Source organism: Lynx rufus, unplaced genomic scaffold (assembly GCF_022079265.1).
Source record: "Lynx rufus isolate CCGP_SWC_20201006 ecotype Redwood Valley unplaced genomic scaffold, mLynRuf1.p SCAF_24, whole genome shotgun sequence".
Lineage (NCBI taxonomy): Eukaryota > Metazoa > Chordata > Mammalia > Carnivora > Felidae > Lynx > Lynx rufus.
In genome coordinates this window covers 2,277,696-2,338,475 of record NW_025814839.1, presented here as the reverse complement: position 1 = coordinate 2,338,475, position 60,780 = coordinate 2,277,696, and the positions used below count along the sequence as shown (strand labels likewise).

General features: G+C 50.0%; 2 protein-coding genes and 1 long non-coding RNA gene across 4 annotated transcripts; 2 read left to right on the top strand and 1 right to left on the bottom strand.

The window, feature by feature from the left end:
• The first annotated feature begins 1,343 nt into the window (after positions 1–1,343).
• Positions 1,344–42,694, top strand: TMEM120B (transmembrane protein 120B). Of its 2 annotated transcripts, XM_047088031.1 has the most exons (12): positions 1,344–1,497; positions 18,490–18,608; positions 20,289–20,405; positions 23,958–24,017; positions 24,731–24,826; positions 30,141–30,230; positions 38,061–38,126; positions 38,623–38,684; positions 39,833–39,925; positions 41,045–41,109; positions 41,458–41,526; positions 42,045–42,694. In XM_047088031.1, exons 1-12 carry the CDS (start codon positions 1,429–1,431, stop codon positions 42,156–42,158), a joined length of 1,020 nt encoding a protein of 339 aa, XP_046943987.1. In that variant the 5' UTR covers positions 1,344–1,428; the 3' UTR covers positions 42,159–42,694. The 2 variants fall into 2 exon arrangements, with proteins under 2 accessions (XP_046943987.1, XP_046943986.1); XM_047088030.1 differs by lacking the exon at positions 42,045–42,694 and having other exon boundaries at positions 41,458–41,774.
• Positions 42,695–43,521: 827 nt separating this feature from the next.
• Positions 43,522–55,946, bottom strand: RHOF (ras homolog family member F, filopodia associated). The gene is made up of 6 exons (XM_047088032.1): positions 55,925–55,946; positions 55,599–55,774; positions 55,231–55,318; positions 46,178–46,287; positions 45,956–46,090; positions 43,522–45,119 (listed from the first exon to the last, which is right to left on the bottom strand). The coding sequence occupies exons 1-6, from the start codon at positions 55,929–55,931 to the stop codon at positions 44,955–44,957; spliced, it is 681 nt and encodes a 226-aa protein (XP_046943988.1). The 5' UTR covers positions 55,932–55,946; the 3' UTR covers positions 43,522–44,954.
• LOC124518194 (uncharacterized) lies at positions 52,897–53,913 on the top strand. The gene is made up of 2 exons (XR_006963637.1): positions 52,897–53,154; positions 53,390–53,913. It is a non-coding gene; the product is annotated as an uncharacterized LOC124518194 (long non-coding RNA).
• Positions 55,947–60,780: the final 4,834 nt, after the last annotated feature.

Genomic DNA, 60,780 nt, shown 5'->3' with positions numbered 1-60,780 from the left:
CAGAGAATGGAGGGATGAACTACAAGGCAAGGAATGCTAAGGACTGAGTGCCACCACAAGCCAGGAAGAAGCAAGGAAAGATTTTACACAGGGTTGGAGCATGTCTTTGCTGACACCTTGATTTCATACTTCTAGCCTCCAGAACTGTGAGAGAATAGATTTCTATTGTTTAAGCCACTCAGTTTGTGGTATCTAAACAGTGCAATTTATGGTAAAAGGCAGACCTAGGAATTTTTTAAAAATGTTTATTTATTTTGAGAGCGAGGGCGAGTGGGGAGGGGCAGAAAGAGAGGGAGAGAGAATCCCAAGCAGGCTCTGCACTGACAGCAGGGAGCCTGTCTATGGGCTAGATACCATGAACCATGAGATCATGACCCGAACTGAAATTAAGAGTCCAACGCTTAACAGGCTAAGCTACCCAGGTGCCCTGAATTTTTTTTTCTTTTTTCTTTTGTAATTTAAGTAGGCTGGGTGATCAATGTGGGGCTTGAACTCATAACCCTGAGATCAAGAGTTGCATGCTGTATGGATTGAGTCAGCCACGTGCTGCCGCAGCCCTAGGAAATTAATACAGGTGTCATTGAATTAAGGCTTGAATGATGAGAAAAAGGCAACCATGTGAAGATTTAGAGGGAATGTTCCATGTAAGGGCAGGAAGAGAAGAAACTGGCTGGGAAGTACTGATCCAGGGAGGTGAGATAGGAGATGTGACTGGGAAGTTAGGCAGGGATAGATCTTGTAGGACCATGAAGGGGAGGGGATGCAATTGTGTCATTTGAGCGACAGAAACAGCTGTCAAAAGAGTCACCTAGAGTCTTAGAGGGCAGGAATCTAGGATGAATTAGTTGCAGTAAATAACGACACCGTGAGACGACGGGGCCCTCCTCGGCCTTGCCTGGCGACCTTGTTGGATGGTCAATGTCAGTTCTAGCATTCTGGGCCGTTGGCTTTGGCTCCGGTCAGGCAATGCCAAGAGGTGGTGAGCTTTCACCTCCTCAAAATCTTCCTCCCTCCCGACTCAGACACCCCAAATAAACACAATCTAAGTAAAATAAGTTCGGCAAATGCAGTTTTAGGACAAGTTCCCTAGCCCCTAACCCAACTAGGAGAGATTCTGGAAAAGCATAAGCACTCTCAAGGGGGCAGCAACAGACCCGCCAAGACCTGCAGAACTACAGCGGTCCCCCAGCCGGCGCGCGGGGGCGGAGCCGGGGGGAAGTGCGTGCGCATGCGCGGGGCCTGCCTCCCCGGCGAGGGGGTGGGGCGGCCGCCGGGGCGGGGGCTGTGACGTCAGGTGCGCGCGTGGCTCCGGCTGCGCAGGAACAGCTGGTGTCTCCGAAGGCGGCCGGCGAGCGGACGGGCTGTGGTGCTGGCGGCCAGTCGCGCCACGCTGCGGGAGCCGCCGCCGCCGCCTCGCACCGCCGCACCATGTCCGGCCAGCTGGAGCGTTGCGAGCGCGAGTGGCATGAGCTGGAGGGAGAATTTCAGGAACTGCAGGTAGGGCCGGGCCACCTGGTTGGGCAGCTCTGCTACCTGCGGTGCAGTGCCTTTCCCTTCCTGCTTGCCCAGCCGGGGCGGTGGGGCCCGTCAGGGTCGGGGTGGGGGGGGTGCCCCTGGCTAGGCCCTGGGAGTTGGTCGTCCGCGTGGGCCAGCATCCTCCTATCTTCCAGCACTTCAATTCTTCACCCACTTGGGGCGCCCTGTCGTAGCCCCCCATTATCCCGCCTTCGCACCGGCTCTTTGCTCCCGCGCACCTCCTCCTCTGCAGAAAGTTGGTCTGTGGTCTCTGAGGGGAAGTTCCAGGTGTGTCATGTAAGGGAAGCCTGTGGGCACAGATATGTGCTGGGATTCAGAGAACAGCCCAGCCCCCACCTCCGCAGGGGTCTCTCCTAACCCCACTCTCGGCAGCTCAACTCCTATTCTGGTGGGGCAGCCCTCTCTTCTGCAACTACATTTTAAGAGATGTGCTTGGGAGTCGTTCACCTTGAACCCTTAGGCTTTGCTCAGGGATTGGGGACCCTTGTTCTGCGTCTTTGGGGCTCTGGTGTCTGTGCCCTCCTCTCTGCCGCTGCTGCAGGCTGAGTTTGGCGTTCTGGATGACATCTGTCAGTTCTGACAGCTGGGTTGCCTCCCTCGGTGATAGAGGCTGCTCTCCGCCCTCCCCTATCTGGCCCAGAACCTTACCCGGGGTGGGGTGAGGGCAGATGTAAGCAAGGCCTCTTGAGAGAATGGTATTGCCCCTGTGGGAGCCTGGCCGGAGGAGTTAATCCAAAGGAGGTTCAGAGAGGTCTCAGCTACCTACTGAGGTGACTAGAGACACCTCCTTTGAAACCTTGGGGTTGGCCGAGAGGGACTCCTGGATCATTTTTGGAGATGGGGCTTTTTCCTCTCCAGGTACTTACTTCTCTGGAGTTGGGCTCTGTTTGCCTGAAATCATTGCACAGCCCCACCCCACTTCTTCCTATTCTGGAGCAATGACATTTTCCCTGTCCATGTAGCTCTTGTCTGCAGTTGGTTGGCCTCTTATAGTGTCTAGAGGAGGGAAGAGGAGATTGTCTGTGATGGGTCTTCTAGACATGTGGCAGTAGGCCCCAATGTTTAAAGAGGAGGGTCCTGAAGAGACTGAGCAGGAAGGTGAGGGGTGGGGGTGGGGGGGCTCCGTTTCAGGCATGAGCAGAGGATACGGTATCCAGAACCAGTATGCTGTTCGTGGCCTGTGCATCATGTGTGGGGTGGTGCCCTCCCCTTAAGTCCAGGGCTTGGGGCCCACCCAGTTCCCAGTGGATCCTTCTAGCTCCTGTCCCATCGAGAAGATTCAGCTGCTTCTTAATACTTTGTCCTACTGGGCTCTCAAGTCACATTCAGCCTTGGAGCCATGGAAGGGGCGTTAGGGTCTGGAGTAGAAGAGTTTTACTGTACCGTTTTGTTCATGAATTCCTTTCCCTTGCCCTGCCTTACACTACACGGAGTTGTCTCAACACTTCAGAGCCATGCAATTAATGCAATCAACAGCAATTAGATAACTAGTCTTGGCAGGCAGAGCTTGCAAAGGAGACGTTTGATTTGTTGTTGTGTTCTTACTTGGTATCGTTGGGGTTCAGTTGTGTGAGAGACAGCGGAGTTGGGGATTCTGGATTTTGTCCCGTGGTGCACAGCAAGGGTTGTATAAGGGGAAACTGTGATGTCACCTACTCAGTTCTTCAGCAGTGGAGAAATTGGAATCGACAGAGCCTTTGGGGAAGAGGGACCTTGCTGGCTTCAGGCTTTGGTGGACCACTGCTGGGTCAGAGGTCAGTGATGGATGGAAAGCCACCGAGTCCCCAGCAGCATGGGTCAAGGTCATAGAGCAAAAGCACTGTCTATAACTTCAGTTCATAGATGAGGAAGCTGAAGCTTGGGAATGCTAATGGACTCAACTGGGGTCACACAGCTCTTTTAGTTGTAAAGCTGACACTAGAACTTAGTGCTTTAAATGCTTAGTTCCGATGTCTATCAGTGTGCTGGGAGTCCCTCTCTCTCTCCTCACCTCCACATCCCCCATAATGAATGCAAGAGCTTTGAACTCCTGAGCTGGAAGTCAATGGGATTTGAGGATACTAAGTAGGGTATAGGGGCGCCTGGGTGGCTCGGTCGGTTGGGCATCCAGCTTTGGTTCAGGTCACTTTATCGCAGTTCGTGGTTTCGAGCCCTGCGTTGGGCTCTGTGCTGACAGCTTGGAACCTGAAGCCTGCTTCGGATTCAGTGTCTCCCTCTCTCTCTGCCCCTGCTTGCGCTCTGTCTCTCTCTCTCTCTCTCTCTCTCTCTCAAAAATAAATAAACATTAAAAAAATAATAAAGGAGAACGCATTTTTAAAAAAGTAAGTAGGGTGTATATTGTCATTGTGTATATGCTGGACAGACCCTCAGATATGAGACATTTATTGGGGAAAAAGGAGGTCACAACAGGTAGTCAGGTGGACAGATTGGAACTAGAAAGGAAGGAGATATATGGATATATAGATTTTTTTTTTTACTAGAAAATTCCTTTCTATCTTAATTTTCCTATATTTGCCTTAGAATCTGGGATTTTGGGGTTTCATGTTTGTGTCTCTTTGATTCTGTCTTTCTTGGGGTCATAGCTAAAGTTTCTGTGTTTCACTTCTCCTTACCTTTTTCAAATGAAGGCAGGAAAGAGGAAACCTAATTGTCAGACCCCAGAGGATTTGAAAGGTCTTTGGAATTCCCCCTCCCCCACTAAAAAAAAAGTTATCATCTCTGGGACTTTCTAGAGGAAAGGATCTGTTTTCTTTTGACTGTGATTTGCCTCTGCCAGGGCCTCACTAGACTCAGGGGCAAGGTCAAGTGGTTATGGGGACTTTGTTTTTGGTTTGGCTCGTTAGGGTTTCAGCTATGCTGGTGAATTGAGTGTTGGTCTGAGACCAACTCGTTTGGCCCTGTGGCCTGTGGTGTGACCACAGAAGGTCACTTACAGACACCATGGCAGGTGATTTAATAAGCATTTCCTGCCTTGCATCACTGGAAACCTGACCCCATCCTTCCCCGTCCAGGAAGGAGGTAGCCTGAAGAGGCCTCTCCCTAAACCTGACCTCACAGAAATACAGGGGCCTGGTAGGCCACTGTAAAGATTTTTGTTTTTTTTCTACCAATGAAATGGGCATCCCTCTGGCTGCTGTGTATAGAATAGACATGAGAGAGACAGGATAGATGCAAAAAGGCCAGTATTATTTTATCAAAGCCCTATGAAGTAGATCCTTTTATCCCATTTTACAGAGGGAAAATCATATACCCAAAGTCACATGTCTTATAAGTACTGGAGTCAGGATTCAAACCCAGGCTGCTGAATATCAGAGTCTATACTCTTTTTTTTTTTTTTTAACTGTTGTTGTTGTTGTTGTTATTTTTGAGAGAGAGAGCATGAGCAGGGAAGGGGCAGAGAAAGAGGGAGACAGAGAATCCAAAGTAGGCTCCAGGCTCTGAGCTGTCAGCATAGAGCCCAATGCGGGGCTTGAACTCACAAACTGTGCGATCATGCCCTGAGCCGAAGTCAGAGGTTTAATCGACTGAGCCACCCAGTCCCCCCAAGATAATTTAAATCTTTAAGGGAAACACAGTGACATCTGTCATATACCGCTTAAACTAACTTGGGATAGTTCACACCTGCACGTTAAATCACACTACATTCTTATTTTTTAATTTTTTTAATGTTTATTTATTTTTGAGAGAGAGAGAGAGAGAGAGAGTGCAAGCTGGGGAGGGGCAGAGAGAGAGGGAGACACAGAATCTGAAGCAGGCTCTAGGCTCCGAGCTGTCAGCCCAGAGCCCGACACGGGGCTTGAACTCACAAACTGTGAGATCATGAAGTCATGAGCCGAAGTCAGATGCTCAACTGACTGAGCCACCCAGGTGCCCCATGCTACATTCTTATTAATGATGTCATATTTTTGTGTAGTTAGGTTTTTAGCGGTCTGTGATTAAAATCAAGTATTATGTGAAAATCAACGTGGAACACAAAATGAGGGTGAGAGTGTCCAATCCAATTCCAAAGGTTGAGAATTTGTGCAGAGCCCAATAGGCACACACATTCCATTAGCAAATAATTTTGGTTATTTCAGAATGAAATAAAAAAGATTTGTCAGTTTCTGAGTATTCTTTTTTTTTCCCCAAAAGGCTACTAAGTTGTTAGGGCATAAATACTTTTCAATTATTTGGCCTGAGGACTGTGAAAAGTTTACTGAGACATCAAGAGTGTGGTGAACCAGCAAAGTTTGTGAACCTTTGATTTATGTCCTGATTGTGGTGGTGTTTACACAATTGTATATATTTGCCAGAATTCATTGAGTTGTATAACTGAAAATTGATGAATTGATATGTAAATTATACCTCAATAAAACTGATTTTAAAAAAACAGTACATGGCCTGTTACATATACCTGCTTTTTTTTTTTTTAAAGTTTATTTATTTAGAGAGCACAAATGGGGGAGGGGCAAAGAGAGAGGGAGAGAGAATCCCAAGTAGGCTCTGCACTGTTATTGTAGAGCCCAATGTGGGGCTCAAACTCACAAACCATTAGATCATGACCTGAGCCAAAGTTGGACACTTAGCTGACCGAGCCACCTGGGCACCCCACATATATCTCATCTCCTAACCCTTTCACAGCTGAGGAAACTGAGGTACAAAGAGATTACATAACTTAGCTAAGAAGTGGCAGACTCTGGATATGAAGAGTTAGGCTCTCCGGACTCCCAAACGTCTGACACACACACTCTCACTTACTGCTCCTATATCAGACATCACTAATTAATCCTGGCATGTGACATCCTGGCATGTGACTTGGAATATTTTCCAGTATAGAATTGATGCAGTGTAGGTGAAGTCATCTTGCCATCCTTAGTGTTTTCATGGTGATGAGTCTTAGGAAGGTATACTCAGCATCCAGAAATCTTTATTTGAACTGGATTCCTTGGAAAGAAAACCATATGAAGGTAATCTCTCAAAAGCTTACCACTAGAGAGAAGCACAGCTATCAGGCACCACATTTTGGTGGTGGCCGTGGCTCTGTTGCAATGTACTGGGTTGCCCACCAACTCACAATGCTCCTGGGCCGGAGCTCTATCTGAAAATGCCATGAGGTTCCATTGCTGGCAATTCTTGCAATAAATGCTGGCTTGGGTTGTGACTTCCCAGTTCTGGATCTTACGATTCAGCCACGCTGTGTTAATCAGGCATTTCCAGATGTTTCACAACCATGCTGGGACTTGGAGTCATTAACCTCATCTTCCCACTGGGGCAGAGCTTGGGGCCTCAGAGAACAGGAAAGGCAGCAGATTGCCTACGCCTCCAATGGAAACTCGCTTGTTTGTCTCCTATACGTGGTATAAAAGGATGGTAATTACTGTGTAGGAAAGAAGGTATAGGCATTCCAGCTCATAGAGCCAATGTTAGTGCTTCTCTCTCTCTCTCTTTTAATCCATTCTACATGTTTAGAAGCAATACATATCCACAAAGTTAAACATTCAAATAGAGATGTACAAGAATTCTCAGAAAACTTGTTTAGAACAGCTAAATGCTGGAAACCTAAATGTTCTTCAGAATGGATTATTCCACTGAACATCCATAGAGTAAGGTGCAATGAGCAGACTGAATAAACAGGGATAAATGTTTTTAAAAGAGCAACATTGAATGGAAAGTTGCAGAGACGTACATATAGTATGACGTGTATGATAAAGTTAAAAAGCATTCAGAACAATACCATGTATTGCTTGCTGATACATATATATAGTACAAGGGAGTGATATGGGCCAGATTCAGTAGGGTGGAGACTGGGGGAGGGGGGGCTGGTGAGAAGCAAATGACTCTCCCTGAAGAGTGTCACTGAAAGAAGTTTAAGGAAGGGGCTGTTTACAGAGGTGTGGTGGTTTAAGAGTGAGGCCCCTAGAGCTGGGGCCAGTCCTGTTCCTAAAGGGGCAGAGGGAAGGGGGGACCATCACCAGAGCTTGGCCAAAGTCTGTTGCTGGGGAAGAGATGCTGCAGGACAGGAGCTGTGATGGTTGAAGGCTGCAGTAAAGCAGAAAGGAGGCAGAAGGAATAAATACCCCAGTTTCTCTCTCCTCCCACTGTGCATCCATTGGCTAAACCCAAGTAGGAGGCAGGGCAAGGGAGTCTGGGAGATGCAGTCCGTAGGGGTCAGCCTCGTAGGGCACAGAGAAAGACAGGATTGATCTGGGGTGGGCATGGGGGCAGAAATAACCAGCAGAGGGGTCCCCCTCTTTGGGGGCAGAGGATAGGGATACCATATAGAAAGTATACATAGGTGCTTTTAACTCTTTTGCACTATTATTTCCTTTTGCTAATGTTTATTTTTGAGGGAGGGAGGGGCAGAGAGAGGGGGACAGGGGATCTGACAGCAGAGAGCCCGACAAGGCAATCAAACAAGCCATGGTGAGATCATGATCTGAGCCAAAATCAGATGCTTAACCAACTGAGTCACCCGGGTGCCCCAACTATTATTTCTGTCTTTTTTTTCTTTTTAATGTTTATTCATTTATTTAAAAAAATGTTTTAGTGTTTATTTATTTTTGAGAGAGAGAGAGAGCGAGCGAGCATGAGCAGGGGAGGGGCAGATTAAGAGGGAGACAGAATCTGAAGCAGGTTCCAGGCTCCGAGCTGTCAGCACAGAACCCGATGTGGGGCTTGGACTCACACACAGGCTGTGAGATCATGACCTGAGCCGAAGTCGGATGCTTAACTATGCCACCCAGGCACCCCTATTCATTTATTTTTGACAGAAAGAGTGTGTGAGTAGGGGGAGGGAAGAGAGAGAGTGAGAGACATGGGATCTGAAGCAGGCTTAGAGCTATCAGCACAGAGCCCAATGTGGGGCTTGAACCCAAAAACCATGAAATCATGACCTGAGGTGAAGTCGGCTGCTTAACCAACTGAGCCACCCAGGTGCCCCTCCCCCAACTATTATTTCTTAAACTGAGGGTGAGAATATGGGTGTTCATGTTTATTTTCTACTAATTATATGATTTTCTTTCTTTTTTTGTATGCCTGCAATATTTCATAGTAAATAAGCAGGAGACCAAAAAGTAACCCAACAGTACCAAAAGGCTTATAAAGAAAAGCAGCTCTGGGGTGCCTGACTGATTCAGAAGAGCATACAATTTTTGATATCAGGGCTGTGAGTTCAAACCCCACGTTGGGTGTAGAGATTAAATAAATAAAACTTAAAAAAAAAAAAAAGGGAAAAACAGCTCTATAGGTTCACTGTTAGTCACTTACATGATCATGACCATGCAAATATTATTTCCTGCTGAATCGATTATTGTAGTATGCTTGTATTTTCTCTTTTAGATATTTTGATTAAATTTATATAGTTAGCATTTGATTCTTTACTGGCAATGTTTGCTTATAATTATTCTTTTTTCTCCTTTAAAGCTCTATCCTTAGATAGTCTGTCAAATGTGTTTCTTTTCTTTGGCCTTGAACTAGACAGTTAGGGGGTGGGGGTTTGCTTTGTACTCCCAAATGGAGTACTTTCTTCTGCAGCTGCTTGTCTGCTTTGGTGCCCCCAGCATTCTGGGTTATTTTTAGAGTTTGCAACTTGATGTGGGAGTCAATCACATTTAATAAGCTGGTACTCCCTGCACCCTATGCTGAGAGCGGACTCACAGTGTTTGGTGTTTCCCATGTTCCAATCCACTGCAGCCAAGTTTAGAAACAAAAATAGTGATTTGGCAGTTTGTCATTTTCTTTAGAAGTTAAACATACATTTACCATATGACCAGCAATTCCATTCCTGGGTATCTACCCAAGAGAAATGAAAATCTATCTTTGCAGAAAGATTTGTACATATTCATGGAAGTATTATTTATAATGGCAAAAGAGTGGAAATAACCGAAATATCCAATGACAGGTGAATGGATAAACAAAATGTGGTGCATCTGTACCAAATTTTTATTGTTAAGTAGCAATAGAAACAAAGTAATACGTGCTTCTGCCTACTGTCCATAAGTACAACCATCCTGCGAAACCTTTCATAAGCCAAACTGGCATAAAGCAGAGAGTATCCCTTGTTTTCTGAAAGTTTGAGTTACACCACTTTGCTTTTACGACAGACTTCCATTAGTACCTGTTTTCGCTAACCAAAAGAAATCCGAGGAGGAATTTCACTTTTATGGAACAAAAAAAAAAAAGCCATTACTTTACTAACAGAGGTCTTTCATAAAAGCAGTAACGTAATGAGACAGAGATACTTGTGTGTGCTACAATGTAAATAAACCTCAAAAACGTGATGCTGAGTAAAAGAAGCCAGACACAAGACCACATATTGTATGATTCCATTTATATGAAATATCCAGAAGAGACAAATCTGTAGGGACAGAAGGTGGGTTAGTGGTTGCCAGTGGGGAGTGACTGCTGTCATAGATATGAGGGATCTTACTGGGTGGTGCAAATGTCCTTAAGCTGGATGTGATGATAGTTGCATAACTTGGTAAATGTATAAAAATCACTGAATTGTACATGTAAAATGAGTGAGTTTTATGATATGTGAATCATACTTCAGTAAAGTTGTTAAAAAAGGATGGTTTATCTATTTCTACCAAATTCTTGGTTTGGTAGAAAAACACGCAATTTGACTGTTCAGAGATCTGCATTTTTAGGTGCCCATTTAGTTACTGGCTTGATGAAGGATTCATTCAATGAGGCTCCAGGTCTTGTTTTTAGCATCTTTAGGATGATGATAGTGCCCAGGGCAAGAGGTTGGTAATCATGAGTCCAGAGATTTGTGGCTTCTCTTCTTACCTTGTATGGTTAACTTTGCCCAGAAGGAAAACTCTGTTCTTATGCATTTTTGTTTGTTTACTTATTTTGTGTGTGTGTGCATGAGAGAGTGTTTGTTTAGTGTGTGTATGTGTGTGTGTGTGTGTGTGTGTGTGTGTGTGAGAGAGAGAGAGAGAGAGAGAGAGGGAGAGAGAGAGAGAGAGAGAGAGAGAGGGATTGAGAGAGAGAGAACATGAGCAGACGAGCAGGGGAGGGGCAGAGAGAGAGGGAAAAGGAGAGAATCCCAAGCAGGCTCTGTGCCATCAGCACAGAGCCCAGTGCACAGCTCGAACTCCCAAACCTTGTGAGATCACAACCTGAGCCGAAATCAAGAGTCGTATACTTAACGGACTGAACCACCCAGATGCCCCTGTTCTTAGGCATTTTAATCTAGATTCTGACATTTGCTTCTGAAATGAAGACATTCAATTCAAACTGGCAAAGCTAAACAGACTAAAACACCATTTGTTTGCATATGTAATTGGGAGGTCAAAGGTAAACTGACCATCTAGGGGCTCAAATAAATGAACCCTTGGGGCTCAGCTTTCTTCTACCTCTCTGCCCTGTTTTCCCATCAGTTGGATCCGTGCTGAAGCAAGATGGCCCCATTCGCTCTGGGCTCAAATTAGCTCTTCTTCCTTCAAACTAGTGGAGGAAGAACTCTTGTTCAGCAGTTCTGATGAAATCCCCCCTCCCCACCCCCCCCCCCCCAACTGAGTTTTGCTGGTTTTGAATGCCTGTCTCTGAATCAGCCTGCTTGGGTCAGGAGGCTAATGTTCTGATTGGCCAGCCTGGGTCATATGCCCTGAAACCTGGGACAGGTTCAACCTCATTCCTAGTCACATTTCAATAACTGAGTGTGGGGGAGGGATAGATCTCCAAAGAAACTGTGGAGACATTAACCAGAAGGGGAATAGCTGCGTAGTTGGCAAAAACAACAGAAAGCTTCCATATGGTGACCAGTTCTATTTGAGGCCACAGGTTCAGGGTTGACTGGATGAAAGGCAGGTTTGGAGATTGGATTGCTGCATTGTGGTTCATCTTGCTCCTGGAAAAAGCATCTGAAAGCACAGGTTTAATCGAGGGTCTTCTGGAGACAGGTGCAGAGGACAGCCAGGGATTCCAAGGGAGGACAAGAGTTACATCCCACCATCTGACCTCCCAGAACCACTCTGTGGACAATGCATCAAGAGACAGCTGTTAGGAAATGGTGTAGCTGCTGTGGAAAATGGTATGGTAATTCCTAAAAAATATATTAAATAAATTACTATTTGGTCTAGCAAACCCACTTCTGGGTGTATACCCAAAAGAATTGAAAACAGGGACTCAAAACAGATGCTTATATACCCATGTTCATAGTAACATTATATATATATATATATATATATATATATATATATGTATGTATGTATACCTTCTCCCTCCCTCTCTCTCTCTCTCTCACGTGCGCACACACACACACACACACACACACACAATGGAATATTACTCAGCCATAAAAGAATGAAATGTTGCCATTTGCACCAATGTGGATGGAGCTAGAGAGTATAATGCTAAGTGAAATAGGTCTGTCAAAGAAATATACCATATGCTTTCACTCATGTAGAATTTAAGAAACAAAACGAATGAGCAAAGGGAAAAAAAGAGAAATCAAGAAACAAACTCTTAATTATTAGAGAACAAACTGATGGTTGCCAGAGGGGAAGGGAGTGGGGGGGATGGGTTAAATAGGTGATGGGGATTAAGTACTGCGCTTGTGATGGCACTGGGTGATGTATGGAATTGTTGGATCACTATATTGTACACCTGAAACTAATAGAATACTGTATATTAAGTAACTGGAATTTTTAAAAATGTAATCATGTATTCCCCCATCCCCCAAAAAACCCTGCATTTTTTCCCCCAAAGTGTTTCTGAGACGTCAGACCTAAATTATGAAGAACTAGAAGGGTCCACATGTATGATTCAGTTAAACTCATCCGGTTCTTTTTTTTTTTTTTAATTTTTTTTTAATGTTTATTTATTTTTGAGAGAGACAGAGACAAAATGCGAGTGGGTTAGGGGCAGAGCGAGAGGTAGACGCAGAATCCAAAGCAGGCTCCAGGCTCTGAGCCGTCAGCACAGAGCCTGACGCGGGGCTTGAACCCACGAACTGCGAGATCATGACCTGAGCTGAAGTCAGCCGCTCAACTGACTGAACCACCCAGGTGCCCGTTTGTTTGTTTGTTTGTTTGTTTGTTTGTTTGTTTGTTTTTTAAGGACAGTATATAGTTCTACTTATCTAAGGTATCTGGGAGAGTAAAATTTATTTTTTTTTTAATTAAAAAAAATTTTTTTTTAACGTTTAGTTATTTTTGAGACAGAGAGAGACAGAGCATGAACAGAGGAAGGGCAGAGAGAGAGGGAGACATAGAATCTGAAACGGGCTCCAGGCTCTGAGCTGTCAGCACAGAGCCCGACGCGGGACTCGAACTCATGAACTGTGAGATCATGATCTGAGCCGAAGTTGGTCGCCTAACCGACTGAGCCACCCAGGTGCCCCTGGGGGAGTCAGATTTATAGAGAAAGTAGGATGGTGGTTGCCAGGGTCTGGGGAAATAGAAAATGGAGTTATTGTTTTATGGGTTTGGAGTTTCAGTGGGGATGATGAAAAAGTTCTGGGGATGGATGGTGGGGATGGCTGCCCAATGATGTGAACATATCTAACGCCACCAAATTGTACACTTAAAATGATTAATAGTTTTTTTTAATTAAAAAAATTTTTTAATATTTTTATTTATTTTTGGGAGAGAGCATGAGCGGGGAAAGGGGAGAGAGAGGGAGACACAGAATCCAAAGCAGGCTCCAGGCTCTGAGCTGTCAGCACAAAACCTGACATGGGGCTTAAACCCACAAACTGTGAGATGTGAGCCCGACTTCGGACCTGAGCTGAAGTCCGAAGCTTAACCGACTGAACCACCCAGGCGCCCCTACACTTAAAATAATTAAGAGGGTAATTTTTAAGATGTGTCTTACATAAATCAGAAAAATTTTTAAAAATCTTAATGGTTAAAGTGGTAAATTTTATGTTATATATATTCTACTGCAGTTAAAGAGAGAAAGAGGCAGGTTTCTGGAGGAAAATTAGGATCCAAGAGATGAATTGGTAAATGTTCCTACTGCTTGTGGGACTGGCATGAGGGTAGAATCAGCAGAGTCTGAGCATGGGCGAGGAATGCCCTGGGAGTGGAGCATATGTCACACTAAGGGCCTTGTTTCTGATTCCCTCCTCCCCTTCCCCCCACCCCATGTTGTCCTCCTCGTAGCTGGCAAATCCTGAGCCTGGAGCTGGAGACAAGAGTAGACCAGATGTATGGTCTCCAGTATAGGATCTCCCCTGGGAAGTGGTTCTAGCTGATGGCAGAGAGAGAGAGAGAGAGAGAGAACCAGAGGGGAGCAGGAGTGACTCCATATGCCTGGGGACAAAATTGTGGGAAGGCTCGCCGACTTCCTATCCCTACCCAGTCCGATGCCATAGCACTGAGCAGAAAATATCACCAGCAGAGCTTTAGACAAGTGCCTGTAGAAAAGTAGATGTCATTGAGTGTTGTTGAGGTGTGGACAACTATCATACACTGTGGATGGGAGTGTAAATTGGTAGAGCCACTCTGTGGGCAGTTTGCCAAGATCTATTAAAACTAAAACCAAGGCTGTACACTCTGATCCAGCAATCCTCTTCTCTGCCCTAGAGAGATGCTTGTGTGTATGGCCAGGGAGGCAGCGCAAAGATGTTATTCAGTGTTGCATTGTTGGTTATAGGCAGAGACTAGAAATGACCTACATATCCAGCGATAGGAGAGTGGCTCAATAAACTGTAGCATGTCCACAGCATAGCACTAAAAAGAATGAAGTATGTGTATCCATATATTCTTATGTTGGTAGAGCTTCAAGACATATTGTGGAGTGAGAAAAGAAAGTTGTGGAATTGTATCTATATTCTGATACTTTTATTATATTTTTAAAAATCAAAAGTATGTGTGTTAGGGTCTAAGCTATGCTGCTGTAACAAAGAGATCCCCAAATTTAGAAGAAGAAAAAAAAAGGCTTAAATGAGGTAGCTTCTTTCTCACCTAACAGTCCAAAGGGAGTGTGGTCCAGGGTAAGTGGTGTTCAGTTTTGTGTTGCTATATGAAACAGCAGTGATTACATTTTGCTTATGGATTCTGTGGCTCAGGAGTTTAGACAGGGCCATGGAGTGGCTTGACTGTGCTCTATGATGTCAGAGGCTTTAGCTGGGAAGACTTGAATGGCTGGGAGTAACTTACACGGCTGTGGCTAGAATCATCTGGAGGTTTCTTTACCCATGCATCTAAATGCCTGAGCTGGAATGACAAGAACCTTTGTCTTAATTGGGACTATTGCTCAGAGTACCTACATGTGACTTCTCTATGTGGTTAGGATTTCCATACAACATGGTGGCCTCAGAGTAGTTGAACTGTTTGCTCTAAAAGCAGATGTTCCAGCAAAAAAGGCAGAAGCCACATGGCCTTCCATACGTATTCTCAGAAACTGTCATGTTGCCCCTGCCATATTTTATCGGTCAAACCAGCCACAAGCCTGTTTGTATTTAAGAGGAGGGAACAGAGATCCCACCTCTTTATGTGAGGAGTGCCAAGGGGTGGGCATTCTGTTTTAAAACCATCACAGGTGAGAAGCTCTGTCACATGAGGTCACCCAAGGTTGGTTTGGCTGGGGAAGGGACATTGGACTTTGCCATTGACATGTGGCTTCCATTTCTGGTTTCAAGGTAACTGCACCTGTTGTCGTCATATCCCAGCCAGGGAAAGGGACAGTGGAGGGCAAGCATCTCCTTATAAAAAGGTGGTTCAGAACTTGTATACGTCACTTCTACCTGCATCCCTTTGGCTAACTCTTAGTCCTGCTGCTACACACAGCCACAAGGGAGGCTGGGAAATGTCTGTTACTGAGCAGCTACGTGCCCAGCTACAACTCAGTGTGGTCCTGTTACTAAAGGAAGTAAAGGAGAATGAGTATTAGGAACAATTAATTTTTGCAACAGCGTGTATTTTTCATAAATATGTATATATATTTGTGTGCATATGTATAGAAATAGGCCTATGTAGAATACAGAAATACATAGATAAATAGACTGCAGTCTGAAAGAATACATAGAAAAAGGTCTAGAAGAAACTAGTAACAGTAGTTACCTCTGGAGAAGGGGGAGAAGACAGGATGGGGGATATTCATAGCTGACTGTAGCTGTAGCTGTAGTGTTTTAATTTTTAACAAGGATAATGTCTTCATGTTTTACTTTGAAATTAAATATTAATTTAAGCCCAGGAGGGCCTGGTGAGCATCTGGCTGCTGATGTTGCAGTCTTGGTCTTATCTTTCCATAGTGGGACCCAGCACCAAAGAGAGCCAGGAGGTAGCATGGCCCTTAATCTCCCAGGAGACTCAGCTGGTGTTTCAGGGGACTTTTGGTTCAGAGGCCCCACATTCTCAAAGTCTGTGTACTCTATTTGGGGTATTTCTGCCCCCATCCTTCCTGTCCAGTTCTAGAGGGTTTCCTTTGTTACTAGCAGATTAGTTGAACATAGAGGGCTGTTTGGGCACTGAGGAATTCAAAAGTGAATAAATTACAGCCTCCTTCTGTACAGATTACTTGTTCATTACAGATAGGAAGCTGGTCACTGTAAGTGGGGAAAGCAGTGGACAGAGACTTTCCCAGGCAATCAAAGTTAACATCACAGACACTGTGTCCCTCCTGATAGGAGACACTGAGGACACAGAGTCACTCTAATGGCATTTCTGTCCCAAATGCATAACCAAAATCCATTCATGAGGAAATACCTGACAAGCTCAGATGGGGGGACATTCTTCAAAACAACTGGACTGAACCCTTTTAAAATGTCCATGTCATGAAAGACAAAGGAAAGTTGAGGAGCTGTTGTAGACTGAAGGAGTCTAATGAGATACAATGATTTGATCATTGTACTGTGAATGTGTAAGAGAATGTCGTGTTCTTAGGAAATATGCACTGAAGTATTTAATAGTAAAGAAGCATGTTGTCTACAGTCAACTCCCAAACGGTTTAGAAAGGAGTAGGCAAACTTTTTTGGCAGAAAGGCTAGGTAATGAGGATTCTAGGCTGTGGCGGGCCATATGGTCTGTGTCACAACAACTCGCTCTGCTGATGTAGCGCCAGAGTAGCCACGACAATATGTAAATGAACGGGTGTGGCTGTGCTCCAATAAAGTTTATTTATGGATAGTGAAATTTCAATTTCATATACTTTTCACGTGTCATGAAGCATTCTTCTTTTGAGTTTTTTCAGCCAGGCAAAAATCATTCTAGCTTACTGCCCATACAAAATCTGGTGGCTGGATTCGGCCTGTGGGTTGTAGTTCACTGATGCCTGAAATAGAAGAAGAACGCACACACACACGATAAAGCAAATACGTATGGCATAATGCTAACCGTAAATCTGGGTGAAGGGTACAGGGGAGTTCTTTTTATTCTTCTTACAGTTCTTTAGCAAGTTTGGAATTATTTTAAAGTAAAAAGTTAGGGGCACCTGGGTGACTCAGTCGTTGAGTGCCCGACTCTTGGTTTCAGCTCAGGTCATGATCTCATAGTTTGTGGATTCGGGCCCCATGTCGGGTTCTGTACTGTCAGTGTGGAGCCTGCTTGGAATCCTCTCTTTCTTTGCCCTTCTCCTGCTTGAGTGCTCTCTCTCTCTCAAAAAAATAAATTAAAAACAAGAAAATGTTTAAAATAAAATAAAAAGTTAAATAAACAGCATGATTTTCCTCCCTGGGGGGCCCAGGAAGGAGAGGTTGAGGATACTGTGTAAATTCGGGGGAACAAACCCTCTCATCTCAGGGCCAAGGGAGACTTGCTCATAGTGTTCTTTGAAGCTGTTCCTTACTGTTATTTGTTCACTTCACTGCCTTCACTTCTTCCTTATTTTCTGGCTTAACTGTCATGTCTAGAGACCCCACTTGGCAGATGTGAGAGTTTGGGCTCTGGCCTCATCCTTTAACTGTCCCCTTTTTCTCTCCCTCTGCTAAATACATTTCACCACCACCCAAGAAAACAGATGCTTTAAATATGTTCATCGGGTTATTGTTTTTTTAGTGTCATGGTCCCTGTCCCTAATAGTTTCCTCCAAATTGTTGGTGTTTGTCTTAGATTATCAGAACTCTAGAGGGAAAAAGTTGTTTCTCTGCATATGTTGGGGTGTAATGTTGGGGGAGGTGCCCTGTGGCAGAGTGATGGAGAAGTTACTGTGTTCATTCTCCCTGCACGGGGAAGTCTCTTGTATTTCCCCTGGCCTTATGGCCCTGAATGTTTATTTCCAGATACTGGCTTTATTGGAGTGACTGTTCCTGGGGTAGGGAGGGCTAGCTTTACGGGAAGAGGTATGTCCTTTTAGTTGACTTAGCAAGAACTCTCTTCATTGCTAGGATCAGAAACCCAACTCAGATTGGCCTAAGTGAAAAGGAATTTATTAATTCATATAATGAAGAGCATTACATTCAGACCTGGTTAAATCTAAGGGCTGAAATGATGCTGTGAGAATGCTGTCTTGTACCCTGTTGCAATTATATTTGTGTTTGGCTTCATTTGCTCTGCAGCCCCAGGTGTACTTTCTACCAGATTAGCAAACCCAGAAGGAGGGCATTTCTAAACCAATACTTAGAGCCACAGTCCCCAGACTGACCTCATTGGCCCAAATAAGCCACGTGTCTGCCTCTGAGCCAGTCAGTGGCCAGGGGATTGGAGGATACTGATTGGCCAGACCTAGGTCACATGACTGCTCCTGGCATGGAGACTCTTAGCTCTAGTCAAACCAACTGGACCAAGAATTGACAAGAGGTGGCCTCTCAAAGGCATTATTTGGTTGCCTTTACCATTAGGAAGGATAGAACCTGTCTAGGGAAAAAACAAACAAACAAACAAACATTGGTTCCTTACACAAGTGCTGTGCCATGCTGCCTTTCCTAATACCAGCCCCAGTTTTGTAATCCACATCTCTGATAGTGGTAGTTGTATCATCTCAGCTGCCAAACTGACTTCCGTAGTCATGTCCTATGATACAAACTATGAAAAACGTCCCATTCCTGTTCTCCCATACACCCTGCTTGGGGTCTCTATCCCTCAGGAAACCCACAGGATCTACAGGCAGAAGCTGGAGGAGCTGACTTCACTTCAGACTTTATGTAGTGGCTCTATCAACAAGCAGAAGACGCGACTAAAGGACTTGAAGCACACACTCCAGAGGTAGGTGAGGCTGCAGTGCCCCTGGTTTTAAGGGCTAAAAACCCAACTCAGCTGTCTTGAGCAGAGAATGGAAATTTTAGTGGAAAAATTCCAGGAGTAATTTCAGACATCACTGGATCCATGGGTCAAAAGATGTTTTTAGGATTTTTCCCCCCTCTGAATTCTGCCTTCCTCTAGATTGGCTTCACTCTCAGGCCGACTGTCCCGTTATGGTCACCGAGATGGCCACCAGCAGTGCCAGACTTGTGTCTTCCAGCCATACTTCCTATTGGTTTGGTTACCCCAGCAGAATAACTTGCTTTTCCAGCAAGAGTTCTGGATGTGATCCTCATTAGCTGGAATTGGTCACGTGCCCATTTGTGAACTAATCACTGAGACTCTGGTTAGGCAAGACTAGGTCATAGGCTTAGTTTATGGACCTGGGGAATGGGACAGCCTTACTTGAACTATATGGAAGGGGAAAGAGGATGAGAGAGAGTTCCCTAGAGGAAAGTTGTTATAGGTCTCTCGTGTAGGTGGTGGGAAATCTGGTATCCCCGGGGGGACATACTTAAGCTCATGATTTAGTTCAGTTCTTGAGGCCAGGATCATATGTCCACTTTCCGATTGATCCTCACGTCCTCATGGTTCGGAAATTGCTCTCATCCCTCATAGGTGAAGGAGCCCAGTGAATGCTGTGATCCCCAGGCAGGCAGGGAGACCGAGGCTCTGAGTGGCTTATCCCAGTATACTTAGCTGGGACTCCATATCATAGTGTGTAACTCCTGGTCCATTTTTCCCTTCCCTTGTGGACAGTTTTTGCAAAGGTTGCTGGTTATATCTCTAGCCTTGGCCGACCATTTTGGAAATGGAGGCCCATTAGTCATGGAGTAGAGTATGGATGGTTCCATGTAATGATATCACCACTCTTGGAAAAACACATCTTACTGATGGTAAGATTCAATAGTCTTCATCAGGCTAGGATTTTTCAACCTTGGCACTGTTGACAGTTCTGCTGCAGGGTCTGTCCTGTGCATTAAGGGATGTTTAGCAGCATCCCTGGCCTCTCTCCCTGTTTGACAAACAAAATATTCCTAGACATTGCCAAGTGTTTCCATTGGGTTAGAGAACCCATGGGACCCATGAGAACCATTGGGTTAGAAGGTTGAGCCATGAGGGTGCCTACTATTCTGAGAGTGTGTCCACTGACTTGTTTTTCTAGCTTTATGAGTTAAATATCACCAAAGAATATAACAGACAATGATCATTTAGCTGCTTTTACATTTAAAGCACTTTCCTGTCTGCCCTTCTCATAATCAGGCTATTCTTCTAGAATAGTAAGAAGCATGGTATTGCCTGTAGAGGTCCATCGAGCTCATGCTTGAGTATCAAGGGCCATTCTAAATGTGTTGCTTTGCTTGTGCTCACTTAATCCTCACAACAGTATTGTCCATGAGGTAGGCCTGATGCTACTCCTGATTTTCAGGTATGGAAAATAAGGCAGGGAGGTTAAAGAACTTTCCCAAGGTCACAAGACTAGCAGGGACCCAGTGTCAAACCCACAGGGTGCAGAGGGAGAATTGAGGTTACAAGAAGCATTGAGATAGAAAGATGGGAGGGTAGTGCCCAGAGCTCCCGGATTCTTCCTCCAGTCTGAGTAACACGGCTGCTTCTCCTATGCCCACACTTCTGACCAAACAGGTACAAGCACCATGCGAGTCGGGAGGAGGCAGAGCTCATCCAGCAGATGAGTGCCAACATCAAGGAGCGGCAGAATGTCTTCTTCGACATGGAGGCCTACCTGCCCAAGAAGAATGGGTAGGAACTGGAAACATATCCCACCCCTGCAGGGCAACAAAGAAAAGGAAGCTTCCTTATGTGTTCCTCCATGGAACGGGCAGGGATCTCAGAGTGAACTTCCTGGGAGGGCTTTGGCAAGGAACTAGATGTAAGATCTCGTTTCTAGCACTGGCCGCATGCCTGGGGCCACCCAAGGTCCAGAGGAAAGTTTTCTCCCAAAAAACAAACATTTATTTATTTTTATTTTAAATTTCAGTATAGTTAACAGACAGCATTGTATTCGTTTCAGGTATACGGTATAGTGATTTAATTCCATACATCACCCAGTGCTCATCACCACAAGTGCGCCCTTAATCCCCTTACCTATTCCCCACCCCCCCTCTGGTAACCATTAGTTTTTTTTCTCTGTAGTTAAGAGTCTGTTTCTTGGTTTCTCTCTCTCTCTCTCTCTCTCTCTTTTTTCCTTTGAGAACAAACATTTATTGAGTGCCTGCTGTATGCCTGGCATTGTGCTGGGGGCTCTTGAATTGTCTACAGCTTGGTGAGTCGGACCCAGATATCTGAATTCTACAAGGTTCAGAGACATAGTGGGTGTTTTGCTCAGGTGGCGCAGCCCAGGTTTGGATGTGAATACCCTGACTCCAGAGCTTGTGTTCTTTCTGTCTTCCTCCTTCGGAGAAGTCCCATCTCCTCCCTCAAGTGACATCACTCCCACCTGTTCCAGAGCGAGCGAGATCGAACAGCGTTGTATCAAAACCTGATGCGGGCTCCCAAGTGTGCTCCCATCACTTCCCTCTGCCCTTTTTCCTGGTTTGGCCTAACACAAAGTCAGAGCCCCTGTGAGGAGACTACTAGCCCTTTCACATTTGAAGTCATTCTTCTTGGCTTTTTTTTTTTTTTTTTCTTTTTTTGGTGCCAAATTTGGTGAAAATCTCCCTAAGTTGGATGGTGATAATTTTCCATAGAATGAAACAGCATGACCCTCTTTTACAATGTGGCTCAGATCGTCTTTCCAAGCTCCAGTCTCCTCAGTCCTCCGTGCATTTTACACCAGTTGGCAATCTTTGGATTACAAATGTCCGAAAACCCAACTCAAAGTGCTTAAGAAAAATAGGGGATTTATTGGCTCATGTAACTAAAAGGTCCAGATGTTGCTGTGGGTCTGGCCAGATCCTGCTGCTCAAATGATACTGTTAGGCTCTCTCTCTCTCTCTCTCTCTCTCTCTCTCAGTGAGCTTTCATTTTACTCTCTCTGCCAGTGTGTTTAGCTGGCCGGGGTTGCTCTGGGTTTGCATTCTGCCTGCTTAGCAATCCCAGTAAAGAAAGCATCTTTGTTTCTTAGTAGTTCTGGGAAAAATCCCAGGACCGAGTCTTATTGGCCTGTGACCAGTGTGTCCCATGACCATTATTGACCCAATCAGGGATGCACTGCTTTGATCGGCTAAGCCTGGCTCATGTGCCTTACCTTAGGGTCTGGGAGGAAAAGAGACTCTCTTTCAGGAAGTAGGGACTATATTGCTAGGCAAAAAACAACAGATGTTCTTTTCACATCTCTGCTTCAGTTACACCAGACTGGAAATGCCCCCTAGCACTTACTCATAGCTAGAAAGAAGACTCCTCTTTTCTCTTTTCTCCTCTCAGCCTTCTACTCATCCTTCAAAGCCCAGTTCAGATGTTAATCACCTCAGTGAAGCCTTTCTAAAACCCCCTCTCCCTCTGCGGAATTAACCCTTATGAGATTTCATACATAACCTTTTATTTACACTTTTATTGGTGCATTAGAGTGCAGGCTATTTTGTAACAAAAGCCCAATGATACAAGAGCTCAAACAACTGGAGGTTTCTGTCTCAAACATAACAGTCCAGAGGTGAGTGGGCCAAGAGTGGTGGGCTCATGGGGTCATCTAGGGACTCAGGGTCTTTCCAGCACCAACTCACTGCTTCACCACCCTTCAGAGAGTTGTCCTCATCTGCATGAGCAGAGCTGGCTCGCACCATCACATCCTCAGGAAGTGGGGAAGAGTCAGGGAGTAGAGGGCAAGCAGATAACTTTATACAAAAAACAAAACAAAACAAACAATATTTGCCATTTCCCAGTGGAGCCAAAAACATAGATATTCAGTAACCCAGAAATTCCGCTCCTGTCTGCATAGCCAATGGAAGTGAGCACTTCTGTCCTCCAAAAGACACGTATAAGAGTGTTGACAACAAAGACGCCAGACACAAAGGCTACATATTACACAAGTCTTTTTAGAAATCTTTTTTTTTTTTAGTGTTTATTTATTTTTGAGAGAGACAGAGATACAGAGCACGATCAGGGGAGGGGCAGAGAGAGAGAGAGAGAGAGAGAGAGAGAGAGACACAGAATCTGAAGCAGGCTCCAGGCTCTGAGCTGTGAGCACAGAGCCCGACGTGGGGCTCGGACTCATGAACGGTGAGATCATGACCTGAGCTGAAGTTGAACGCTTAACCAACTGAGCCACCCAGGCGCCCCCACACGAGTCTTTTTATATGAAATGTCCAGAACAGGCAAATCCATAGATGTAAAGTAGGTTAGTGGTTGCCACATGCTGGCAGGGGAGGGAGGAAAGGGAGTGACTGCTGATGGGTCCGGGCTTTCTTTGGGGATGATGAACATGTTCTAGAATTAGGTAATAGTGATGGTCGTACAATGTTGGGAATATACTGTAAATCATTAAATTGTGTACTTTAAAAGGGGGATGTTATTGGGGTGCCTGACTGGCTCAGTCAGAGGAGCATATGACTCTTGATCCTGGGGTTGTGAGTTCGAGCCCCACGTGAAGTGTAAAGATTACTTAAAAAAAAAAACTGTAAAAGGGTGATGTAATGGGGGTGCCTGCCTGGCTAAGTCAGAAGACCTTGTGACTTATGATCTCAGGGTTGTGAGTTTGAGCCCCACGTGGAGGGGGTAGAGATCACTTAAATACATAAAACCTTAACAAAAAAAGGGTGATGTTATGGTATGTGAATTACATCTCAATTAAAAAAAAAAAAAAAAGAATGTTCAGAGCAGCTGTATTTCTATTAGCCAAAAACTGAAAACAACCTGAGTGTTCGTCAGTAGCAGAATGAATAAATAAGTTGTGGTATCTCCAGTCACTGGAATACTATGTATAGACAACATGGATGAATCTCACAGACATAATATGGAGGGAAAGAAGCCAGGCATAAATATACTGAAGGTTATACCTCAGTTTTAAAAAGAGCCCTTTTTAAATTGACCTAGAGATTGTATACATGCCTTCACCATATTGGCTGGAACTTAGTCATATGCTCACATTGGCTGCAAGGGAGCCTGGGAAATGTGGTCTGTCAGCCAGCTAAAATGGGGGGACAATGAGTTTGTCATGACTGTTGTGTGTCACAGTTTTCACATTCTTTAGGTGATCATCATTCCCATTCCACGTGAAAATTTTACCAATGAGCTTAGCACCCTGTTTTCTACCACCAGTGCTCCATGTGTGCTTATTGAGTTTGAATGGTTTTGGTTGGGGCCCCCTCCCAGGGCTGTTAAGGAACACGGTGGCCCTCACAGGTATTTTCCTTCCAGGCTCTACTTAAACCTGGTCCTTGGCAATGTGAATGTGACCCTTCTCAGCAACCAGGCTAAGTAAGTATCTCAGATTCCCAGCTGGCATTAGGGAAGCCAGGCATTTTGTTCTTTCAACTCAGGAGAAATGAACGAAGCTAGAATTTTTGCGTAAATAAAGAAATATTAATAGTTGGGGGATATTAATATTAATATTTTTGCGTAAATTAAGAAATATTAATAGTTGGGGCTCTGGCTCTTGGTCTTTCTGACACTCTCTTCCTCGTTGGGGGACCATCCTGGGAAGGTTCTTTCCCTCTTTTCACACAGTCAATACACTGGGTGAACAGAAGTGCCACTTCCCCATGAGAAATGGCCCCTGCCCCATTCCACTCCTTATCACACACAGTTCTCCTGGGAAGCAGGCAGTACTGTCACCTGAAATCAGTCAGTCCCAGGGGCAGTGCAGCCGTGGTGTTTCTCTTGCGGTAGCTGGTTGGGAAGGAACCTGTGTCCACCCCCTGCCCATCCCTATCACAGGCCCAGAGACCTACTTGAGAGTCTAGCAACATGGGAGCTTTGCGCATTGGCCCCCTTTCTGTAATTGATCATCACTATTAATTCAAGACCAGAGCTTTCCTTTGGTGGGATCAGAAGGTCCTTGTGGGCTGTGGGTAGTGGTAGGTGAAGGATCTGATGGGGCTGAGGATTCTGCCCCCAGATGGGATACAGTTATATTACTATAACTATAGTAATAGTTGTGTGACCTTTTCTGGGGGTGTCTATCAATGCAGATTTGCTTACAAGGATGAGTACGAGAAGTTCAAGCTCTACCTGACCATCATCCTGCTCCTAGGTGCTGTGGCGTGTCGATTTGTCCTTCACTACAGGTAACGGGAAGGTGGTGGTGTGTGTAGGCATGGAGTTGGTGGGGCATCTCTCCTGCATCTGCAACGTTTGGTAGATTGTAGGTAGAGAAGAGCTGTTTCTCATGGGAAATGGCAGCCATGTCCACCCTACATCCATTCAACAAATATCTACTGAACAGCTACTGGAAGAGGCCTTATAACTAGTAGATAGGAAAGAGCCCAGTGGCACACTGACATTGTAGAATGTTATTTGGCCATAAATAGGAATGAAGTACTGACACGTGCTTCGACATGGATGATCCTTGAAAACGTTATGCTCAGTGAAGTTAGAAAAGGCCACATATTGATTGTATGATTCCGTTTATATGAAATGTCTAGAACAGGCACATCTAGAGAGGCAGAAAGCAGATCAGTGGTCAGGAGCAGGGCGGAGGGGAAATGGGGGAGGGTACTGTTGATGGGTATAGGGTTTCTTTTGGAGTGATGAGAAGGTTCCAGAATTAGATGGAAGTCATGAATGTACAACCCTCTGAATATACTAAAACCTAATGAACTGTGTACTTCGGAAGGGTGAATTTTATGGTATGTGAATTATATATCAATTATGAACAGAAAGAGAAAACAGGAAAGAAGGGAAGAAAGGAAAGAAAAAGGAAAATATCACAGACTGCCTGGGTTTGAATCCTGGCTTTGGGACTAACTGGCCGTTACCGTGAGCACATTCCCTCTGGGAGCCTCAGTCTCCCCATCTGTAAAATTAGGGAGGGGGGGGACACCAGGCTGTGCGAGCTGCGTGTGGAGGGCTCTGCCCAGTGCCTGGCACCAGCGATGCCGGTGAGAGTGTCAGCCGCTGCTTTTGGAGCAGGTGGAAGCCATGCTGCTCTGAGAGGCTGCGGCCTGGCGGCTCAGGCTGCACTGCCTTATGGGGTTTCATTCCCCCCTCCCCTGCCCTGGCTTTTCTGCCCCGAGGGGAGGTAGCCAAGCACACTTGGGCATTTCGCCCCGTGTCAGGGGTTTATTTCCTTTTCCTGGCAAGCGCTTGGCTGGGAGTCCGGTTGCTGGTCTGGCCACTTGAATGTCCAAACAAAGGCTCTTTGAGGTCCTGGGCCCGTGCCTGCCTGCCGCCTCGGGGCTGGCCAGGTTCCCCGGAGGGTAGAGGCTGCACACATCAGTACTGCCTGCTCACATGCCATTCTGGAAAGGATACAAGTACTTGATGTGCAACCAGATTCCCTTGCACTGGGACATCTAGGGCCCTCAAAAGGGCACACCAGTCGTATGTTGTCAAGTTCTAAAATTCAGTCTTCTCCCCATCCCTTTCTGTGTGCATTTCCTGGGGCTGTAGTAACAGTGCCTCGAACAGGATAGCTTAGAACAACAGAAATCTATTTTCTCACAGTTCTAGAGGCCAAAAGTCTGAAATCAAGGTGTGGGCAGAACCATGCTCACTCTGAAGGCTCTAGGGGAGAATCCTGCCTTGACTCTTCCAGTTTCTGGTGGTGCCTGCTTCCTTGGCGTTCCTGACTTAAAGAAAGCTGTTCCCTTCCATTCTCAGCTTCATGTGCCTCAACCTTGTCCTGTAGCCTCCTTCCCTGTATGTCCCTGTGTTTCTCTTATGGCCTTCTTATGAGGACGCCCGTCTCTGCAGTCAGGGTCCACCCTAACCCAGTATGACCGACCTTATCTTAATTAATTACATTTGCAAAGACCCCTATTTCCAAATAAGGTCATATTCTGAGGTCCTGGGTGGATGTGAACTTTGAGGGAACTCTATTCAACCTAGTATACCTTCTTTGGGTTACAAATAGGACCAGGGAGGGGGGCTGGGCAGGCAGCTTATCTCTCTTCTTTTGCCCTCAGGGAAGCTTGCCCTGCTGTTTAACCTTGGGCAAATGACCTAACCTCTCGCCACACAGAAAATGAAGATAGTGAGAGCTACATGGTAGAATGGTTGAGAGGACTGGATAGGTTATATCTGCAGTGTTTAGTGCCTGGCACATAAGTGCTGCCTAAGCGTGAGCAGTTGTGATGGCTGCCATCTTTTGTGCTGGAGGAGATCACAGCTTAATATCCAGTGCCCAAAGAGCAGGATTTTCTTTCCTTACTCTTGCCCCCTTGAGGTGGTTCCCTTGCTGGGTGCCCCACCCAAAGGCCCTTCCGTGGTGCCTCTAAGTCTGGAGCTGGGCATGGCTAACGTCCCTCAGAACCATGGGTTCTAGGTCCAGCTCTGCCACTCACAGATCGTGTGACCTTGAGTAGAGCCCTTGATCTTTCTGTGTGTGCTTCCTTGTCTTCCCCATGACCAGAGGACATCTGCCCATGTTGCCGGGCCTTTGGGAGGCTTTGGTGAGGCTGCTGGAGAGTGTGATGTCTCCTTCTTCCGCCTTCAGGCCAAGAGGCTGTGTCTAGTTAGAATTGTCCTCTATCAGGATTGGGTTTTGAAGCTGGTAGGAAAGAGGTGGTTGGGATTAAGCTTGGGTTGGTTGGGCTTGGGTTTGGATTTCACTCCTGGGCAGTTCATTTCCTCTCTCTCAATCTCAGTTTCCTCATCTATAAAATGGGAAGTTGTACCATTTTAGTTTGTGGTCCCCCAGAAGTAACCCAAGCACTCAAGCATTTGAGTGCCAGCAGTTTATTTGGGAGGTGATCCCAGGAAACATTGGTAGGGGAATGGGAAGTGAGACAGGAGGGGCTACCTGTGGGCATCTGGACTCCAGTGCTGCTGGAGAACTGGGGACAGCATGGAACATGCCTCAGTTATCCCACTTGAGGGGCGAAGGAGCAAGGGTATTGTTCTTCCTGCTGCTGTTGGTCAGGGGAGTTGAGGACTGCTTCCAGAGGGTGATAAGTCCCCTTCCCTCCTGATCTGCCTCTCGCATCGGTAGAGTGAGCTCTGAGCCCAGGCATGCCAGGAGTTGCAGGTTCTGGCTGTTGGGAGTTCTATAGACGGGCACAGACGCAGTAAATGCACCTGCACAAGAAGCAGTCCCATAGGGCTGTTCGAAGACACAGACAGGTCATCCGTGTCAAGTGCCTGCCCCATTGCAAGTTCCCAGTAATTAGTGCTGGCCTGGTGTGGCATCCTGAAGGTGTGCACGTTTTAATCCTCAGAATCTGCAAATATATTACCTTACATGGCAAAACGTCTTTGCAGATAGGTTAAGCTAAGGATCTTGAGAAGAGATTATCCTGGATTATTCAGTGGCCCCAATGTAAGTACAAGAGTCCTTAGAAGAGGGAGATAGGAGGGTCCGAATCAGAAGCGGAGGTCAGTGATGCAGTGCCACAAAACAAGGAATGCAGGTGCCTCAAGAAGCTGGAAAAGGTAAGGAAATGGATCCTCCCCTACAGCCTCCAGAAGGAGCCCAGCCCTGCTGACCCATTGCAGACTTCTGACCTCCAGAACTATAAGGAAATGTATGTTGCTTTAAGCCACTAGGTTTGTGGTCATTTGTTACAGCAGCAACAGGAAGCTCATACATTTTGTCAGAGCAGGCCGAGGCCAGCATCTCAAGCATGTCCCTAACGTGGTGGGGCCATAAAACTTTACTCCATTCTTCTCTTTACTGACAAGATATAGGAAAGGACCAATGAAAAATATCCTGGTAACCCGGACTCACTCCTGGGCCTGCCTCTTGTTTGGAGGCGAGCTCAGAAGTCAGTATCTAAGTGACTCTGCACTGGGGAGGCCGACCCCACCCCAACACCCTGTTCGAGTAAGCCTTTGATTTCCTCGGAGTTAAGCATCTGAGACTCATTTCTCAGCCTTTGGGTACTCTGTGATACTTCCAAAATTATAACCGGGAACGTATGTAGCCCTTCCTATGCCTCAGGCACTGTTCTACACCCTGCATGTGTGAAACTCAGCCGATGCTCATAGCGGCCTACACGGGAGCTGCTGGTACTCTCCCCCCTCCAGGGGGGGCAGTGATGGCACGGTGGGGGGGATTACCAATGTGCCTCTGGTCCCACAGCGGGAAAGAGGCAGAGCTGAGATTTGAACTCAGGCCCTGAGTTTCCAGAGTGTGCTCCTGGCCCTCCTGAGACTGCCTCTGCAGACGATGGTTCAGGAGGGCTTGGGGTGGAAAGTCTGTCATCTGTGACCACAAAACAGGGTCACATAGCTTGAAAGACACCTTCCAACTTCTACTTATTGTTGGAGTCACACTCTTCCATTTCCCTCCTGGGGTTATCATAGTTGTCCCCATAGTTGTCAGAGACAGGAATGGAGGAGATTGGAAGTGTTCTCCCTCCCATGTGCAGATGGATGGCGCCCCGTACAGTCACTTCTGTTCCCACGCTGAATGGATGTGGAGGGCACTGGCAGCTACCGAGGCGCTTCCCTTTGGGGTGGAAGATAAAGCCTTCATTAGCATCAGGGGCAGGGGAGCCCTCCAAGGGGCTGTCTGTTGCCGGCTCTGTCCCAGGACCCTTCATCCAGGAATGTTCGGGTAGGGGGTCGGCCTTTGCATTTTACAGACAGCAGAGCTGAGGCCGGGCAGGTCTCTGACAGGGTCACACACAGCATGTCTGCAAGCTCTCCACCCTGACCAGGGCACAGCAGCGGCTCCAGCTGCTCTGTTCTGTCCACCTTGAAGACTTGCTCCGCCTAGCTCTGGTACCACAGAGGAGGTGGGGAGTTCTTAAGTTCATCTTACAGACGAGATTCAGGCCGTAAGAACTGTTTTGTAAGTGCAACGAAGTTTAAAGATGGTTTAAGGGGACAGAGGGAATTTACATTTTGAGGCTGTAGACAGTCTAAAAATAAATATTAGAGGGGCGCCTGGGTGGCTCAGTCAGTTGAGCATCCGACTTCGACTCAGGTCATAATCTCACGGTTTGTGAGTTCGAGCCCCGCGTTGGGCTCTGTGCTGACGGCTCAGAGCCTGGAGCCTGCTTCAGATTCTGTGTCTCCTCCTCTCTCTGCCTATCCCCCGCTTGTGCTCTGTCTCTCAAAAATAAATAAATAAATGTAAAAAAAATTTTTTTAATAAACTATTAGGTTTTCTACTTAGAGTCCTGTTGCCATTCCACCAAAAATTTCACATCAGACAGTGAGAATTTAGAAGGGAGAGAGGGTGCCCTAGGCTGAGTGCTCAGGGAGGGAGAGGAAACCAGCTAGAGCCCTAAAGGTGGGTTGGATTTCGGTAGAAAGGTGAGGGAGACAGGCACTCCAGGTGGAGGCCAGGCTTCCTCTGCCTTGCCCAGGATCAGCACGAGTTTCCTGGTAGGCAGCGCTCATCCTGGTGTGCTTGTTCTGTTGCAGCGCGGGTGGGAGATCTGTGCCCGGTTCTCATGCCTGCTCTCCTCTCCGGGGTTGTTTTCTTTCCACCAGGGTGACTGACGAAGTTTTTAACTTCCTGCTGGTGTGGTATTACTGCACCCTGACAATCCGGGAGAGCATTCTCATCAGCAATGGCTCGAGGTAACAGGGGACCTGGCTTTGTGGGGGGGGCGTAGGGGGAGCCAAAGGGAGATCTGGAATGGGTGCAGGGGAGGGCTGTCAGCCCCAGCCTGTATTCCCTTCCTCCTCAGAGGGGGCGGGGGGTTGTCCGTGACTGTTCAGATCCAGGGAGGAGGGAAAACATGTCTGCTGGTGCAGCGTCACTCGCCATGGTCAGTCTCTTACTTACAAAAAACTAACTCAAATGGGTTTAACACAACAAGAAGTTTATTTTCTCGTATCAAGGAACAGGTCTGTTGGGACTGACTTCAGGTCAGGCTTAATCCAGGTACTTAGACAATGTTATCAGGACCCACTTTCTCTCCACCCTTCACCTCTGCCTTCTAGTATGATGTCTTCATTCTCAGTCTCCATGTAGAAGCACCTGGGAGCTCCAGGCTCAAGTCTTTGTTTCTAGCATTCTCAGAAAAATAGGGCACATCACTTTTTTTCCAAGAGCCTCACTGGGTCCCATTGGCACTTGCTGAATCATGTGCCTGTCTCTGCACCAATCACTGTGGCCAGAGAATGCATGGCTGTGATTGGCCAGGCTTGAGCCTCATGCCTGCCCCTACAGCTTAGGAGCTGAGTGTCAGGAGGGGAGTGGTTCCCCAGAGGAAAATTGGGATACTGTCACCATGAGGATGAATGGATTCTGGTGACAGGAGTGACTGGTTCCCCCCCCCCCCCACAGGGAGATAGGGAGGATGGAGAACATGTGGTAACGGCCTTGGTTCAAACCTGCTTTGTTACCCAGCTGGTGCTGAGGAGGAAGACAGTCAGGCTGGGAGTGAGGGTTCCAGAGTTCTAGTCCCAGTGCTATTCCTGAGCAGCTCTGTGACCCTGGGCAACTGATGTCCACTCTCTGGGCTATTTCACAGCCCCCTGGGGGAGTGTGTCTCAGGGTTGCTAAGTGAATCAAGACACTTGGGGCTCCCCATCACTGAGGGCCTCCTATGCCAGGAGCCCTGCTATTTTCTCATTCTCCTTCCTACCCCCACCTGTCTCTGAGCTGAGACCACGACTTGCCACCTGCAGGACCCATTTTCCACAGGTCTGATTCCTTTTTGGGATGGCCGTTTTCATCTCTGTGTGCCATGCTTGCCCCTATTTTCCCCTGAAACAGGAAGTAACAACCGCCCAACCCCTCCCTGCTTCTTTCCCTCTGGACACTACTAAGGAACTGTCATGAACTGTGTATTTCAGATTGGGGGGGGGGTGTCTGCAAACTCCTAAATAATTTGCCACCTTTTCACTTTCTGCCCAGTGGTCTCTTACGGCAGATCCCTGCCCTGCCGGGCCTTAGCCTGCATGTAGAGCCCAGAGGTAAGGAGCAGGGGAACAGCGAGTTTTAGGTATACAGCCCTGCAGCATGTAGCCCTTTAGAAAAAAAGATCAGTGTTTCTCAAACTACACTTGTTTTTTACCCACCCTCTCCATTTTTGCCTTTTCCATGTATCATCTGGTTGATAATGTTCACATTTTAAATCAACCTCTCCTTTTTTTTTAAACTTCAATAAATATTAGTTTATTTTAGAAGGAAATTTTATTTCATCACCACACATGGAAAACCAGCATCAGTCGCAGGAAGGAGGAAGTAGTGTAAAAATATCCTTTTGTTTTCCTTGTATAAGTTATTGAAGTCAATTATTTTTGCTTCCGGAAGGCTCTGAGCCTGAGGCCTGCCATCTCTCTCTTCGTGTGTGTACATGAGTGTGAAAAGGGAGATTTTTGGACCTGAGAGGCATTAAAGAGACTCTCCCAGACTTACTCAGGAGAACAAAGAGAACTAAAGAGATGCCCTTTCCCCACACAGTTCAGTAGCATCTAGTGCGACACTCAGGTGTCATCTAAAACTTGATATACACGCCCCAAGCTTTGGGAAACACTGAAGTGAAAAATCTCACCAAATAAATAACACTCATAGTCTTCCTTAATTGTAGTGAATAGTATCTTTCTGCTTTTGGGTGTCATTGGAGGGGAGCCAGGGTGGTAGATAGTGGGGAAAGGGGGCTGGGGCAAGTGGCAAAGTCTTCTTGGTCATGAATTCTCTTTCTGTTGTCATGGGCTTGCTGTCAGTCTTACAGTTTTATCCTTCTGATGGACTCTAAGAGTCTTCAGAGGCATGCTACATCTCTAACAGTCACTAACACTTTAGTAAGAGTTACTCTGGTCACCTTTTTATCTAGTGTGACAAGCTGTGGATGGGGCGGGGGAGAGGCGTTACCAGAGAGAAAGGAACAGGATTGAGTGGAGGTCCCTGCAAGTGTGGGTCACACCAGGAAAGCGGGGAGGGGGACACAGGGGAGTAGAAGTGGGGTTCCAAAGCCAAGCCTCATTCGCCTAACACTTCAGCAGGTATCTCAAGTTGTAATGGGACTGTTCTTCTGGGCCTGTCTTCTGCTGTGGCCTGGGGCAGGGGTTTGGATGTGGTGGGGGCTGGGATCTGGAATGGGTGGGGTGGGTTTGGTGCTTTATCTTCTGGAATGACTTTGGAGCTGTGGTTCATTAGCTCAGTTAGTGCAATAAGCAAATCAAGTTCCTTTGCAAATCCTGCAAATGAGGGAAAACCACCAGATAGGAGTAAACCTGAGGGGGGAACATATATAAGCATACCTTGTCTAATTGCACTTCGCAAACAAAGTATTTTTTATAAATTGAAGATTTGTGACAACCTTGTGCCGAGCAGGTCTATCGGCATCATTTTTCCAACAGCATTCGCTCATTTGGTGTCTCTGTCACATTTTGCTAATTCTTTCAGTATTTAAAACTTTTTTCATTATTATTATATTTGTTATAGTGATCTGTGATCAGTAATTAAAATTTGCTGAAAGCTCAGATGATGGTTCGTATTTTTTTAGCAATATATATTTTTTAAATTAATTTTTTATTAAAAAAATTTTTTTTAATGTTTATTTATTTTTGAGAGACACAGGGACAGAGTGAGAGCAGGGGAGGGGCAGAGAGAGAGGGAGACACAGAATCCAAAGCAGGCTCCAGGCTCTGGGCTATCAGCACAGAGCCCGACATGGGGCTTGAACCCACGAACTGTGAGATCATGACCTGAGCCGAAGCCAGATGCTTAACTGAGCCACCCAGGCGCCCCTAATTTTTTTTTTAATTTTTTTTTAACATTTATTTATTTTTGAGACAGAGAGAGACAAAGCATGAACGGGGGAGGGGCAGAGAGAGAGGGAGACACAGAATCGGAAGCAAGCTCCAGGCTCCAAGCTGTGAGCACAGAGCCCAATGTGGGGCTCAAACTCAAGCTGTGAGATCATGACCTGAGCTGAAGCCGGACGTTTAACCGACTGAGCCACCCAGGAGCCCCACAATATATTTTTAAATGAGGGTATATACATTGTTTTGGGGGTTTTATTTAAAATGTTTTTAATTTTAGAGTGTGAGCAGGGGAGAGGGGCAGAGGGAGACAGAGAATCTTAAGCAGCTTCACAGCCAGCACATAGCCTGACACAGGGCTCGATCTCAACAACCCTGAGATTGTGACCTGAGCGAAATCAAGAGTTGGGTGCTTGACCAACTGTCTGAGCCACCCGGGAGCCCCTGTGCATTGTTTTTTTAGACCTGCTATTGCACACTTAACTAGACTACAGTACAGTGTAAACATAACTTCTATAGGTACTGGGAAACCAAAAACTTCACTTGACTTGCTTTATTGTGACATTTGCTTTGTTGCAGTGGCCTGAAAGTGTACCCACAATCTCTCTGAAGTATGCCTGTGTATTAATAGTTCAAGGCGTTAAAACTGGCTCAGTGTTAACAGTCCTTCTCCCCATTCTGTTCTGCTGCTGCACTGGCCAGCATCACAACAAATCAACAGTCTCATAGGAAAGAGCTCTTTCCTTGGAAGATCCTTTCCTCGGAAGATCCAGTTGTAATTTTGAGACTGATTTCTGATTGGCTGGGCTGAGGTCATATGCTCATCCCTGAGCCAATCACTGTGGCTGAAGGGATGTAGAGCCCCGATTGCCTGGCTGTGAGTCATGTGCCCAGTTATATCCCTCAGCTCCCTTTCAACCACCCAGATGGAGTGTGGGGATGAGGTGGTTCACCAAAGGAAGGGCCTGGCATGAAGCCAGCATGCAGGGAGGATGGGGGTGTGCAGGGGGTTGGGAGGTGGTGATTGACAGAGAGGCAAAACAGCAGATGTCCTCTATAGTTAGTTCTGGGCCAGAATAAGTAATGAATCAGGGATCGTGTTAGCTTTCTTGGCCAGCCGGCCCATGGGTGCTTGGTTCCAACTGGCTGTTGTAGGGGCCTTTCCTAGGATAAAGACTAGAGGTGGCCAGGAGGGAGGGATCCTCAGAGTGGAAGCTAGCTATTTCCCCTGACTGCCCACATGACCCAAGCTCAAAGCCAGAAACAGCCAGTGATTGAATAATTGCTGGTGCCTGTAGATTGTGCACACATGTAAATATGGCTGAGGTGGTCCTAAAGAGAGGACTGTGGTCTCCTCGGGCACCATCCCCAGACACTGGGCCACGCTATTCCTACATTGTGGCTATGTGTATACCACTCTTCATTGGGTATCTACTGTCTGTACATTAAAAAGCCCATTAACCCCTACAAACTTTATTTCTGTGGCAAAACAGGCCCAAAGAGTGAGTAACGGGTGCAGGTTTCTTTTGGGGTGATAAAAATGTCCTAAAACTGATTGTAGCCACGGTTGTGCAGCTGTGTGAATGTCCTGAAAACCACTGACTTGTGGATCCACTAAGTGGATGACGTGTATGATAATCTGAATTGAATCACAATAAAGCAGTTGCACACACACACACACAGGGCACAAAACCAGCCCAGCACCCTGGAGAGTGCAGATAGATGAGGGGGCTCGTGAACGCCATGCCAGGGAAGAAGCAGTTTCTAGCCTTTCCTAGTGCACCTGAGCGGTGCTTACTTATTGGGGGCACCTGTCAGAGCTGGGCTTTGGGCACTGTGAGCTGTGGACTGAGAGCTGCTGCCCAGCCAGGCTTGCTGCATACATCCTGCGTCTCTGGCTGCTCCCACACCGGGAGGGGGCATTCTCGGGGTGGGGGGGGTGGGTTGGGGAGGAAGACAAAGGAGCACTGGGTTTGCCAAGCCTCAAGGGCTTGTGTGTGTGGCTCTGCAGAGAACTTGGGGAGAAGTGGTTCCGGAGAGGCTTCTTGGGTGCTCTGCAAGCTGAAAGTCTGCGGATGGGGCTAACTGCCTTTTCTATCAGAAAATTAGAGCCAGGGGTCCTTGTAGACTCTGACAGGCAATACAGGGACATTGGGAGGGGGAGTCTGGGCACAAAGAAGTGGGTGGATGTCTCGTCCTGCACCTGCATGCTGGTGGCGTCTAGACCAGCTGCTGCTTCATCGGCCATACCTCCTGGACATCACTTCATTCGTTTCAGCATCTATTGAGTGCCTACTGTTTACCAGGTGCTATTAGTGCTAGGCATAAAGAGTCACCTAAGACCTTGTTCCTAACCATAACCCTTGAGGCATCCACAGGCCATGCCTGAGCCCCTAATTTATGTCCAGGTCTATTGTGGGATTGCAAAGAGGAAAGGTGAGTAAGATCCAGTCCCTGCTTGTAGGATGTCTGCATCTGATTAGGTTTTAAGACAACTCAAACCCACTTACTAAGACAATGCAAGTTAAAACCTCAATGACACAGTAATTTTCACCTAATAAGAAATTTTAAAACTTGGAATCCAGCATTGGTGAGGGTTTGGGGAACCAAATTTCTACTGGCCAGTCCTTGGGAGGAAGGAGCCCAGCTGCTCCCAGGCTGCATTTGGCAAAGCAAATCATTGCCACATTGCATTGTGTTCAGGTAACTGAGCTCTTAGAGGCTGGAGAAGATCAGAGGCCAGAGACAAGACTCAAGGACTTCGAAGGTTAAAAGGTTTGAGGGTCCAGCTTTCATCCTAGGCTGGAACATTGACGCTGAGGAGGGATTGACAGGCTCCCTCCCGTCCTGTGGAGTGAGAGCCCTCAGTTGGGGGAGCACTGGGTTCTGAAAACAGGGTTCCCACAGCTTCTGGACTGGACACAGGAAGTCCAGGGCTGGTCAAGGCCCTGCTGTAGATGGAGGAGCAGATGAGCCCAGGGCATGGGCTCCCAGGGAGAAACTGTCTGGGACGATGTGAGATGCTGTGTGGACAGTCTGTCATTTCTCTGTGTCTGCGTGGGATAACATAGGTGGCTCCAGCTCTCTGTAAGTGTGTGTGCGTGCGTGCGCTGTGTTTATTCAACACACTGAGCACCTGCTCTGAGCCAGGTGTCACAGATACATCCATGAAGAAGACAGACAAAATTGCTGCTTTTCTCATGTTTACATTTGGGGAAGAGGGTTCAGAGAACAAACAAGGGGAAAAAATGAGTAATTTCAGATAGTGGTAAGCACCGTGAAGAAAATGAAACAGGGTGATGTCATGTAAAGTGGGGCTGCCTGGCTGTTTTAGATAAGGTAGCCGGAGGCCTTTTGGGGGAGGTGACAGTTGGTCCAAAACTTGAATTTGGATCAGGAGCCAGGCAGGCCAAGTTCTTGGAGCAGAGAGAACAGCAAGTACAAAGTCCCTGTTAGACAAAATACCACAGGCTGGGTGGTTTAAACAACAGAAATCTATTTTTTTGTAGTTCTGGAGGCTCGAAGTCCAAAATCAAGGTGAGGTGCCAGCAGGATTGGTTTCCCCTAAGGCCTGTCCCTGGCTTACAGATGGTCACCATGGCTTCACGTGGCCTTTGGGGGCTTGAACTCTGAGCTCTGAGGTCAAGAGTCTGACACTTAACCAACTGAGCCACCCAGGTGCCCTTTTTTAAAATTTTATTTTAAGTTTATTTATTTATTTTGAGAGAAAGACCGAATGCACAAGTGGGAGAGGGGCAGAGAAAAGGAGGGACAGAATCCCAAGCAGGCTTTGTGTCATCAGCACAGAACCTGATGTGGGGCTCAAACCCACAAATTGAGATCACGACCTGACCTGAGATCAAGAATCGGGTGTTGTTTGATTTTTAATTTTTTAAAATATTTTTATTTTTGAGACAGAGCATGAGCAGAGGAGAGGCAGAGAGAGAAGGAGACACAGAATCTGAAGTAGGCTCCAGGCTCCGAGCTGTCAGCACAGAGCCCGACGCGAGGCTCGAACTCACAGACTGTGAGATCATGACCCGAGCTGAAGTCGGACGCTTAACCAACTGAGCCACCCGGGTGCCCCAAGAATCGGGTGTTTGACTGTGCCACCCAGGCACTCCCCCTCACCTTTTTTTAAACCTTAATTAACTCTTTAAAGTTCCTACTTCCAGGGGTCCTTGGCTGGCTCAGTCAGTGGAGCGTGTGACTCTTGATACCTGGGTCGTGAATTTGAGCCCCATGTTGGGTATGGAGATTACTTAAAATAAATAAAGTTCCTATCTCCAAAACCAGTCACATTCTAAGGTACTGGGGGTTAGGGCTGCGACATAGGAATTTGAGAGACACAATTCAGCCTCTAACGGGACCTGAGGTAGCAATGGGCTTGGCAGGTTCAAGGAGAGGACAGGGAGACAGGGCTTGAAGCTGGGGTGTGATTAGGGATGTGTTCTTAGGGTAGTGGAAGCCACTGGGGGCCCGAGTCCTTCTGTGGGTCTCATGGCCAATCTGTGAGTGGTTTATTTGTGATTGTGCATTTCTGTAGGAGAAAAGCGCAGAGTCATGGCTTGGGTCTATTTCATGGCTGTTTCTGGGCCGCAGAGTAGCAACCCACCCCCCCAAAGTCTGAGAACAAGAGCCACCTGTGTTTCCTTTCCCACCTGAGCTCCTTTTCCTTCTCCTCTCTCCAAGAATTAAAGGCTGGTGGGTGTCTCACCACTACGTGTCCACGTTCCTCTCTGGAGTGATGCTGACCTGGTGAGTCTCATGGGGGTCCATGAATGGGGGGAGCTGGCGGTAGGCAAGGGGGCACCTTTGGGGCTCCTGGCCTGGGCTGACTTTTGGGCCAAGAAGGAAAGCGTGAGCTTATAGCCAGGCCGCAGGGATCCCCCAGGCCCACTGGGAGGTTTTTGGGGAGGTCCCAATGGCCTGCTGGCTGAGGCAGAGGTAACAGGGAGCGACAGATAGAGCACACGGATGAGGCTCCAAAGGAGACAGATGGAGGGAGTGGGAATCAATAAGAACTTAGGCTTCAGAATGATGATATGTGTCCCCAGGTTGTAGAACGGGCTTAAAGCAATGATGGAAGTAATCTGGTCCAGCCTGAGAGACACTGGTGCTGAAGAAGGGCAGAAATCAGGGACCTCCGTTTAATTTTAAAAGCTTTTCTCTCTTAGTTGGAACAGAGAGGGACAAGGATGAATGTCTGATTTCACAGCATGCCTCACCTTTGCTTTTCCCCACTTCTCTGCAGGCCTAACGGATTAATTTATCAGAAGTTTCGTAATCAGTTTTTAGCGTTTTCCATTTTTCAGAGTGAGTGTCTCTTGCCTAGATTGGGGGGAGGGGGCATGGTTTCCTGTGGCTTTCACTGATGGAGGCCCCTGTCATCCCTCCTCCCTTGTGAGGGGTGTGTCTGGTGTGGAAGGGAGCTCCAGGCAGGGGAGGATCCCAGAAATCCAGGAAAGAGGCATCTCCTCCCAGATCACTGCCCCATCCTGGGGTAGGGGCAGCCTGACCACCCTCACCCCTAGATCCCCCACCACTGCCTTTTCTTCCACATGTCACAACTGGACTAGTTGTGACTTTTGTGAACTGAGTGGTGTTGAAGGCACAACTCAAAATGGAAATAGAGTATATGTTCTTTTTCTCATTTAAGAATAGCTCTGGATTTATGTACAGTGAACTGGTCCCAGAGGTCACCTCTGGGAATTGGAAGCTTGGATAGTTGGGAATAGCAACAGAGAGTTCTATTTTTCATCCAGTACCTGTTTGTTCCCTTTGAATTTTATAGTGTGTGCATATTGCCAATTAAAACAATACAATTTGATTTTTTTTAATTTATTTTTAATGTTTGTTTATTTTTGAGAGAGAGAAATCACGTGAGCAGGGGGGAGGCAGAGAGGGGGACAGAGGATCCGAAGCAGACTCTGTGCTAACAGCAGACAGCCAGATACAGATACGGGGCTCAGATATGGGGCTCAAACTCACAAACTGTTTGATCATGACCTGAGCCCAAAGCAGGAATCAGATACTTAACGGACTGAGCCACCCAGGTGCCCCATGATGGGTATTTTTCTGTGTCAATTCAGAGAAGGCTATCTCTTCATTTTTAGTAACTACTAAGTATCTCATTGTATGAAAATGTCTCTTGCTGTCTTAGCATTACACACAGCTCCCAGCATGATGCCACCATTCCAACAAGTATCTATTGAGTGCCCACTGCATGCTTAGGAAAGCTCTAGAAGTTTCTAGTCTAATTGGTGCTTAGCTGGGTCTTCAGATAACCTGCTCCCATTGTATTCTGGATAAGGGATAAAGTGGGTTCAGGCTGAGTGTGTGTGTGTGTGTGTGTGTTGGGAATGGGAGGGGGTTGCCCTCTGGGCGGTGAAGACCCCTGGGTCTGCACAGAGCTGGTGCCCGGTCCTGCAGGCTCTGAGCCTGGTGCTGTGCTCCCCCTGCAGGCTGTGTCCAGTTCCTGCAATATTATTACCAGAGGGGCTGCCTCTACAGGCTGCGGGCTCTGGGAGAGAGGAATCATCTGGACCTCACGGTGGGTAAGTAGCCCAGCCTGGGGGTAGGTAGACGAGTACTGGCCCCTCCTTGCTCCCCCAGACCTCACCCCGAATTTCCTACACTGGGAGCACAGACCAATAAAAACATAATAAGACCTACCACACACAAAACCAGGGCTGCTGGCCTCTTGCCTAAGTTGCTTTTCATAATTCATCATGGATTCTGTTTCAGCTGACAAGCTTGAGGCCAGCTGTGTGCCAGGCCTTGATGCATGCTTCTGTGTTACCAAGTGTCTATTTCTTTTAATCTGTGTTTTATATTATAATGCTAGCCTAGTGTTGTGCATGTATAATTTGTGTATAATGTACCTACATATAAATATATAGAGACACATATACGTATATACATTGGGAAGGTGTGCTTAATTTTTAAAATTTTTTTAAAATTCTCTTTTAATGTTTATTTTTGAGAGAGAGAGAGAGTGGGAGAGAGGCAGAGAGAGAGGGGAGACAAGAATCTGAAGCAGCCTCCAGGCTTTGAGCTGTCACCACAGAACCTGACACGGGGCTTGAACTCATGAACCATGAGATCATGACCTGAGCCGAAGTCGGACGCTTAACCGACTGGGCTACCCAGGCGCTTCTTTTTTTTTTTTTTAACTCATGGGGCGATTGCCTAGTCAGAAGAGCTTGAGAACTCTTGTTTCAACTTTCACAGGAAACTCATAAAATTCTGCCGTCTTTTGAGATGGTCATTTTTGTTGAATTACTCTGCAACGTAGGTCCTACTTTGTCAGGACTCAGTTGAAGTGATGCATGCAAAAGTCCATTATAAAATGCAAAATTCTGTGCAAATTAAAGAACTTATTAAAACACAGTGCCTGTCATGTCAGCTTTCTGCAAGTGTCATCCAGCTCTAGGAGTTCTTGGTGACTTGAGGCCTGAGAGCAGTCAGGCCTGGTGTCAGGTGTTCTGCATGTTCTCTGGGTGATTTTCATAGCTGAGTGCTCACCCATCCACGAGAGGAGAGGGTTGTCCTCCCTGCCCCGTGTGGCTAGTCTCGGGGTGACTGGTGTGGCTAGGCCGCGGGCGCCTGGTGGGGCTGTGGGGGCAACTGAACCCCCTCACATGGGCCCTTGGCTTCCTCCTTCCTCTCCACAGAAGGGTTCCAGTCCTGGATGTGGCGGGGCCTCACCTTCCTCCTGCCTTTCCTGTTCTGTGGCCATGTGAGTCCCCCTGGAGTTTGTGGGTGTCCCCTGCTCTGGGCTGACCCTGGGAACGGGAGGTCTTCAGGCCTCTCCCACATTCACCAGCCATCCCCGGGCTGGGCCCTACAGGGTCCTGGCATGCCAAAGGCAAGACACAGAAGTGGCCCTCGGCACCAGCATGCTGATTCCCACATCTTCAGGCTGTTCTGGCGTAGGGTGGCCCCAGTTTCATTTTGGGGGGTTCTCAGTGTCTTGGGATAGGTGATACCAGAACCTTGGGGGAGCCTGGCCCATTCCCTGGGGTTCCCCATGTGGGACTCCAGGGGAGTCTGTTGGGGCAAGCGGCGCCTGCCTCCCTCTCTCCAGTTCTGGCAGCTCTACAATGCCGTCACGTTGTTTGAGCTCTCCAGCCACGAGGAATGCAGAGAATGGCAGGTATGGGGTGTGTGTGTGTGTGTGTGTGTGTGTGTGTGTGCGTGCGTGTGTGTTGGTGGGTGGCAGAGGGTGTCCTGCAGAAGGCTGGGCCAGCTTGGAGAGAATTCTTTCCTCAGCTACCCCTTGATTCCCCACCATGGGGCCCTGTGCTCAGAGCTCCCTGCTACTGGGGCCTGGGAGACTGGGAGGGAACTCGGGAAGCCGCGGAACCCCTAAGTGGTCTGAGAGCCCTATTGAATGCTATGGGTGGGGAGGGGAGGGGGCAAGAGAGAAGCCATCTCCAACCCTCCGTGACCCTGAAGATTCACAGCCTTCACACAGTTGGCCCAGATCTCTGCTTTCTGCTGGTGGAACCCTGCAGTTTTCTGGCAGCTTACGCTAAGGGGGTCGCGAGGTCACGGAGGCAGAGTGGGCATCTCAGCCGGGAGCCGATCTGAGCTGGCTCAACCTTTTCCTCCTTTCCCCTCCCCCGTGCTGGGCCTTCCCCTGTCTTCCCGCACGCCCCTGCCCCTGCCCAGGTGTTCGTGTTGGCGCTCACTTTCCTCGTCCTCTTCCTTGGCAATTTCCTGACCACACTCAAAGTCGTGCACGCGAAACTTCAGAAGAACAGAAACAAAGGGAAGAAGCTGTGAGCCAAGGGACCTGCGCACCCCCAGCCCCTGGGGTTCAAGACTGCAGGGGGTTCCAGCTGGCACCTGGCTGCACCTGATTTCCTCCCCACAGTGTCCTTGGCCACTGCAGCAGCCACCTCAGGGGCCAGCGCATCACTGGTAGAAGGGCCAAGGCCCTGGTCCCCGGTGGACAAGAGGAACGTGGCCCCTGCCCGTCTGCACAATGTTAGCCTGCTCAGCCTCCCTATTTATGACATATTTAACACGGGGTCCTCCCGACTGCCCTAGAATCCGCAGTCTTCCCTCGCTGCCCTCTCACGGCTGAGACTGGGTCAGTCTTCCTGGGCGGGGGCCTAAAGCCTCAGGGAGCCCCTCAGGTTGGGGATTGGATGTGCCTCGCTGGAGTGCCGACCTGCTACTTACTGAGTCCCCAGCAGGTGGAAGGAAACCCCTCGGCGTCCTGTGGAGCCTCCCTCCCCGGGGCAAACCGCTTCCGCTGTAAGCTCTCCCGGCCTCCGCTGCTCCGTGGTGGGGTATTTAAGTTCTCAGAGAATCACTGTCTGTCTGTGCCTGGTGCTCTTTGTGCTTCCTCTCCCTCCTGCTGGCCACCTGGGGAGAAGTGCCCTGCCTCCCCGAGGGCCTGGTCCCTGGGGTGGGCCTGAGGCGAGAGGGGTGCTGCTACCACCAGAGGGCGCCCCAGCCTTGGCATCACTTGGGTGGTTTGAGATAGTTTGGTGTTGGCTTTTTTTGAATTTGAAATTTTGGCTTCCTGACCCCCACCCCTCAGCCCACTTTCCTGAATTCTTGCAGTGAGTGGGACCCTTGTGGAGAGGATGAAGAAGCTAGCAAGTTTGGTTGAATGTTCGGCGCCTTCTCCCACACGCGAGCCTCAGCTGCCTTTAGCTATTTCCCTACAAATCCCCTCTGACCAGAGTCCAGGGCTGGCATCCACAGTCATGCTTTGGCTCTCAGAGGAGTTTAAGCTTCTTTTTTAATTGTTACATTTTTAAAATATGAAATTTCCCCTCCACCCCAGTAAGAGTCCACATAAAAACCCAGATTTCTACTTTCCCTAGAAAAATGGAAAGATCTGTCAACATTCCCACAGGGCAGTTCTTGGCTGGGCTGAGCTGCCTGCCTAGGATGGGGTGCTTGCTTTCTAGTATGCCACAGACCCACCACTCCCTTTTGTAGCTGTCCTGTTTCACTCGTTTGCACCTCCCATCTGGCCCTAAGGCACTTGAGTTTTCCCTAGACTAGGAGTCGGTAAACTTTTTCTGTAAAGGGCCAGATGATAAGTAAATATTTGAGGGCCAGATAATCTGTTACAACTACCTTAGCCTGCAGTTGTAGGGCAAAAGCAGCTAATGCATACATAAATGAGTGTGGCTGTGTCCCAACAAAACTTTATTTACAAAAACGGGCAGCTGCCAGATTTGGTCCACAGACAATACGGTTTGTGGACCTCCGTCCTATATCATTTGTCCATGAGGCCTTGGATTGACGACGCTCGTGACTCCCCAGGTCATGGCAGGGCCTTGGGGAACCTGTGTGAGGTGGGTGGAATACAGAAGTCTCTTTCCCTAGCAGTTGACTTCAGAGAGGCTCAGGCTTAGTGGGGCTGAGGCAGGAGATCCCGGGGAGGGCAGGAGGCACCTGAAGCCGTTATGCCGCGTTCAGTAAGGCTGACTCCTGGCTCGCTCAGGAAGCAAGCAGCTCTCAATCTGTGAGGCATTAGAATCACCTGGGGCACTTGTTTAAAAGCTCCCGGAAGTGACTGCAGACCTTCCAGGAGGAGGTTCAGTGGATCTGCAGCTGGGGGTTAAGTGTGTTTTCACAGGAGGTCGAGGGGGTCTCAGCTCCAGAACTCCACATCCTGGCAGAAGTGGAGGCTGTGAGGGACAGAGGAAACTTGATGACTATGAAAATGAGCCAGTGCCGTCCTTTTGCAGATAGGGAGATAGTCCACAGAGAGGAGTGACTTGCCCAAGGTCACTCGGAGCCAATGTCACTTTCATCTCAAGTTCCTGGCACTGGGGGGTTGCAGGTGAGGAGCCCCTGAGCAGGGGTTGGATGTGTGGTCCAGGGTACTTTTTGCTTTTTGAGAGAGTTTCTTGTCCCCCTTGGGCATGTGTGCCGGTTCTGCAAAGATGGTGGCCCAGCCAAAGGCTGAGACTGGAGTCCTCTGTGGGGGGGCCGGGGCCACTGTTGGCCCCCGTGTCCGGGGCTGTTGCCTGTGTTGTCCCGATAGGCCCCTATCCCATCGTGGTCCCCGAGCTCCTGGAGGAAGGAAGTGAGGAGCTGGAGAGTGCAGCCGTGCCTATCTCCAGAGCCCAGGGAGGCGGGTGACATGGGAGCAGCGGTCTTGGGGGGGGGGCCGTGTGGAACGCTGACGAATCCACACTTATCCACGTACCAGATGTAGTTCTTTGTTTTAAGCATAGGTTTTGAGGACCTGTTGGGTGTGCAAAGGGGGATACACGTGGCTGGGGGGAGGCCGCGTACTCCTGAGTCCTGGGGACATATGCCGGTTCCAGGTACAGAGGGACTGAGTCCAGCACCCTCACCCACCTCCATGCGGGCCACAGCTCCAGTGTGAACCCAAAGGTGAGTTCATGGTCAGAGCCGCAGCTGGGAAATAAGAGATCTCCAGAATGTTCTAAGAGTCTAACCAGAGGCTCCAGACACAAGGAGACACCCACCTCCAGGTGCCCTTGGAAAGCTGGGGATGGGGCAGGATCTCGGGGTATAATCCGGGGCTGGTGGACTGGCCCCTGTCAGTCTTGCCCTGAGGGCTTTGTGCCCTACCCAGAGGGGTCAGAGCAGCAGGCACAACCGGTGTTGTTTCTGCCGCTGTGCTTTCTTCAGAGCACTGAGGGCAACCTTGGCGGCCTCTCGGAAAACGTCCTCCACATTCTCCCGAAACTTGGCAGAACATTCTAGGTAGAGGGCGGCTCGGATCTGTTCGCAGGCGCTCTGACCCTGGGTGGGCGGGAGGGACTGGCATTAGATGAGGGGCCTGGAGCATGGGGCACCTCCTGACACCCCCTCATGGATCTGGGGACTTGGATCTGGCTCTGGGGGGCCCCCCGGGGCGGGGCAGAGGTCTTGGTGTGGAGCCCCCTTCTCCCTATCCCGGGCCCAGCCCCCACCAGTGTGGGTGGATGGAACATAAAGGCCTGTCTGGTGTGGCCTGAGGGCTGCGGCTGCTGAGAGAAGCGTCCTGTCCACCTTCAGGCAGAGAGGGGGCCGGATCCCGACAACTGTGTCTGCCAGGCCTCTGACGAGCTAGGGGCCTCCAGACACAAAGGGCTTCCTACTTGCCTCTCTCCTCTTCTCCAGAGCACAACTAAGGAAACGGCTTGCTAGGAGAGTAAAAACTCTCTCTTCTAACATTTGCTTTTATTAATGCTTCTTTTTATTAAACTTTCTTACCAGTGTTCTTTGTGTTCCTTTTATCGTCCCGTGCCTCACCCAGAAAGCCGCAGGGTTTGGTTTTGCCCGTGACTCTCGTGGGTAGGGGAACCCTGCTTTTGAACAAGGCCTGCCTCTCCAGTTCCCTCTGGCAGACAGGACAGGATGGTGGTTAAGGACCCAGACTCCGGAGCCAGAGTGACTGGGGCAGGATCCTGGCGATACGCTGCAGGTTAGCTGTGTGGCTCTTAACCTCCACTTAACCTCTCTGGGTCTCCACTTCTCTCCCACAAAATAGGGGATGCCAACAGAACACGCCTCAGCGTTATAAGGATTAAAGGAGAAAGGGAAGAGGGCGGAGAGGAGGGAAATGGAGGGGGAGAGAGGGGAGACCCCCTACCGACCTGCATGTAGGTGATGGGCTCCAACTGGGCCGCCCTGAGCTTCCGCAGCTGCTCCTTGTCCTTCCTCAGGTCTGTCTTGCAGCCAATGAGCACCGTGGGGGTCCCACGGCAGAAATGTGTGACCTCAGGGAACCACTGTGGAGGGAGAAGGCAGGCATCAGGGCTGAGGCCAGATCCATGGTCCCCACCCCTGAGGTAGGCTGGCTGGGTCGCGGGCCTCACCTTGATGAGGACGTTTTCATAGCTGGTGGGGTTCATGACGTCATAGCAGATGAGCACGAGGTGGGTGTTCTGGTAGGACAGGGGTCGCAGCCGGTCATAATCTTCCTGCCCTGAAACCGGAGGGTAGGTAGGGGTCAGGGAGGCACCACTTCCTTGTCCACCTGACTCCCCTGTCTGGGCTCAGATGGGCAAGAGGTTGGTGACTCTGTCTCTAAGGCCTCAGTTTCCTCGTCTGCAAAACAGAGGTGGCAACCCCCGGTAGCAAAGATTACACGAGACGAAACCCATGCAGTGCCCAGAACGGCCTGATGACAGGGCGCTCAGGAGAAACTGGAGAAACTTGCTAGCGATTTTGCCCGTGACCATTACCGCTGCCCCCTTGCCCTGGCACCCAGGTTAGAGAGAGGCCGAATCCCTCCCCTCCCTGAAGGCTCAGGGGCTGGTGGGGCCCAGGCCACTGTGGGGCCGGGCAGGCAACCAGCACAGCTGCTGTCAAGCTCACCACACTCAGACTCACATGGGGAGACTGAACACCCCTCCCCCAGCACAGACTGAATCAGAGGCCAAGGCTGAGTGTGGCTTTTTAATGTTTTTAGTAATTTTTTCTATTGACAAGTTCAAACTTAAGAGTTGCAAAAAGGGTGCCAAGAACGCCCTCAGATCTCCAAGTGTTTACACTTTGCTCCACTTGCCCTTTCTATATGTAAACACGTGAGCCACGCCAGAGTAATGGCCGGTGTCCTGCTTCTTCACCCCAGGATAGTGCCCCGCGGATTTTCTAAGAATGAGCACATTCTATATCACCTCCCATAGTACAGGTATCAAACGTGAGCAACCACCACTGACACTGTTCTCTAGCCAAACCCACAGGCTGTACTCAGGTGTCACCGGTGATGTCCCGTAGGGGGGTTGCCGTGGTCCAGAAGCAGGCCCAGGGTCATGCCCTGCACTTGGTCACCATATGCCCTAGCGTTCTTAAAGGCACAAAGGTGACCTCCTTCCATTACTTGGGACGCAGAGGCCCAGGAATCCCCTGCCCCTACCCCGGCGAGGCGCCAGCCTACCCTCTGGCTCCCTCCCTGCCAAAGTTGGCCTTTCCACTGAAGGTGGACAGACCACATCCTGCTCCCGCCCCCCAGCTGCTGCCAGGATACTGCCACCTTCTCCCTTCCCACTGGTTCTCCCTCAATCCAGGACCCCTGAGGGCGTGCAGTGAACGGCAGCCACAGCTATGGCAGTGGCTGGGCCAGGAGGACTCCATGCAGCCATTCAGCCCGAGTCCCCCCCAACACTGTCAGGGCCCGGCCAACTCAGATTCTTCTGTCCTTATCACCACAAAGCTGGAGAAATCCTTGTACAATGGTGGGAAGCAGGCCAGGATGCTGCTTCAGCTCATCTCCAAACTGTCCCCTCTCCTAATCTTTGTCCATGTCCTTCTAGACCTGTGCTGTCCCATAGGGTAGTCACTAGCCCCATGTGGCTATTTAAGTTAATTAACATTAAAAATTCAGGTTCTCCATTGCACTAGCTACATTTCAAGTGATTCATCGCCACACAGGGCTAGCGGCTGCCATAAACGGGCAGCTCGGGTGCAGGACCTGTATCACTGAAGAAAAGTTCTGTTGGGTAGCATGGCACCATCCAAGCCACAGCTGGTCGCCCATGATCTCCTGCTGCCTCTTAACAATCCACTCTCCCTCCACCCAGCAGCTGGGTGAATCTAAAACACGAGTGAAATCCTGCCTCTCTCCCCTCAAAGGAAAAACATCTTCAATAGGGGCACCTGCATGGCTCAGTCAGTTAAGTGTCTAACTTTTCGGTCTTGGCTGAGGCCACGTTCTCACAGCTCGTGAGTCCCAGTCCCGAGTCTGCACGGAGCCAGCTTGGGATTCTCTCTCTCCCTGCCCTTCCCCTGCTCACTCTGTCTCTCTCTCTCAAAATGAATAAACTTAAAAAATATATATCTTCAATAGCTCTCTATTGCCTTTTGTACTAAATCCAAACATCCCCCAGGGGTCCACATGACCTGCACCCACGGACCCTGACCTTATCTCCCTCCCCCCACCTCCCCCCCCCCCACCCCACTGTTTCCAAACCCACCAAGCTCTGGTGCCTCAGAGCCTTTGTACTTGCTGTCTTCCCACATCTGGAATGCTTTTTAAATTTTTTTTTCACATTTTCTTTTTAGCATTATTTAAAAATATTCAGACTGACAGTCCACGTTATTTCCTTTTCTAGGATAATTGTCTCCTCTCTACTTCTACTTCACATTGATACCCCCTTATGCTTTATATGCTTTTTATTATCTTTTTTAATGTTTATTTTTGAGTGTAAGTGGGGGAGGGGCAGAGAGAGGGGCATAGAGGATCCTAAGCGGGCTCTATGCTGACAGTAGCGAGCCCAATGGGGGGCTCATACTCATGAACCACAAGATCATGACCTGAGCCAAAGTTGGATACTCAACTGACCGAGCCACCCAGGTGCCCCACTTTTTTTTTTTTAATGTTTTTTATTTATTTTGAGAGACAGTGCAGGGGAGGGGCAGAGAGAGGGAGGAAGAGAATCCCAAGCAGGCTCCGCACCGTCACTGCTCAACTTCATGAACCGTGAAATCATGACCTGAGCCAAAATCAAGAGTCAGATGCTTAACACGCTGAGGCACCCAGACACCCTGCTTTAGGCACTTCTTAGAGTGCTTTTGCCTAGGGACAGTTAAGAAATCCTTACAGCCACCACCCGATATGCTAGTCAAGAAGTTAAGAATACTCCCATGTACACTGAGCTCAAAGAAGTGACCTGCCTGAGGTCATCAGTGAGCCAGGCAGGACGCAACCCCAGTTTATCAAGTTCTGGGTCAAGCATTCCTTCTGGTGATACCAGCAAGGCTCTATTCTGCTTTGCATTGTGCAAAAATAGGTTCTGGTCCTCCATGGTTTAATGATGTTCCCTAATTCTGGCATAACATACATATCCATTCCCTGTTAGAAATATGGCAGGAGTAGGGGCACCTGGATGGCTCAGTCGGTTAAGCGTCCGACTTCGGCTCAGGTCATGATCTCGCGGTTCCTGAGTTTGAGCCCCACGTCGGGTTCTGTGCTGACAGCTCAGAGCCTGGAGCCCGCTTTGGATCCTTGTCTCCCTCTCTTCTGCCCCTCCCCCACTTAAATTCTGTCTCTCAAAAAAAAATAAACATTAAAAAAAAAAATAGGGCCGGAGTGGACAAGTAGTTGTAAAACAGGCCTCTTGTGCTCCAACGGCTTCCCTCATCCTGACTGGCTGGCCCCTCAAGAGAGGCCGTCCCTCGTCTCTCACCACACAGCGTCTCCCCCACCCTGGGTGTCCACAGTCCGTGCTCAGACACTGACTGGTTTACTGCCTGTCTCCCCATGGACTGTAAGCACCCTAGGGGCAGGGACCATGTCTGTCCTCGCAAATAACCCCTGGCGCCCGGCAGGCGTCCAGTCAAGACTGGCTGGTTGTTGGCTGACGCTGTTCAGCTCTTGTCAGGTGCAGCAGAGACCAGGGCCGCGACGTGCCAGGGGGTTTAGCAATTACGGCCTGTGAGGATTTCAGCAGAGCTGATGAGGGCAGAAGTCGGGCAGCCGTGGGTTGAAGGAGGAAGCCAGACCTAGCCTGCTCCCCTTTGGGGGCCCCTGCCCTTGCTGTTTCTAGAAGGTTCTTCCCCAGGTAGCAGCAAGGCTTGCTCCCTCCTTTCCTTCAGGTCTCTGCAGAAATGTCACCTCCTCGGGGGCAGCTTTCCTGACTGCTCGGAGACAAAGCCTTCGACCCAGTCTGTCCCATGTCCGACCATGGCTTTATTATTCTTCTGAGTACGTATCACTACCTGACGTTTGGTTTGGGTTTGGCTTTGTCTCCCCACCATGAGCACACTTGCCCCGGAGGACAGGGGCCATCTCTGTCATGCCCTGGGATGCAGGCGCACGCGATAAACGTGTGGTGAGTGAACGAACGAATGAGTGGGTGAGTAGGTGTAACGATAATCTCCCCGGCTGTCAGCAAGGGCATTTCACCTCGATCACCTGTGTTAATTTAAGCAGCCACCCTGGGAGGTAAGCTGGGCGGAGAAAGTTCTTCCTGTTAGGAGCCCATGTGGCTGAGGGGGGGGCCTTTTGCAAGGTCATAGACAGGTTCCCTGTGAGCTGGAGAGCCAGCTCAGTCCCTAACTCCAAGGTCAGCTGCCTGCCGCGCTGCTCGAAAATGGCCAAAAATTCTCTCAGGGAGCCTTCCCCAAGATCCCGACTGGAAATTGACCTCTGGACCTTGTTTCCTCACAGATGGTCTCCTGACCTGTGAAACAACACACCTCGGCAGTGCTCACTCATGACGAAGGCTCGTTGTGCTCTCTCATGGCTTCATTTGAAGCCCGTGGCCTACACTACCTCATCACGATGCCAACAAGGTAGGGCTGTAGTTATCCCCATTTTAGAGATGCAAGAAAGTGTAGCACAGAGAGGTGAAGCGAGTTGCCTTAAGGTCACACAGCTAAGGGGACACTCTGTAAAAGACAGAGGACCGTAGGTGAGACTACTGGGGGTGCCTCTCTCAGTCCACTCGAGAGGGTAGGGAGCTGTCTTCACCCTACAAGCCCCAGGCCCGACCAAATAAGGCAAAGACTGCCAACACAGGTATCTCAAGAGAGAGGGGTTCTGGGAGGGGATGGGCAGCCAGCCCAGCTTCCAGCTCCCTCCTCCAGGTTGCCTTCCTGGCTTGACTGTGCCTGGCTCAACTTTCCCAAGATTCAGTGTGGACCTCCACGTGGGGACCAGGCCAACAAACGATGGACTCCCGCGTGCTGTTGGCCTCATGTCCCCTCGGGAGGTGTGGAGTGTCCTGACACCTCTCCTCTATGAGTCAGGAGAGCCAGGCTACACTCCGACTCTCATTCCGTGACTCGGGTGCCTTCCCTCCCTGGACCTCAGTTTCCTTATCTGGCAAAGGGGGTGATAACCCTGCCCCTGATACTGGAAATAAAGGACTGGGAGGCTAAGCAATGTCGGACAAAGGGGAAGGACTGTTACTATGGTTGCTATTGAACCAGAAACTTCTGGGGGGGGGGGTGGGCGAGGGTTCTAACCCTGGATCTTTGGACCCACAAGTTTTAGGGGGCCCTCCAGCCACAAGGCGATACTAATACCCTCCCCATCTACCCACACTGATGCCAGGGCTTAAAGGGGCCAAGTCACCTGTCCAGAGGCACACCGGGCTTCCACTCTGGCCTCTGCAGATGAGCTTGCACGGAGTCACGTGCAAAAGGACGCATTTGTTTCTGAAGAGGAAAGGTCTTCTGGGCCCCAGCTCCCCTTGAAGTGGCCCATCTTCCTGAAGCTGGCAGTGCAGTGGGGTGGGGAGGAAGTGAGGCTCTCGCCTAGCACGAGGGTATTTCCTTTGTGGGCAGGAGCTTTGCTGTGTCAGTCATCTCAGCAGGGGCAGGGATCTCTAAGGCCTGGAGCCCGGTTGAGGAGAGAGGGTGTCACTGGGCCACAGTGGTCCCCAAATATTCTGGACCTACCAGAGCAGGTGGTTCCCAGCTCCAGCCAGGACGTCGGTCAGGGGAGGGGCGCAGGCAGCATGAGAAGGGGAAGCTGCCAGAAGAGGAACCTGTGTATTGCTACTGGGGCCCGCCCACCTGTGCTTCCTCCCCAGGCAGGAGGAGCCGGGCCGGGGCCGCCCCAGCCTGGAGCTGAGGCCACACTCTGACTGGCCCTTGGCTTCAGCTCTTCAAGCCTCCAGGGCTCCTCGCCCCTAGATACCCCTCTTGTCCCCGATTCCCTGTCTCACAACTCCTTTGCCCCCAACTTTTCCTATTGTTGCCATCTCAGGCTGGGAAGGGGACCACAGCCCCCCACCTCCCCGGGCAACCCCCATTCCATTCTGTGACTCCCTCACCCCGGGGCCCACCCCAAGGCCCGCATAGCTCCATCTCTAGTTGGTGTCTTAACAGCCCACCTTGTCCCCACCTCCCTTCTGTCCAGGAAACTTCAGACCACACCACAGCTTCCTGCCTCTGACAGTGTCAGGGCGGGGTGGGGGGTGGGGGCAGGGGAGCCCGCCTCCCCTTCACCTGTCAGCACTAAGAGCTCCACCTCCCCTCAACCACCCTCAAGCCACTGTGTCTGTATCTGCTTCCGCAGGATGGAGACGCACAGCCAGACTGGCCTCCCACGTGACTCCCACAGACTGGCCTCCCCTGTGGCCAAGGTCCTGGGTGTGGAGAAATTCAGCCTCTCAGAGGCTACCCGGAGCCCACAGCTCTGGCTGATCAACCAGTGGTTGGTCAGAAAGATGCTACTCTGCACTCCCCTCCACCGCCCCACCATAGGGTTTAGCTCATCAGGTTCCAGAACCTTCTACAATAACTTTTACTAGACTCATCTCCAGTATAGTCATTCCCTTCACCCCCTTAGTCTCTATCTTTCTCTAGTAGGTCACCTGGCCACCCTTTTCTGCTGTTTAGTTTTGATATCCATCTACCCCACAGGTAGAGAGGATCTCACTGCCTTTATTACACAGGACCTTCTCCAAGGGTGTCTCTGAATCCAGATTTATTCTTTCTATTCTTTCTTTTTTTTTTTTTCAATGCTTATAAATTTTTGAGAGAGAGAGAAAGAGCATGAGCAGTGGAGGGGCAGAGAGAGAGGGAGACACAGAATCTGAAGCAGGCTCCAGGCTCCAAGCCGTCAGCACGAGAGCCAGATGCGGGGCTCGCTTAACCAAATGATCCACCCAGGCGCTCCTCAGATTTATTCTTCATTCATTCCATAAGCGCTGTGCTGGGCACTTGGTGTGTAGAAGAGGAATGACCCAGTCTCTCCTTCATGTTCCTCGCAACAGGGCTTCCTGGGTCACGGTAGGACACCCTTGAAGAAACACCCATGTTTCTTTCTCCCTGAGTATTCCTCCTTGGGCCGTCCTGCTGACTCTGAAGCCATTCTACTCCCCCGGGACTCCACTGAGAGGTTCAAACCCCAGCTCTGTTTTTCTGCTGCTTGGGAGAACCTTGCTGGGAGGGCAGGGCGGGGGGCCAGCACAGATCTCTGCAGGCCACGGATTCAGAACAGGTTGGGTTTGGATCTGAGCCTGAATGATGGTGGTGTGGGGGGGTGGTGCTTAAAAACTCGCAACTCTTAGTGAGCCCTTCCTAAGAGCCAGCCCCTGTGTTATACATCACGTGGATCTAATTTACTCCTCAAGACTGTTTTAGCCCTGATTACAGAGGAGGAACCTGAGGTCCAGGTGTCCCCGATGACACACAGCCAAGGAGCCAGTGTCAACAAAGCCCAGGTCTGATTCCAAAGCATGTGGCAGGAAGATCGTCGTTGCCCTGGTGGCCGCCCTGGTGCCTCTGATGACTGGGCCTGAAGCCCCGCCATCCCTCCCGCAGCACCTGTTAGCGCAAATCCTTCTTTACACCAAGCAGAAACTTCCAGAACTCCCACACCACAATCTGTCCTGACATGTTCTTTGAACATCTTTCTCTGGGCAAGGCCACGATGACCAGAAGTGGTCCCTGTGTTGGGTCTGATGGGGGAGGCTTCCACGAACAGTGAACCCCAGGAATCTGATAGGAGAGGCCCTGAGGGCAGAGGAAGGAATGACCACTCCCCTCTGACTCTCCCTGCTGCACCAGCACCCCACCCACAAAGTGGGGCTAATGGACCTGCCCCTCCCTGGGTCCCCAACAGGAAGCATGTAAAACTAAAAGTGTTCCAGCCATACCATGATTTTTACTGTTCCTAGAGCTATGTCCCTGGGAATTCCTCGACAACCTTTGGCTTTCTCAGTTCACAGGGCTGGAAGCACGGCCCTGCCCTCAGGGTAGCCCTTCGGGGTCCTCGTCCAACAAGATGGGGCTCCTTAGAAGCCGTTACGGGCGGGAGCCACCATACAGTAAAGGCTGATGAAGTCAGGAATGGAGGAGGGTTCTGGGGGCCAGACAGTCCCTTTTCTGATTCTCTCCAGGGTGGCATGAGAGATCCATTGACAGGCTTGGGGTGGGGCATGTCTGGGTTTGGGCTCCGTCCTGTCCCGGGCCAGGGGAGACTTCCCCTTACACATACAAGGCTTGGCTGGCAGGGAAAAGGGCACCTGATGACATGGTTCCACGCAGATCACTAAACACTGAGTCACAGAGGTTGGGTGAGGTTCTATCCGGGGATCCTGACCTTTGTCCCCCAGTGTTGGCTCAGCCCAGAGGGGGACTGAGGGCAGGATGCAAGCTCCTTGGGGGCAGACCCCCCACCCCCTCCCTGCAGCTCCCAACAACAGGGACTCTAAAAACTGACTCGGATTCGCATAAATCCACTTGCTTTAGGAGCTGCAGGTGGCAGAGAGAACCTTATTTTGGACTTACGTTCCCTATAGCTCTGTTCCTTCCTCAGTGCTTGGTTTATTCGTAGGGAACCAGGAAGACACAGAAAACTGTAGCCACAAAATCCTAGAACCACAGGCTCAGAACTGTAGACCACAGAATTCCAGAGCCGTGTATTGTAGCCTATGGAATCCCAGAAGTGTGGAACTCAGAATCAATATCCACAGGACCCTGGAGCCTCAGGACTGTCAACCACAGAATCCCGGAGTCACAGGCTCTGATCTGTAGCATGGAATATTAGAGACCCAACCCAGAAATTCAGCCCACAGAATCCCAGCATCAGTGGACTCAAACCTGCAGCCCACAGAGTCTTAAAGAGACCACAGCATGCAACACATGAAATCCTGGAACCATGGGGTGCAGAAGTGATGCCCACGGTTTTCTAGAACCACAGGAGAGGAACGAAGCCGTGGGTTCCCAGCATATCAGCGCTAGGAAGGTGGCGGAGGAGCTCATGTCATTCAAAGACCCTCCTTTCAAAGGGGCGACTGAGGCCCTCTGAGCCTCCAGGGCCACCCTGCCAGCGCCCCTCCGCAGCCTTCAGGAGTGACAGGATGTCAGGGCCCAAAGAGGCTGGTGGGGGTGGGGGGATGCCCGGAGGGGGATACCCGGGCGGGGGAAACCCTTCGGACACCCGGGACCCTCGGCGCGCAGGCGCACTCACCAGCGGTATCGTATAGGTTCAGGGTCACCTCCTTGCTGCCCACATTCACTCTGGCCGTGTACTTCTCGAACACGGATGGGGCGTAGTGCTGTCGGAGAAGGGGTCGGGCTGGTTCTTAAGGGGTGCGACGGAGGCCCGGGTACGGCTGCACCGCCCGCCTTCTCCCCATCCAGCTCACCTCCCCTCACTCTGATGGGCTCTGGAATTCCCGAGGAAGAGCCCCGGGGTGGCGGCTGCCTCTCCGCGCGCTGGACGCCGGGGAGCCGGGGTCCAGGCTGAAGGCCGTCCGTCGCCCCCGATGGTCCCAAGCCCATTTCCCCCGTAGCCTAACCCTCACCACCCCCCCCCACCCCCCCGGCGGGCCTCACCTCAGGGAAGGAGCCCTGGCTGTACACCATGAGCAATGATGTCTTGCCGCAGCCGCCGTCACCCACGATCACAATCTTCAGCTCCTTCCTGCCCGGGTCCGGGCCCGGGGCCCCGGGGGCGTCCATAGCCGGGAGCCGGCGGCACTGGCAACAGCGCGCGGGACAGACCGCTGGGGCTGAGAGATCGGGAGCGGGGGCGGGATCCAGGGGCGGAGCTAGAGAAGCCCCTCCCACTTTGTGCAGGCATCGCCTCCGCCAGGCAGCCACCCGGGCCCACCTCCCAACCCGTTTTCCTTCTCGTTAGGGTCCTAGCCCGGTGCGTTCACCTGTCATTCCCAGAGAAACTGAGGCAGCTGAGAAACAGGAGCTCAGCCTGAAGCGCGGCTCCCACTCGCTCCCCTGCACGTCACGGCGCGCCCCCCACCGGCAAGATTCGATGGTTTCCGCGGTACCTCGCTGGGCACCCCTGATTGGCAGGCTCCGCCTTCTGGCAGGGCCCCTCTGATTGGTCGACTCGGCCTCCCCCATCTGACAGAGACTCTTTGATTGGCGGACCGTTGCCCCAGCACCAGAGTTCAGGAGACTGGGTCTCCAGCTCTGGGAAAATCCCCCTCGCTTTGCCCCGCCCCAGCTGTGTGGCCTGGGGCAAGTCGGCTTCCGACCTCAGTTTCCCCACTAGGTAGGTTGGTCGAGCCGGGAAAGATGCTAGCACAGGGGGCGTGCCTGCCCACCTAGCCCAGCCCTACGGGCGCCAGTGTGGGTGCAGGTTGGGGGTGGGGAAGAGCGGTTCCCCTCACCTACCCCTCCCACTTCCCTAAGAGCGCAAGGTGGGCGTCTGGCGCCCTCTGGCGGGCAGTCATCTTGGGGCGGACGGCTTGGAAGGCAGGTGAACTCCGGGAACAATTTCCTTTGGGGGCTGGCCCCAAACCACGCGGGCGGAAGCCTCTTTCTAGCAGGGGCCAGAGGCGTGAACCGAGGAAGACACCGTCGAGGAAGGTATGGGGAAAGCTAGGACAGATCTAGTTGTGAGAAGCTGGGCCCATTGATAACTTCCACCCCACCCTTAAATTTGATTTGATTAAGCGCTCTCCAGCCATTAGCCACATATCTTCAGGCCACAAGCCAGGCAGTCTCATCAATCCTCCCACGCCCCTTGATTAAAACAACTATTTATTAAGCACTATGTACAGGATAACACGGGGGCTGCTGGCTGAGACCACCCAACCCTTCCCTCCCTGCAACAGTCCTTCGCAAAAGCCAGGCTAGTGGTCAGGAGAGGCAGGAGACCCCTGGAGCCCGTGTGCGGCAAGCAGGCATTGAAGCATGGCTAAGTGAGGGAGAGGGGTCCAACCAGCTGGGGTAGGATCTCTGGTAGGTTCCTCGGCGAGGGCTAGGCAGGACTCAGGATCTTCTTGCCCCACCCCCACCGCATCCCCGGGAAGATTCTGAATTTCCAAGTTCTCAGTAAAGACCAAGTAAATTTTACTTCAGGGAGGAAATTGCCAACCTGGCAATTTTGTTAAGTGCCCCGTCCGTTCTCAGAGGATGCAAGGCAGGTCTGACCACCAGAGGGGAGCAGCGACCGCTCGTGAGAGCTTACAAAAAAGCCTATAGCTGGGAAAAGGAGGTAAGCACCCCCCCCTAGTTCCACGCTATTATGTGAAAGTCCCAAGCTTTAGGCAGCCGGTCAGAGAGCCACCTGCTAGGTCAAGCACCCCCCCCACACACACACACACAAATTTACAGCAACTCATTCATTCCTTTTTTACCACGCAAGTTTATTGAGAGGCAATTGTGTTCCTGCCTGGAGGGAGCTGTCTTAGGGGAAGCAGTCTCTTTAAGGGGTCTGGGAGATGTCAACGCTTTAGAGACCAGACCCTTGTAGGGCTCAGCGAAGGCTGAGCCTAAGCTTGGCAGTGTTGGGAGGGCAGACCAACGGGAGCAAGATGGGTACCCTGGACAAATGAACGGTGGCTGGAAAACCCCATCAGATTCTGCAGTGCCTGGGGAGTGAGGAGGGAGGCCAGACATGGTTGTCGAGGTAACCGGGGTTAGATCATGGAGGGCCTTGCTGCCAGGCTCAAGGGGCGGGGGGGGGGGGGTGTCAGACAGGAGACTCCTGAACAGAACAGGAGCCCAGCCAAAGCCAGGCCCTCAAGCTCTCTCTGGTGACCAGGGAGGAGCTGGGATTGGCTGGTGAGGCAGGACTGGGGGTCATCTTGCCACAGTGGCAGCTTGAGGCTGGCAGGAAAGGACCAGGTTACTATCACTCGGGGAGACGGAGGCTGGAAGAAGCCTTTGAGTGAGGGGAAGACCACTTACCTTTGCAGCCAGCCCTGGACCTGACCCTGAATCAGGGCCCCTGAAGCCTGGGGAGAGACAGGAAGGGAAGGAGAGGAGGGGCTAGGGGCAGAATGCGCTTAGGAGGGTCATCCCACTCTGAGCAAACTGTCACCTGGGAGTTAATCACACCTCCTGACTTTCCTCAAAATCCTCAGACCTCGGTTTCTATTTTCTCCACCTGAGAAACAGGGCTACAGTCCCAACTGAGGCAGATCAAATGGCTTCCACAATACAGAGGGGCAGGGGGAGGAGGAGAGGAAGAGCGAGACTTCCCGGGCCAGCCTGCAGCAAGGCACAACAGCTGACGCTGGCCCCAGACCGCCTGCCCACCCCCTGCCTGGCCAAGGGGCTGGCAGCACCCCAGCCCCACCCAGCCTGGAGTGTGTTTCAGCTGGACCCAGCTCCAGTGGTGGTGTAGGGGCTGGATCTGTACCTAAAAATACCCAGGAGCCAGGCCAGCTGCCGAGAGCTTCCTCAGAGGCAGCTGGGCCAGACCCGGCCAGCTGAGGAGCTGGGCAGGCGCACTCGCATGGGGGACCCCTGCTCCCTTACCTGTGACATGTTCTGAGGGGCCCAAGTCATTCACCTTCTATTCACCGGGAATTCCTGGAGAGGTTTAGGAGAGCAAGAAAGATTCTTTAAGTTGGTTCTTGCCATAGAGCTGATGGGCACAGCACAGAAGCTAGGGGAGCAGGCCGGCTGAGCTCAGGCGAGAACAAGGGCCAGATCCACTTGTCTTGTCAGGGCAAAGTCGGGCCAGCACAGGACAGGATGGGGAAGTTAATGACAATTCTTACAGCCTCCACTTCCCTGGCACTTCTGCACATCCTGAGAGTTCACCTCACACCCGAAGGGTCATCCACCCCAGATGAGGCAGAAAAAACTGAGCTATTCTTTGACGTCCCAGAGATGGGAGGTGGCCAGGAATGGCCTGGGAGCCCAGGACTCTGTCCAGGTCGCAGCACTTGGTGGCGCTGGTGGGGAGGTCACACTGGAACACAAAAAGCTCCCCTCACAAAGCCACAATTAAAAACATCTCAAAAAGTCATCATCCACCTTCCTCCTTCAGGTTCACACGGGGAGCCCTCAGCTCCCAGTGGGGCGGGGACTTGCTGAGGTCACTGGCCAGTTGGAGATCGCGCTGGATCCAGGCAGCCTCCAAGATGGCGGGGTGCCTCTTTCCACAGTCCAGGCAGAGGCAGTCTCCACCCAGAGGGTCCAAAAGGTCGTATTCCAGGCTGGGGCTCCGGCGGATGGGCCGGAAGAGGAGGGACCCTAGTGTCCAGTAGCGAGGCAGGTCCAGCCACCTCCCAGCCTTGGGCCGCCTTTCCGCTGGCGTGGCCCTCTCCAGGCTGGCCCCACCGGATTGGCCCCAGGAGCAGCCCCGCCCCGAGCTCGCTTGGTGACCGGGGGCGGGGCCAACCTCTAAGCCCGGAGGAACTACAGCCAGAGGACAGACGGGCTGCTCAGTCTCTCCCTGCCCCCAGGAGGTGGCAGGGGTGGGGGTAGGGGACAAAGAAAGTAGAAAGAAGTAATGAAGAAATGGTAGTGGGGAGGGGGTATGACTCTTACAGGTCACAGGGACACCTCACCCTTCTGAGAATCACACCCAGACCACAGTTTAGCACCTAATTGCTCCCTAATTGTTCCGAGGGCGGGACTGGAGGAGCTGGCTTCAGCCCTTCAGGCTGTGGCTGGGGGGCGAAGTTTAAGTCAATTATTTAATCATCCGACGCCCTTGGGATATAAAGACCCCTGTATCCGGGAGCCCTAAGGACTCTATCCAAAGGGATGCAGGACACCCTTAGGCAGCGAGCCAGTCTCGCGAGGATCAAAGGGGTTCAATGAGCAAGTCAATGACGACTGAGTTTAAACCTCGTGTTTGGGGCCAGAGCAGAACAGGCCCATGGGATAAAAACGTGAGCCTCCTCAACTTCTACCAAGTGCTTCCCCCTCTCCCCTCACCCTGGATAGGGGGAAGGGGGCTCTGGTGCTAGGGACAGTGGAGTGAACCTCCTTTCCCCACCAAAGGACAAGATGGACCAAACCCAACTTATCTGGGACTGGAGACCCTCATGGGGCCAAGGGAAGGGGCCCAGCAAGAGCCAAGAGCACCATGCTGGTTACTTTCAAGCAGACAGCTGGCACGGGAGGGAGCCCGAAATAACCCAGACAGCTGGGGTGGGGGTGCCATGGACACAGGCGAGAGGCTGAAGTCAGGACACCTGGAAGCCCATACTGGCTGCCAGTGGTCGCCTCGTGACCTTGGGTGAGTCACTTATCTCTGGGTTTGGGGGGAGTGACCCTAAATCATGACCCGACCATTGAACAGCCTGTGAAGCTGGGGGCAGGCCAACGCTCGGACGGACTCCAACCACACGGAGGAAAAACGGAGCTGGCTCCCTGCCTACGGAAGGCCAGTCTTCCCCCTTGGCCCTGAGGCAGTGCCACGTGCTTCAGGGGTGGGTCAGTGGGGGAGGAGCTCACAGCCGGCCCAGCCCCCACTCCTTGCAGCCAAAAGGGAATGGAGGCCAGCTAGTGTGAAGTCAGAACGTGAGGCCAAGCCCCCTTGGTCACACTTAATTCCCCCATTCCCGTTTCCAGCAGGCTTTATTATCATTTCACACAGGAGACTCGCCCAAGGTCACCAGCACAGCGGCCTGACTTAAAGCCTCTCTTGACGGAGCGCCAAGATGCTCTCAAAATCTCCAGGTCAAGCCCTACCGGCTCCCCTAAAACCTCAGTTTAGCCTTATAGTGAGTGGGCAGGGCCGACCCCGAGGAAGCCAAACTTCAGCCCAGATGGGGGAGTGGTGCAGATCAGTGGCACCTGGGACCCA

Excerpts from the sequence above, each read along its gene's own strand:
- TMEM120B (XM_047088030.1), top strand. The coding sequence starts at position 1,429 with ATGTCCGGCCAGCTGGAGCGTTGCGAGCGCGAGTGGCATGAGCTGGAG. Across the intron at positions 30,231-38,060 it reads CTCATCAGCAATGGCTCGAG|AATTAAAGGCTGGTGGGTGT; the intron begins GTAACAGGGGAC and ends CCTCTCTCCAAG. Across the intron at positions 39,926-41,044 it reads TCATCTGGACCTCACGGTGG|AAGGGTTCCAGTCCTGGATG; the intron begins GTAAGTAGCCCA and ends TCCTCTCCACAG.
- RHOF (XM_047088032.1), bottom strand. Across the intron at positions 55,319-55,598 it reads GCCAGGGCTCCTTCCCTGAG|CACTACGCCCCATCCGTGTT; the intron begins GTGAGGCCCGCC and ends CTTCTCCGACAG. Across the intron at positions 45,120-45,955 it reads AGCCCATCACCTACATGCAG|GGTCAGAGCGCCTGCGAACA; the intron begins GTCGGTAGGGGG and ends CCGCCCACCCAG.